Source organism: Tupaia chinensis, unplaced genomic scaffold (genome assembly GCF_000334495.1).
Source record: "Tupaia chinensis unplaced genomic scaffold, TupChi_1.0 Scaffold000066_1, whole genome shotgun sequence".
In the NCBI taxonomy this organism is placed as follows: Eukaryota; Metazoa; Chordata; class Mammalia; order Scandentia; family Tupaiidae; genus Tupaia; species Tupaia belangeri.
This window is the reverse complement of record NW_006159525.1, coordinates 5060694-5117015: the sequence shown is the minus strand read 5'-3', so window position 1 is coordinate 5117015 and position 56322 is coordinate 5060694. Positions and strand designations below refer to the sequence as shown.

Here is a 56322-nt window from a genome sequence, read left to right as displayed (position 1 = left end):
GCTGCCAACCTGTGGCTCCTCTTCCATGTGCTTCCCTGCGGTGTGTGCATGGGTGACGAAGTTGACCCTTAGTCTGACTCCAGAGTATCAAGTCCTGTATTAAGCGCTCACTGGCTGTGTGACGTGGTGTAAGTTACTAAACCTCGCTGAGTCTTTGGTCCGTCAGCTGTAGAGTGAAAATACTAGAAGTACCTGCACCTAGGATTGTCATGCGAGGCTCTTTCTAAAGCACTCAGCCTCAGAACTGGGTCCACAGCAGGTATGCAGCTAAGACTCTGAAAATGATCTCAGCAGGGTTCTGTTTCCGTCAAACGGTACCGAATTAATTTACTCAGGAGTGAATTAATGAATTAATGAATTAATGCCACAGGAGTACTATTGGAGACTGCCTTACTGCAGACTTGGTACCTGGTGCCCTGGTCAGGGCCTGGATTCCACTACACAGCTGTATGAGTCTGGGCGAGCCAGACTGCCCCATATCTGCCCGCCAAAGGGAGATGTGAAGTCCGCTAGCGTGTATGTAAGATACTTAGGCTCAGAAACCAGCAGCTGATCCCATTATTATCTGAGTATGATGTTTAGGCTCTCTACAAAGCATAATAATACCCAACTATGCCTTTGAATCTCACAGTTTTAGTGGTGATTACGCATCGTTTTGAAGGTGGAATTCTGGAATTCTTTCCCTCATTCATGAATTCTATCCCTACAGATTCTCCTGAAAGCGCTCATTTGCCGAGTAAGTCTCCAAGAGGGATGCTAGATAAGAGATTCTGGTGGACTTTGTCCTTAAAACTTCTTTAGTCTCTGTAGTTGCTGTGGAATTTGTGTCATATTTCTTGGGTGATCAGATTACGTTTCATAAACAATATCCTCTATGTTTAAAAATCTTTAAACGGCCTCTTGCAAATGGCTTGACGTGAGCTACAGCTAATGCCTTGTTGAACTTGGATTTTCCACTGTCGATAGGGCTGACGATCAACAGCTCGTGTGTCCTAAGTAGATGATGACACTGAAAAATATTCTTTTTTAGGGAAAAGATTCCTTGGTTCTGATATCTTCCTGTAGAAGAATTTCTGAAGCACCGTCCCCTGTAATCTTCTCAAAATTCAAATCGTGGCTGTAGTTTTGTTTCAGTTGACAGAGGGTGCACATGCTCACCGGAGAGAAACAGGGACAGAGAGTGAGAGGGAGAAAACACCCCCCACCGCGCAGTGGGTGTGATCATGCGCAGTTCCTTGTCTGTTTCCTGACTGAAGCTTTAATGGCTTCATGATGCTGAGCAATATCAGGAGTTGTCTTATGGACTTATTTATTCACACATCATTCCCTCCCCTGCTAGAGCAGGCTCGGCCTCAGCACTGTGATGACTGGGACTGGATTGCCTTTGCTGGGAGGGCGTCTTGTGCAGTGCAGGGTCTTTAGGTGCATCCCTGGCCTCCACCCACTAGGTGCTGCCAGCAGGCCCCTGGCCAGTTTGACAGCAAAAACTGTGTCCAGATGTTGCCAAAGGTCTTTTGGGGGGTGAGAGGGCCAAAGTGCATCACCTGGACTCTAAGGTCTGGTTTCAGCCTTAGACAATGCCTGGCACATTCTTTAAAACCTTTTATTCCCCAAGTTTTTCCTACAGGGCACATATACTTGCTGGGGAGAAAGCGAGAGAGAAAGTGAAAGATTACTCCCGGATGGGCGTTACAGAGGCCATGCTGCCTGCCTGGCCCTGCCTGGCACATCTTTGGGAGCCAAAGTTTACTTGTTGGAAAAAATGAACAAGCAGCTCTATTCATTTATTTCATTTTATTTCATTTCATTCCCATTACGCAGAGGAGCTATTAAGGCTCTGGAAGTTGACAGCACCTGCCTGAGTTGACAGCCTGGAGTGACGGAGCTGCATTCCGCTGAGTTCCACATGCAGTCTCTCTGCTTCAGGCCACGTTCCTGACAGTTCATGCAATGACAATGCTACCTAGGCGCAGAACTCGTTGAATGCGTCAGTGTGCTGCCTCAGTTAATGCAACATTTACACACCAAGCGCTATTCTAAAGATTCTCCTTTAGCTCATTTCACTTAATTTTAAGTAGTGCAAGGAAACACCAATATTTCAACATCCAGTAGCACCATCCTCCTAGACACTTACTGTTGTTCTATCTTGATGACTTTGAAATTTTTATTTATTTGTATCAACTTTTTCTTTATTCATGATAGAGTGTGTGTGTGTGCTTACATGAGAATAAGAAAAAGAAAGCGAGAGGGAAGTCCTCCCCAGAGTCTAATGACACCATGATTGCCTTCCTCCACCCTCCCTCCAGCCTGCCTGATCGTGGGCACTTGGGTACATGCCCAGAGGGTTTCAGGCCGGCCAGGCCAGGGATCTGAATTGCAGTTACAATGTGGGATCTAACTTTTCTTTTTTTTTTTGAGTTTTCAGAAGGGCACAAACTCACCAGAGAGAGAGAGAGAGAGAGAAACATCCCCAAATAGGGCACGATCATGCTGCGATCTTTTTTCCTCCCTCCCATCAGGACTTTGGGCATGCATACACCCGTCTGATGTGTTTTTCAACCTGCCAGGGTCGGGTTTTAAACCACAGTTGGCTATGTGGAATCTGGCTTTCTTTTTTAAGAGTTTTTTTTTTTTTTGTCTTAGGCACATGCACTTGCCAGAGAGAGTGGAGAGACAGAGGCAGTGGGAGGGAAAGTGAGAAATCACTCCCCCCAGGGGGAATGGCCACCCTGCAATGCCTTCTCCAGTCTCCTCCTGGGATCTTGAGCATGCATGCACATGTGCCTGGCATGATTTTCAAGTCACCAGGTCCAGGATTCAAACCACAGCTGACCATGTGGGAGTCTAGTCTCGTAAGTGCTACGACATCTGCTGGCCTGGACCGGGCTTTCCTTACAAAGGGCTTAACCGCTGCACTCCCAGGCTGGCGCCAGATCGAGGTTCTTGACCAGCGCATCCCTATACAGCACGGAGACAGCCTCCCTTTTCCTATTTTTAAATTTGAACTTTCAGATAGTTCATGCGTTCACTCACATGGTTTGAAAATAAAACAAGGGTCCAGTGGGGGTTAAGGCGCTGGATCCCACAAGTCTGGCTGCATGGTTCAAGTCCCAGACCTGGTGGCTTGAAAAACATGTTGGGTGCATGTATGTGTGTGCCCAAGATCCCAAGGAGAGAAGGGAGGAGCAGGGATTGTGGGGTGGCCATTGCCCCTGGGGGATACTTTCTCACTTTTCCTCTCTCTCTCTCCAGGGAGTGTATGCATCTTATAGCAAATAACAAAATGAAGAACAAACACAATCAATATAAAAAGACATACACTGAAAAGTCATACCTGTCTCCATCTGACCCACTACCACCCCCATAGACACCTTTTATGAGTTTCCTGGGTGTCCTTTCCATTTTCTCTGCAAATATTAGACATTTTCTTGTCTCACTCTTCCCCAGGGCCAACTCTGGTATACTATGTAGATCTAGTTTAGCATTTTCTCTTTTCACTTAATTTATTCTGACTCTATTTCCTTATTAGTGCAAAGACAGCTTCCTGTTTTTTACAGCTGAAAAATATACCATTAAAAACATCTCATTTTGGGGCCAGCAGGTGGCATAGTGGTTAAGGTGTTGGACTCCCATGTGGTCAGCCAAAGTTTGAATCCTGGACCTGGTGGTTTGAAACTCACGCCACGGTCATGTGCGCCCAAAGTCCCAACAGGAGAATGGAGGAGAAGGGATTGTGGAGTGGCCATCCCCCCAAGGGTGATTTCTCATTTTCTCTCTGTCATTCTGAGAGAGCACACAAACTCTATAGCAAAAAGTCTCTTAAAAAGGAAAAAAAAACATTGTTATTATTTATATTTTCTCTGTTTTTAAAGGTATACTACTCCAGCTTGTCTGAAAACTGTTAACAGTGAGAAGCATGCCGGTTGAGCTCACATGAGCTGGCGGAAGCTTTACCTCACAGCCTTTCCTACAGAACGCACAGGGAGTGGCAGGAGAAACAGCTTCTCTGGAAGTGGCAGCCTGTTGTTTTAGCATTTAGCGCCCATTTTGTTCCTAGTGGAACTGTGGTCCTAACTTCTTCCACCTGTTCTTCACTGTGGTGAGTGACTTCTTCCTGGGCTGCAGTGAAGTTGCCACCCCATCCCATAAGCCTCCACTGTCCATCATACCTCACTGATCTGCACATCTGCTTCCTGGACCGATTCCTTGAAGGCGCTTACATTCTGACATCCAGTGGAGCTCTCTTTTTTCATTCCCTAGCAGACAAACTAAAACTTGCAGTATTCTAGGACACAAAAACACATGACTTCTAGGAAGCTCTTGACGGTTGAGAACACATTGCCATGACTCAGCATGGTGAGATGTGTCAGTGTGTGTGTGTGTGTGTGTGTGTGAAAAATTGTTATGAATTTATTTAGGGGATTTTGGGGAAAAGGTAGCAAAACAGCCTCTGGAGGAAATAGTGCTGTTTGGGGCAACATTAAACGGGGTGTGTGTCTTTGTGTACCCTGACGGGTATCAGTCTTGCTGGCCCTGACTTCCATCTAGCTAGTAGCCCATGTCCTTCAGTGGGATAAATTAACCTACCAAGTCAAGAGGCCAGATGGAGACGAGCTGGATCAACCCACGGGCCAAATCCAGCTTGTCTAGTTCTGTAACTTAAGGGTCATGTCTGAGCTGCATGTTTGAGTAGGATTTTGCCATACATTTAGGAGGGAAGAGCAGTCTAGGGTGAAGGTTGGCAAACCATCGTCTGGGGGCTAAATCTGTCCACCACCTGCTTTTGTAAATAAACACAAGTCATACCCACTTATGTATTATCTACGGTTGCTTTTACTTTACAATGACAGAGACTGTATGGCCTTTTTTCTTTTTATGTTTTAAATAGTGTTTGCTATAGGGCACATGTGCTCAACAGAGGAAGGGAGAGAGTGAAAGTGAGAAATCACTCCCCAGGCAGGATGGCTACACCCCAGTCCCTTCTCCTCCATCTTCCTCTTGGGATTTCAGGCACATACACACATGCATTTGGTGTGTTTTTCAAACCACTCAGTTGGCCGTGGGGGATCTAGCTGCCTTAACCACCATGCCATTGGCTAGCACCAGTGTGACCTTTGGAAAAAACATTTCTTTCTTCATGATAGGGAATGTGCATGTACTTGTATGAGTGTGGGAAAAGAGAGACAGAGAGGAGCACCCTCCACAGGGTCTGGCCACATCAGGATCCCTTCCTCCAGTCCTTCAGCTCATCAGATCCTCAGTCCTTGTGAGCATGCTCAGTGCATTGCAGGCGGACCAGGCCTGTGATCAGAGCCAAGGTTGCCATGAGGAATGTGGCTTCTCTTGAGCCACACATTATTGTACTATGGAGCCTACTCTGTACGGCCTTAACACCTAAGATATTGACTACGTAGTCCTTTATAGAAAAATATTTCCCACCCCTGCTGTAGGGATTAAACACACAGGCTGTGAATCAATCACTACTGCTGACTTCTGTGTAACCTTGGTTATTAAATTGGAGTACGAATACCTCTGCATTCATGTGAGGAGTAAATCCAGTAGTTCTACTGAATGCTTAGTGATTTTGAGTCATCTAAATTAAAGATTTACAAGGGTTTCCCATATTCTTGATTCCCTAGAGTATAGTCATACTGAATATTTTCAGCTCTTATAAAAATTAAATATAAAAAAAAAATTTGAGGAATTTGGGCAGCCACGTTTCCTGTTCCAGGAATCAAAGATCCATACAATATTGGCAGCACATTTTCCGTATATTTGATGCTGATGAATAGAGTTGTGGCAACGTAGGAGGTCTCCAGTAGTGTGCTATGGGCCATTGACTTTGATCTATTCTCAATATCCTTTGGATTCAAGACTTAAGATTCAAGAATTAAGGTATTCAGATGAAATTTCTAGGAGACAAAATATTGGTATGACAGGATCAAGATTCACGACGGTTTCCATAGCCTCAAATGAAGGATTGGAAGAAACAGGAGAACATGTTCAGCGATTGATGTGGATTCTGGCATCAATTATTAAGTCTGGGAGTGGAGAGACTTGGCCAGACAGCAGTTCCTGGGGAGTAGATCTGGGGCTTCTAGTTGGCCACAAGTTCAATTTGAGCCAGATGTATACAGCTGCCAACAAGCAGATGATCTTAGACTGCCTTAAAGCAGTCACTGTATGCCTGTGGGCTCCAAGGGAGGCAAGGCAAGAAAACAATTTAACTAAGTTAGGCAGCCCGCGATGGAGAATGGAGCTTAGTTACGGAGACAAATTAGAATTTCCAGTGGGGATTGTGCCAAAGTTCGTAGGCTGAGGGAGAGGTGGGAAGAGTCAGGTTGATGAATCATCTGGGAACTATGTCATAATGAGGAATGGCTGAAGGATCTAGGACCTAGGGACATTTCTCAGGAAAGAGACGGCCATAAGGGAAAACAGCTTCGTGAACTCTGAAGGCCTTCCGTGTGGAAGAAGCCGAGTTACCACTTTTAGTACTTTTGGGCAAACTTTGGGGAAATAAATGTGAGGTGCTCATCTTTTGGGGTCTCAGCCCAATTCCAAATGGTTTCCTTCCCCAATCCCCCATGTAAACTGAGTGCATTTGCCTCAAATGAGGAGAGTCCCTGGAAACCGTATCTGTTCTTCATAACACACCTTCCTGTTGACTGCTGATTCCCCCAAGGGAGGGATGCCTGTCAGAATCTAGAACGATTGTGTTCTTTCTCTGGAGAGTATGAAATTTGCCTTAAGAATTGCCCATCTGCCTGTTTGTATGGTTGGACCCACAGTGCGTAAGTTTGGGGTATGAGGGCAGCCATTTGTCACCATTGAAGCAGGCCAGAGGGACTGCGGCCATTTTGAAATTTAGAAAGGCCTCTAACACGAACCATCTGATCACGTGCTGAGTCATGGGGAGTACTTTTTGAGAAATGGTCAGATGAGAAGCTAGGAGTGGTTGTTCGAAGGATTCATTCAGGATAATCGTTCAGAGGAAAGTGACAGACTGCTTGCAGTGAGGAGTGATTTGCACCTGCTTGGGGCGTATCAACACTGAGAACATGTTGAGTTTTTAAGACAGTTCAGTGGAGCTTGCTGACTGTCCCTGTTCTGGTTATAGAATAAACTTCCTTCTCCTCCAGCCTCTTGTTTCACCAACCGCAAGAAGCAGCAGCCAGACTTCAGTTGGCCGGTAACACCGTGACAATGCAGTGGTAGTAACCAATTTTTAATTTATTCCCAAAGATGGGATCTTTTGCTGTCTGGTGTCGTGGAGCTAATTTACAAAACCCAGTCTGAGTGTCAACGGCACAAGCTTCATTTGATGGTCGAGGAGTGGAGAGGCAGGAGACAGCTCGCAAATCAACTCCTTGCTGGCCTCGAGCTGGGGCATTTAAGGTACAGCAAGTGGAGAAATGAGGGGGTGGTGGAGGGTAATAGAGGAGCAGAACGGTCAAAGCTTTTCCTGGAAAAGGCAGAGACTTCCCGGAATTCCCAAACCTTCCTTTCTTTTTTCCCCTTAAAGACATATCTGGTAGCTTTCCTGGTGACTATAAACCATCAGGGTGCTGGTGGCAGTGTCACGCAGCATGTAAATGACATTGTAATGAGGTCTGGGGTCTTCCGGAGGTCATTATGACAGCTATCTCGGGCTGGTTCTTTTAGTGGAGGCCTTATCTTTTAGTTTAGTTTTATTTTTGTGTTTTTGCTTTAAGGCACAGGCGCTCACTGAAGAGATACAGTGAGAGAGAAGGTGAGAAATCAGCCCCCACCCACACACACAGGGGGATGGCCAGGTCACAATTCCTTCTCCGTTCTCCTCTTTGGATTTTGGGCATGCATGAACATATTCTGGCGTGATTTTTAAGCCACTGATCCGGGACTTGAACTGCGGAGTCCCTCATGTGGGATCCAGGTGTCTTAACCTCCACACCATCTGGTTCATTGGGGGCCTTATCTATCTACTGGCACGAACTCTATTGTCTAAAGAAAAAAGACTACACCATCAGGGTACGACTGGGATTTGGTCTGGCAGGGTCAAACAAGGAGGCAGCGATGCAGAGAATCAGAGGTGGAAGACAAAGGGTCTTGCTGGCTAGATTCATTTTGGCTTCCCTTTTTCTAGATTTAGTTCTTCCCTAGGCTTAACTGCCTTCCTCAACTTCGGCTTCATGAGCTATCTTAGAGCCCTTGTTGTAAGTTCTCCCTTTTTACTTCTCATTGTTCCAAAGGGTTTCTTTCTTTTTTTTTTTTTTTTGGAGAGTTTTTTGCTATAAGGGCGCGTGAGCTCGCCAGAAAGACAGAGATTGACAGAGAGACAGAAAGCGAGAAATCACCCCCCCCAGGGGGGATGGCCATGCTGCAATCCCTTCTTCTCCATTCTCTTCTTGGGATCTTGGGCACACACGCCCAGTGTGAGTTTAAGCCACCGGGTTCAGGACTCAAACTGCTGTCGACTACATAGGAGTCCAGCGACATAGTCATTACGCTAACTGCCGGTTCCCAAAGGGTTTCTTTATGTGTAACCTAAGGCATCTGAACTATTCCAAAGAGCAGCAGGAAGTAGCCCAGTGTCATACATGGAGGCCTAGTGGTGACTCCTGCTCTGAGAGTTACCTCAGGGGGTAAGGACATTTCTGTTCCTGGGAGCACAGTGGAAGGTGAGTGACTGCAGAGAGCTTGGAAGCAGCAGGAAAAGGGCCTGGGCTTGGGCTTCCCCTGTACGGGGAGTTAATTCCAAGCCCCATCCCTTTCTAATTGTGCAGAGAAGAGAGCAGACTTCATACAGTTGTGAAGATGAAAAAAGCTGGTCTATTGGTTTCCTGTGGCTGCCATAAGAAATTGTCACACGCTTAGTGTCTTAAAACAAAACGACTTTGATGAGCCTTCTAGCCCAACAGTGAAGGAGCCAGATCCTATGTAGTCAACCATGGTTCGAATCTTGGCCCCAATGACTTGAAAAACACATGGGCACATGTGCAAGCTTGCCTATAGTCCCAAGCGAGAGGAGACAGGGAGAAGTGTGATGTGACAGTGGCCCACAGGTTCTCTCTCTCTCTCTCTGTGTTTTCCTGTCTCTCTCTGGCAAGTATACATGCCCTCTGGCAATTAAGCAAATTTTGTTTTGATAAACAAAAATAACAACAAAAGAAAAGAAAACGTCATTGTCTTACAATTCTGGAGCTCAGAGGTCTGAAGCAGTTCTCACTGGGCTAAAATCAGGAAATGGGGCTGGTTCCCACTGAAGGCTCCAGGGACAGTTCACTCCCTTGCTGTTTCCAGCTTCTAGAAATGCCTGCAGTGCTGTGCTCATGCTGCAGTCTCCTCACACCCCTCTGACCTGCCCCTCCTGCCTCCTGTCTAGCTCCTAAGGACTGTGATTACTGATTACATTGGGCCCACCGGGATCATCCACGATACTCTATTTAAAAATCCTTGCTGGGCCAGTCTGTGGCCTAGCGGTTAAGGAAGCTGGATCCCACATGATCAAGCTTGTGGTTTGAGTCCTGAACCCAGGAGCCTGCAAAACATACCAGACACGTGACTACGCGTGTCTAAAATCCCAGAAGGAGGGAGAGATGGGGGAGAAGGGGTTGCAGTGTAACCGTGGGGTGTACTTTCTCACTTCCTCCCCTCCCCAATGAGTGGAAGTGCCCTTAGGCAAATTAAAAATAAATCCTTGCTTTAATCACGTATGCAGTGTTTCTTCTGCTGAGCGCAGCGACGTGGTCACACCTATGTCAGAAAGAGCTGAGCTTTATTGAAAATCGTCCATGCGACAGGCACTGTGCCAAAGTAGTCTTAGATTATTTTCTTTAAGCCTCACAACATTTCCAGGACACAGACTTGGGAAGGAGAAATTATTAGCCTAGGTCACCAGCTAGGAGGCAGCAACGCCAGCAGCCGCGTCGTGACATTCCACCGCAGAGCCTTCTTTCTTAACTAGCCGTGAGGATGGCAGGGCCGGCCTCACCTGGGCCTGCAGCGTGCCTTGTGGTGGGCCAGGGAGGACTCTCGCCGTCCATCTCAGGGTGTTTGTGGCTCTGTAGCTGCAGCCCACACTCCCTGGTTTCTTGGGTGATGCCGTGAATCCGCACTGTGTGTGAAATGTTCCGATTCTGGAACCAAGTCCCATGTTTAAAACCTGCGGTCGGGCTGGCTCTGTGGCGCCGCATTTCGGCATGGTGCACAGGAGCTGGATCCCACAGAAACGACCACGGTTTGGAGCCCCGCCCTGGTGGCTTAAAACACATGCCAGACGTGTTTGCATGAGCACACACCTCCCGAATCCGGGTGGGATGGAGAGATGGAGGGGCCAGAATCGAGCGTGACTGCGCCCACAGGATCCTCTCTCCCTCTCTCTCCACTGCATGCCTGAACCTTCTAGCAATAAACACAAACACAACCTAACCTGTGCAGCCAGATAACGCAGCAGGACAGCTCACATCTCACCCCACGCTTCTGACTTCAGACATCGGCCCGGTTCAGGTTTTCTTTCTTTCTTTTTGGAAATAGCCGGCTCATCACAAGGGCTCGCGGTTCCTCAGCATTGATTGTATGCCTGGCGCTGTGGTGTGTGGCTGTGTACTTTACTGTCTCAGCTGCTCTTTAGTGCACCTTCTTGGGTTGTTTTTATTTGCCAGAGGGCATGCACTTGCCAGAGACAGATGGAGAATGGTGAAAAGCCAGGAAGCGCCCACTACGGGGAATGGTCACATCGCAATCCCTTCTCTGTCTCTCCCTCCTTTGGGACTGGACACTGCATGCCCATGTGCCTGCGGTGTTTTTCAGACCACTGGAGCCAGGACTTGAACCTCAGTGTCCAACATGAAGTGTTCAACTGCCTTAACCACCACACCACCAGCTGGCCCAATGTACATATTTTTAAATTATGTATTTACTTAATTTAATTTATTGCTATTATTTAATTTGCTATAGGGCACATGTGCTTACCAGAGAGAAACAGACACACACACACACACACACACACACACACACACACACACAGAGAGAGAGAGAGAGAGAGAGAGAGAGAAAGCTGCCAGGTCCAGGACTCGAACTGCAGTCAGTCATGTGGGAGTCCAACACCTTAACCACCATGCCACCTGTTAGTCCCCAGTGTACATTTTTAATTTAAAAGTTATTTATATAGCATATATATTATATATATTATATATATATATTATTTTTGGAGAGTTTTTTGCTATAGGGTGCATACACTCACCAGAAAGACAGAGAGACAGAAAGCAAGAAATCACCCCCACAGGGGGGATGGTCATGCCACAATCCCTTCCCCTCCATTCTCCTCTTGGGATCTTGGGCACACATGCACATGCGCCTGGCATGAGTTTAAGCCACCTGGCCTGGGACTTGAACCACAGTCAACGACATGGGAATCCAACAACATAGCCATTACACCAACTGCTGGTCCTGGAAAGTTACTTTTATTTTAATGGGATTCCTTTTGGCCAGTTGTAAGACTTTCATGAGGGTCTTAAAGAGGAATGGTTTAGTTTATCTGGGTTTCCAAAGCTGTCTCTGCCACTTAATTAGCTGTGTGATCAAGGGCGAGTTAATGCACTTCTCTGAAGCTGTTCCCTCATCTCTAAAGTTTGTTCCTGGTTTTCTGGTATGGTTTCTGTGACAATGCGATTATAGCCAGAGGCACTTTCCACAGCACCAAACAAACAGCACTTATGATTCATGGGTAATTCTCCAGAAGAACTTAATTAGCAGGTACACAGTACGAGACCGAGACCATGACCTCTGTGGAGAGAAGGCAGAGCCTGGCTGCAAAGTTTCCAGCTCAGACTAGTCACTTGCCAGGTCTCTGGGCCAAAGGGGAGCCCCTATTTCACCACGGCAAATATCCCAGGGTGCTGGGCAGGTACTGACTGAGGGACAGCTCTGTCCTGCCCCAGGGTGATGGGCATGCCCTTCCTCACTCTAACTCATGGCAAAGCTCTGCTTTCTGCAGAGGAGACTTGAGACCCCAGGCAGCCAAGGCAGGTCACTCACCTGACGGTCTTAGGACTTTCTCTTTTGCTGGCCTCATCTTGTCTGTCAGGCAAATGGGGTGATCAAATGGACCGCAGAACCTATGGTTTATCCAGTTGTTTTTATTCACGGCAGAAAGCGCATGCACACACGAAGGGGTAGAGGGGGAAACAGCCTGCAAAGGGTCTTGATCACGCTGCAGCCCTCTCCCCTGTAATTCTCCATCCTGTCAAGATCCTGGGCACGTACATGCCAGCCCAGTGGGAAATGAGCAGCACCGGGATTTGAACACCACTGGCCATGTGGGATCCAGCACTCTGCGTGGTTTGAGACCTGGCAGCTTAAAACACATGCCGGGTGTATGTGTGTGCATGCCCAAAATCCCAAGAGGAGGGAGAAATGGAGGCGAAAGGACTGCAGCAGCACGGCTGCACCTGGGAGGTGCTTTCATGCTCTCTTCGTCTTTCTCTCCATCTCTCTCCAGTGAATGCACATACTGTCTGACATTTTTTTTAAAATTCAAATTCAATGCACATCTGCCCTGTGATCTAGTCATTTCATATCTAGGTGTTTATCCAAGAGAAAAAGAAATTTATGTCCACATGAAGACCTATATACAAATATTTATAGTGGTTTTTTTCTTTTTCTTTTTTTTTTGAATTATTTAATTTAATTTATTACTATTATTTTAAAATTTGACCTGAAAGAGATAGAGAGGGAAAGTAAAAAAGCAAGCTGCCAAGTCCAGGACTCAATCCATGGTCAGCCATGTGAGAATCTAGTGCCTCAACCACCACATCACCTGCCAACCCCAGTGGCTTTAACCATAGCTTCAAACTGAACATATGTCTGTCATCAGATAAATGGGTAAACAAATTGTGGTATAACCATGCAATGGAATACTACTCAGCAATGAAAAGGAGTGAACTATTGATACAGGTAGTGACACTAGTGAATCTAAAAATCATTTTGCTAAACAAAAGGAGCCTGACCAAAAAAAGGAAATATATTGTATAGTTTCATTGATTAAAACTTTAGAAAGTGGGAACCAGCAGTCAGCGTAATGGCTATGTCGCTGGACTCCCATGTAGTCGACCACGGTTCGCGTCCCAGGCCCGGTGGCTTAAAACTCACGCCGGGCGCGTGTGCGTGCGTGCCCAAGATCCTGAGAGGAGAATGGAGGAGAAGGGATTGCGGCGTGACCATCCCCCCTCGGGGGGTGATTTCTCGCTTTCTCTCTCTATGTCTCTGTCTGGCGAATGCACGCGCCCTATAGCGGAAAAAAAAAAAAAAAAACCTCTCCAAAAAAAAACTTTAGAAAGTGTCCACTAATCCATAGTGACATGAACCCATAGTGACACTAACCTATAGTGATAATAACCAGGAGTGACAAAAGCAGATTAGAGTGGTTGGCTAGTGATGGGGTCAGGGGAAGAACAGAATGGAGGGTTACCAATGAAATTCTTGGATAGAAGATATGCTTAATATATTGATTTATGGTAGTTTCACGTGTACACACATAAGACAGAGCATACAATGTTGTACCCTGGGACCAGCAAAGGGCCAAATGGTTACATTGCTGGACTCCCACGTTGACTGTGGTTCAAGTCCCAGACCTGGTGGCTTAATATTCACACCGGGTACGTGTATGTGTGTGCCCAAAATCACAAGAGGACAATGGAGGAAAAGGGATTGCTGTGTGGCCGTCCCCTCAAGGGGTGATCTCTTACTTTCTTTCTGTCTGTCTGTCTCTCTCTCTGTCTCTTCTGATGAGTGCACACGCCCTATAGCAAAAGTCTCTCTCTAAAAAAAAAAAAAAATCGTACTCTTTAAATATGTAGTTTATTGTGTGTCAATTACATGTCAATAAAGCTGTTGTTAAATATGTCCCCCAATATCACGAGATTTTCATTGTTTCAATTTTTAACGTTGCTATTGTTTATGAAACAGAGTTACCCCGAATATCAGGCAGGCTGCGAACTGCATCTTTCTCTCCTGTGAAGTGGCCACTCTACATATTCAGAATGGCCTCTAGCCCTCCAGATGGAGGGACGCTAAGTCCTGAAAAGCGCGGGTTTTGTTTTGCGTCTTTGGAAATAATGCATTTGGGAGGATCATTTCAATGGACCAGGGTGTGCACAGAGCCCCCAGAGGTGTGCAATACAGCAGTCTTGCCAATGAGTTGAGCATCACTGCGTCTGTTTATCAGCTTTTTATGTCGCTTTGCGGTTGTTGCTTTTCTTTGAATGCTTTTACCTCTGTACGCTCTCTTTATATATAGAGTATGAACTCTCTGTCATACACGTTATAGCGATGTTCCCTAGCTTCATGACTTGAAGCTGACTTTTGACACAGATGAACGAATGACATTTACTTCTGATCCAATAAATGTACGTCTTGGCAAAGCACCGTCCTTTAAATTCCTTTCTTGGCACCTAGGCTCATTGGTTCGGCATCCGTACTTTTAGAAACAGGTTTGTCCAGCAACTTGTATTCGCAGTCTTCTCTGTGATTTGCCTGATCTGGTGTTGTCTGTTACGCTGGCTGCCGCGGGCCTACAGGTCAGATGCACTGGCTCTGACAGGCCTTAATAAAGTAGCTGTCCAGGGTGCGTCTCTTTTTCTCTCTTCCTTCTCTTCCTTTTATTTTAATCTATTGATGCCTCACCATTTACCTACCCGTAGGGTAAGGACTTCACAGGGGCCAGCTCAGAGCTGGAGGTTAAAGCAGCTGAATCCCAAGGGGCCAGCATGTGGCATGGTAGCACTGGACTCCCACATGATCGACCAGGATTCAAGGCCTAGGCCTGGTGGCTTGCTTTCTCACTTTCCCTCTCTCTCCGTGTCATTCTCTGGTCAGGTTAAAAACTAATAATAATTGGGATGGCATCATGGTTATGTGGCTGGGCTCCCACATAGCGACTGAGGCTTGAGTCCCAGACCCGGTGACTTAAAACTCACACTGTGCACATGTGCGTGCGTGCTCACACTCCTGAGAGGAGAACGGAGGAGAAGGGATGGTGGCGTGGCCATCGTCCCTGGGGAGGTGATTTCTCACTGTCTGTCTCTCTGGTGAGTGTATACGCTGTATGGTGAAAGTCTCTATCTCAAAAAATAAATAAATAAATAAATAAATAAAAAGTAAATAAAATTTTCTAAAAAAGCAAGCAGCTGAATCCCACATGGCCATTTGCACAGTTCATGTTCCGGATCCAGTGACTTGAGAAACATGCTGGGTGCATGTGTGCGTGTGTGCCTGCAATCCTGAAGGAGGGACAAATGGAGGAGAAGGGACTGCAGCCTGACCACTCCCCATAAGGGTTACTTTTTAAAAAAAATTATTTTATTTAACTTTATTTATTTATTTATTTTGAATTTGACCAGAGGTGGACAGAGAGAGAGAGAGAGAAAGTGAGAAAGCAAGCTTCCAGGTCTGGGACTCGAACCACAGTCGGTCATGTGGGAGTCCACAGGCCCTTAACCACCACACCACCTGCTGACCCCGTGAGGGTTACTTTCTCACTTTCTGTCAAGCACACGTGCCCTCAGGTGAAATGAAAATGAAATAAAGACTTCACAGTGTCCAGTTCTTTTATAACCCTGAGATCCTGGCTACGGTTAGCTCCCCTTTTTATATAAGGAAACAAACTTTTAGAAAAGTAAAAAAAAAAAAAAAAAAAAAAAACTCCCCCAGAATCACATGGGGAGCGGGTAGGGAAACAGTTGTGAACATATATGGGCCAGACTGCAAAGTGAAGCCCCAAATATTCACCACTGCGCCCCCATCTCAACACGCTGTCATGGGCTCGTCTCATGGTTTACCAGATCACGGAGCAGAGATCTAGAGCGTGATAGGCCTGGAGGCCACTGAGTTGAGGATTAACAGTCTACGTGGGCTGAGCTGAGAGGGTGTTTCCAAAAGGTTTCACTTCAGTCCTAGACACACGGAGGGAGAAGAGGTGGTGAGACCAGGTCACTCTGTCACACTCCTTTCAGCCATCCATCGGATTACACTGGATCCTGCGAGCAGAGTTCCTTGAATTCTGGGTGAGTCCGTGCTGGAGGCCGGGCTGCGCTCTGTAGGAAGCTGAGCAGCATCTCCGATCTCTATCCAGATGCCAGGAGAACCCCTGCTGTGTTTCCGGGGGAGGGGGGGAAGAATCACTGGTAATCAACCTTGGTCTGTGATTAATAAAGGTTTAGGACACTTCTTCTTGCTCCAAAGTAATGTCTTGGATTATCAAACCAGTAAAGACAGGCTGGGATGTTGATTTCTCTCCCTTCTTCTTTCTTCCCAGCAGAACTTCCTAGGAAAAGCTCACCGTTTGCTGAGCACACTTGGAAGCCTGAGAGATGTTTGTTTAGGCCTATGGTTAATTAAAAGAAAACATTTTTATCAGCCTCAGCTCAAGGCAGGTAATTCTCACTGACTCACACACTATTTGCTAAATCCCTTTCTGAGTGTTACCTCGTTTATCACTCACCTATTTAAAGGCAGGTATGACTATTACCCCCATTTTACTGATGGGGAAACAGATTCAGAGAGGTCAAATACATTCTACAAGCTCCCTCAGAAATATTGGTGTAATCAGGACCTTGGGCTTGCCTTTTATTTGTATAGCTTTGACTACTCGTCGGTTAGATAGCTCTTCAGGAAAATGGACCAGCATGTGGCATGCTGGTTAAGGTGCTGGACTCCCCTATGGCTAGCTATGGTTCAAGTTCCGGACCTGGAGGCTTGCTTTCTCACTTTCCCTGGCCAATTTAAAAAAAGTAATTGTAATAATAATAATAAATAAAATTAAAGAAATCATTTAAATACATATACATAATTAATGATATAACATAAATGTAGACCAATGTGAGAACTAAGTAAATTCTACGCCAAAGACTCCTCAAGAGACTGAAAGTGAAAGCAAATTTACAAATGAATGCAACTATAAAAACGGTGAGACCCAGATTAGCAGCCATGATTTAATATGGTGGATAAACAACTGCACAGGAACGAAATCCCTGCTGGCAGTGTGGACGCCAATCACGTGGGCTCTGTGGCACTGTGACTCACCCAGCCCCCTCTCCTCCTCCCGCAGAAACAAAGCCTTCCTGCTGGCACGAACTCATCCTTTACAGCTCAGCCTGCTTCTCTTTTCTTGCCGTTCCCCCCCACGAGAAAAGTACTGCAACTTTGGGTCCCTAATTGGAAACCCAAATACACGGTTGAGCAGATGCCTGGCAAGAATACAGAAAGATTATTTTGAAATCATTTGCAAAAGAGAATATCAAATGCAAACCCCTTTCTAACAAGGAACTCCAAACTTGGAAAGCACAGACCAAGGGACAAGTCTGAGCGAGTTGAAGCCACAATGTGCTCGTCTCTGAAATGGAGCAAACAGAGTGGTCTCCTGAATTGCGGCGGGTGGAGTCAGAAGAAGCCTCTAGCTGGAAGCTGTGCTCCCTGACTCTCCGGCCCCCACCTCTGCCCCACTCAGCAGGGCGGGCTTGAGGGTTCTGCACCAGGATTTTCATTCGTGTGATTCAATCTGACTGCAGAGAGCTTCTTAGCGCCCTTGTTCAAACAGCACAAGTTGTTGAGTGATTTTCTAATTACACTGGTTTCTCCGCAGAATAAACGGAACAGCTTCAACAACTCTCTGCGCAGGTCTGACTACAGGAAGCTACGAGGCTCCCTGTGATCTTTCCTCTCCTTCCTGCCATCTGACTCCCGGAAGGTGGCACCTGAGCCTCCTGCCAGCGAACTCCTGGGAAAACAAAGCTGAACTCTCTCTAGGCCAATCCCCAGAGCCACAGCCAGTGGGAGTGAATTTACATGCACGTTTCGTTGATATTTCCTGCATGTCTCTTGAAAAGGTAAATAGCTGCTCCTCTGTCGTACCAGGGAGCAGGGTCAGGTAAGGACACATTCAATGTGCACAAGTTTTCCAGGGGGCTCCCAGGCCCCCGATCTCATGCTTCCCATTACTGTGACTCACAGAGCCCTCATGCTCACAGCGAAACCTTGCCAGGTCCTCCCAGCCTTTCTAAGAAAGTCTTTTGAAGCCCTGCTGTAGTTTATGATTAGTATTAATTGAGTCCAATTTGCATACAATAAATTGCACAGATTTTAAGTAGTTTTATGAGTATCAACGCATGTCTCCATCCTTGTAACCACTGCCCCAGTTCATAGAGAACCTTCCGTCGCCCAGTAAATTCCCTCAGGCTCCTTCCAGTAACAACTCACCCTCCCTCGCGCTTTCAGTTTCTATCGCCAGGGTTCAAGTGTGCCAGTTCTAGAACTTCATGTTCGCTGGTGCGTCTGGCTTCTGTCGATACTGCAGTGTTCGTGGTTCGTCCATGTTAGACGTGCATCCTTGGTTCATTTTTAAATGTGCCTGGGCCCCTTGGTGTGGATACACGGTATTTTGTTTACCTAGTGATAGACTTTGATCCCAGTTTTTGGCTGGCTGAGCCTTTCCGCGCAAGTCTTCTGGGGAACGTGTGTGCTCATTGCTTTTGGATAGGTACCTAGGAACGGGACTGCTAGGTCCTGGGGTAGGTCAATAGGTGCGTGCTATGTGAACGAGAAACTGCCCGACTATTCTCCACAGCGGAGACTTGGTTTCAAAGTTCAGGGTTAAGTAGGGAGCCTTTTTTATCTCATTATCTGCCCTTTATTGTGCTAATAAATAGCACCCCCCTTTCAGAATAGATTGATTACAAAAACATGGCCTTTCTCCTGTTCCTCCTTGTATCCATTCCCAGCATAAGTACTGTCTTTGCACAGCCTTCTGGAGAGAGATGGGGTCTTTTCCCCACTCGCCGACTGTCTGTCGGCTTCGAGTCCTGCTTTGACTATGAGAATACAGTGGGAATAGTATAGCCTGCCAGTTGCCAGCCTTGGCCTGAGACACTTCATGCAAAGCTGTTTATGTCTGGAAACCCTGCTACTGCCATGGCCACCGGGACGGGAGACAGAGCCCTGGTGAAGGGACCCGTCTCACCTGAAGACATCATAGACCAGCCCACAGCCAGCCGGCTCTCGACATCCGAAGGGTCTGCCGATCAGCAGAAAATTGGGGAATTAGACGAATAACGGGAGCTCAGCAAGGAGAACCGCCTGGCTGAACCCACAGACTCATAAACACCAATGCACGCTTTTTATTTCTCCCTTAGAGATTTTTGCTATCGGGTGCATGTGCTTGCTGAAGAAACAGAGACAGAAAACAAGAAGTCACCCCTGAGGGGGATGGCCACACCCCAGTCCCTTCCTCTCCATTTCCCTCTTGGGATTTTGGGCAGGCACGTACACATGCCCGGTATGAGTGTCAAGCTGCTAGGTCTGGGACTCGAACCATGGTTGACTATGTGGGAGTCCAGCACTTGAACCACTGTGCCACCTGCTGGCCCCAATCACATGCTCATATTGTCTTCAATAGTTTTGGGGTGATATGATTCACAGCCATGCCTGTTAGATTTCTATTAGGATAACTCCTAATAGAAAATGCAGTCAGTTTAGTTAACATGCACCGTTTGTGTAAATGCGGTCAGTTTAGTTAACATCTCTCATCTGTAAAATGGGCATCAGAATGCTTACTTTGCAACATTGGGGAATTAGACAAGTAACGGGAGTGAAAGAACCTTGGTGGTGCTTAGCTGATAGTGAGCATGCAATCTACCTCTGCTCATTTTCTTGGAGCAGAATTTCCTATGGACATTCTCAAGTTTGTAGAACGGGCAACTTTTCCTTCACCAGACATTTTATTGTCATGTCACTCAGTTATTTATCGAAAAAACCATAATGACAAGTGCAGAGCTGAAAACACTCAAGTGCTTCTGCAATACATTTGTGTTTTATGAATTTATGATAACACTGTCAATACCTTTTTTTTTTTTTTTGGAGAGTTTTTTGCTATAGGGCGCGTGTGCTTGCCAGACAGAGACAGAGAGACAGAAAGCGAGAAATCACCCCCCAGAGGGGATGGTCACGCCACAATCCCTTCTCCTCCATTCTCCTCTCAGGTTCTTGGGCACACATGCACACGCGCCCGGCCTGAGTTTTAAGCCACCGGGTCTGGGATGCGAACTGTGGTCGACTACGTGGGAGTCCAGTGACAGCCATTACGCTAACTGCTGGTCCCTGTCAATACCTTTTAAAAACACGTTGTGGGACGTGATTCTATTTAACCAACAGGGGAACTGCCAGATTGTTTTCCAAAGTGGCTGCACCATTTTACGTGGCCATGAACAGTGCTTCAGGGTTCCAGTGCCTCCGTATCTTCACCAACCAGTACCTACCTACGGCCTGTCTGGGGTCCTCGCTCAGGAAGTGACCTGAAGAAGGGGCTGTTCTCCGTGTACCCCTCCCCACCTGGACTGTAGCAAATAGTAAACACTGGATGAGTAAGTAGCACAACGCTGGGCACAGAGGACGGCTGGGAAATTGTTGAAACTTGACAAGTGGTTGTGGAGTCGGTTGGAACTCTGTCATATGAGCATTTAATTTTCAGGCTGCATTTAAAATCCTTTATCCCCTTCCTTCCCCCGACACAAGCACACATGTTCCATACATGCCAACCATGAAATTCGGTTCTCCTATTTAATTTTCCAGAACTGAAAACAAATCTAGGAATTCACATCAAGATCACAGGACTGGGACCAGCAGATGGCGTAATGGTTACATGACTGGATCCCAGGTAGTTGACCGTGGTTCAAGTCCTGGGCCTGGTGGCTTAAAACACCTTGGGTATGTGTGCATGTGTGCCCAAAATCCTGAGAGGAGACTGGAAGGGAAGGGACTGAGGCATGGCCATCCTCCCCGGAGGGTTATTTCTTGCTTTCTCTCTGTCTCTCTGGCGAGCTCCGTCTCTCTGGTGAGTGCACTCACCCTACAGCAAAAATCTCTCTAAGAAAAAAGAAATAAATCACAGGACCTGGGGGCTAGCAGATGGCATAGCAGTTACGCTGCTGGACTCTCACATGGTTAGCAGTGGTTCAAGTCCTGAACACAGTAGCTTCAAACTCGCACCAGGCATGTGTGTGTGTGCGCCCAGGATCCCAGGAGGAGACTGGACGAGAAGGGATTGTGGTGTGGCCATTCCCTCGGAGGGTGGTTTCTCATTTTCCCTCTCACTGTCTCTGTCTCTCTGTCTCTCTCCCGGTATGAGTTTTTAAGCTCCTGGGTCCAACACTTGAACTGCGGTCGACTGTGCGAGTCGAGTGACATAACCATTATGCCATCTGCTGATCCCACTTTCTGAATTCTTCTAAGGAGAAAATAATGTCCTCTAAACTTCTTGGCAGCTCGTGGAGAAAGGTGGTCCTTCTCAGCAGTGACAGCTACTGTTCCAGGCAAACAAGGATGCTTGTGTGGGTGGGAAGGACATGACCAATGTTGACGTGGGGACCTCGCATTAGCCAGGACAGTCCCGGCAGATGGGCCACAGGACAACCACAGTGGCTCCATTTGCAGAGCCTGCAATGCCCAGCTCTCTGTAAGCCTTTGGCACGTGCGTGAGCTTCTCTGAAGCTGTTAAGCGCTATGAGCTCTGATCAAAGTGCTTTTCTGATAAGAAGCTCGAAGTCCTCATAGAAAAATCTAGTGGAGATAAATAGGCCCTCTACTCTTTGTCCACACTACAGATTTCAAGCTGTAATAGTTACCTACCTAGAATAATTTCTAAAAGTTATCAACAACCCAATCTGAATCTGTTAAAAGCATTAGTTTCCCAAGTCAAAACCAAAACGGGCACAACAGATACAGAAGTAGCAGCTATTCTTCTCTGAGCAGCTGGCCAGGCACTGTCTAGAGCCCTTTCAGTATCATATTCCCAGGAGGCGGTCGGTGTTTGCAGCACGTTACAGGTGAGGACACTGAGGCTCAGAACAGTTAAGGAACTTGTCCAAAGTCACGCAGCCTGTAAGGGGCAGGCATAAGAATCTGAGTCTGGGCCTCTCTGCCAGCAACTCCTGGGGAATACTTGATTTGTATCTCTTGGAACTCTTTATTTTTTCTGGAGAGATTTCTGCTATACAGTGGATGCTCACCAGAGAAACAGAGAGAGACAGAGGAATAGAAAGAGATAAATCAATCCTTAAGGAGGATGGCCGCACTGCAATCCCTTCTCCATTCTCCTCTAGGGATTTTAGGCACACACACGTGCCTGGCATGAATTTTAAGCCACTGGATCTGGGACTTGAACCACAGTCAACTACATGGGACTGCAGTGACATAATCATTACGCCATCTGCTGGTCCCTCTTGGAACTCTTGAGCTAACTGATCTCTCCCCAGGAATCTTAAATCTGGTGTCTATAGACTTCTAAGAGATCCTTGGGTAGATTTCAGGATAAACTGATAAACACACCAACACACACACATATGTACAAACACTGATGTGAGTTTTAACATTTTTCTCATTTTGAATCTATGCAGACCACATCAGTATTAACAGTACCCAAAATTTGTCACCAGCGGAAATCAGATATTCTCACATCACAGCAGAGTCGCTGATAATTTGGAAGATCACTTGTAGTTATTGCTACTGCAAAATGACAGTCGTGGATTTCCCACCCGATCTTCTCACTGATAGTGTTAATAAGAAAGCACATATCGTATCATAGTATATGCTCGTAGAACCTTTTTTTGATAACTACATTTTAATAGGTGTGGTTTTCCTTGCCAGCTTATGCATTTTTAAATACATTTAGAAACAATTCCAAGAACGGGATCATAGGCTTTCACAGAGAGCCAACAGGGCCCATGGCACACAAAGACTGAGCTTCTGCAAGAAGTGGGGCCATTTATTAAATAAATGATTTGCTCTTTAGACCTAGAACTTTATTTAATTTCTCTACAATATCACCAAACTTGCAGATGTAAGTAAGGAAAGTTTTAGTGGGAATTGCTCCTTGATTCATTTATCTTTTTTTTTTTTTCTGGTTATAGGGCACATCCACTTGCTGGCGAGAGACAGACGGAGGGACCACGCCAAATCCCCTCTCCTCTCAAGATTTTGGGCACCCCTGTGCATGCAAGGCAAATGCACCGTAGGAGCGTTCTAACCAGCTGTAGTATCTTAGACACTGATCATCTCCAGTCTTTTCTAGCTAGCCCTTGGGGGCAAAGTCCTTTAACTATGTCTGAATTGCTTGAGTGACTGCTCCAGGGAGGGCTGCTCGTTTGGGCAGTTCAAATATTGACTGACTCACTCCCTGTGGGATGAAAGCTCACGTTCATTCATGCACTTGTCTTCCAGCTTCACGACATCGTTCTGAAGTATTCGTAAATAACCAACCACACAGACAAGATCACAAAGTCTAACGAAAGCAGCCAGCTCGTCCCTAATTTTGTAACATTCACTTTTTCTTCTGTTTAGTGTTTTGGTGCTACCTTGTTCAAAAGTTCTATAACTTTAAGTACTAGAATTACACTAGAGTAAGGTAAAACAGGAAAAGGATCCTGCCAAGGACACACACACACACACACACACACACTCTCTCTCTCTCTCCATCGGGGCCCTTGAACAAAGCCAGGTGCTTGCCAACCAGTGGAGAGTGGAATTTGTGTAACAATAAACCTGGCAAGAAGGCGGGCAGCCCTCCTGTGCTGGTCACTGTGAGTCTCAGTTAAGTCAGGCAATGCAACTGCCCCAGGTAGGCTGATGTCTCAGCTCTGTTTCACAGAGGAGGAGACATCTAGAAAGCTCAGGGAGATCTGTTCACCTGCCCTGACCACACACGTAGGCAGCTTCCCAGCATCCTCAGCGTGGAAGCTGACAACTGCACGGTGCCTTGTAGAGTCCATCTGTCCTCCTTGTAGCCCGTGTGGCCACAACTCTCACCCTACCTCTGCCTTGGAACTTCCTCCAAACGTGCTGTGCAGGGGCTGCTCCCCTCTAAGATCTCTGCGTGGCTCCCGTGTGCTCAGATGCCACCTTTCCACTGCCGACTCGCCTGGACACCTGTGCATTTCAAATGTGGCTCCCCATCCCCTCCAAGTCCCCTTCCCTGTTCACTTTGTTTCCCTCCATGGTTTATCACCTTCCAACATGCCATGTAATTTGGTCACTCACTTCCTGCCCCCACCATAAAAATGAAATTTTATGAGGGCAAAGATTCACGGCCACATTTCCTTCCCTGCTTACCTATAGTCTAGGTGAGGGCCTGGCATGTAGGAAACCTCAATAAAAATGCGTTGGGTGGGGACCAGGAGATGGTGTAATGGTTACATTGTTGGACTCCCATGTAGTTGACCATGGTTCCAGTCCCGGACCGGTGGCTTGAAACTCAACGCTTGGTGTGTATGCACCTAAAATCCAAGAGGAGAATAAAGGAGAAGGGATTGTGGCATGGCCATTCTTCCTGGGGTGGGGGGAGGGGTGATTTCTAACAATTTTAAGGTCTCTTTTTCCTTAAATTTTTGTTTTGTTTTGTTTTGCTTGTGGGATGTGTATGCTTGCTAGAGAGAGAGACAGAGAGGGAGCGAGAAAGAGAAAGTGAGAAATCACCCCCAGGGGGATGGCCATGCCATAATCCCTTCTCTTCCATTCTACACTCAGGACTTTGGGTACACACACATGCCTGGAGTGTTCTTCAAGTTACCAGGTCTGGGACTTGAACCATGCTGTTGGCCATGTGGTATCCAGTTGCTTTTAAGCTGGTTGGCCCAAAGTCTCTTTTGTTACTCACTCTCCCTTACTGTTGGAGTCAGGGCAGCATGGCTGACTCAATCCCACCACATGCTCTGGACTGACTCGGAGGTTCCAGAACCATTTGATCCACTGAAGGTTTATAGACGCTCTTTGTAGAGGCCATGTTTCTAATGGCAGAGAAGTTCCCGAAGTTGAGACTTTTTGTTCTTTGACTTGAACTCGACTCCCATCTCTCTGTGGGCAAGAAAGTCAAGATCAGGACACACTTTACAAAATTTTGAGGAAAAAAAGAGAGAAATAAGAAATGTAGCCAAGTGGTTCCTATTGATCCAGTGTCCACAGATATTTGTATTAGAAATATAGCTCCTTAATGAGAAGGTCAATGGGCAGTCCTAGCATGGTCTATCTGGGTCCAAACCCTGCTGTGAGACTGGCTTTGTGCGTAGGGAGGTTATTGCCCTCAGTGGGTCTCAGTGTGTTCAACTATCAAATGGGGAGAATATCGTCTTCCTACCAATCCAAGAAGTGACAAGAATACAACATTATTTCTTTATTTTATTTTTTTAGGTTTTGCCATAGGACACATGTGCTAGCTGGACAGAGCCAGAGAGGAAAAGTGGGCACACATACATACTCGCCTGGCAGATTTTTAAAAACTTTATTTATTTATTTATTATCATCATAATCTTGTTTATATTACATTGAATCACATGTAACTTTACAGTGTATTACATTTCTTTTTCCAGAAGGAATACCATGCATATCAGTCAATAATAATTTTCAAGCCTTTCAGTCCAGGACTCAAACTGCAGTCAGCCATGTGGGAGTCAGGTGCCTTAGCCACCACCTGCTGGTCCCCCAGCCAACATATTATTTTAATGAACACTAAGAAAGAACAAATAGTTCCCTCAATCCTTTTTTTAAAAAATAGCATTATTTCATTTAATTTTATTCATTCATTCATTTATTTTAATTTAACCAGGTACACACATGCATACACACAGAGACAGTAAGAAAGCAAGCCACCAGATTCAGGAATCGCACCATGGTTAGCCATGTGGGAATGTCCAGCATCTTAACTGCTGGTGCTGGTTCCTCTTTTTTTAAATAATTATTTTATTTAACTTTATTTATTTATATTCAACCTGAGAGGGACAGAGCAAGCAAACGAGTGAGAGAAAAAGAAAGTGAGAAAGCAAGCTGCCAGGCTAGGGACTCAAACCTACAGTCAGGTATGTGGGAATCCATTGCTCTTAACTACCACGCCATCTGCTGGCCCCAGCCCCTTCAATCCTCAGACTCAATATGGACCTTATAAATGGCAGGGTTGCCAGATAAAACAAAGACATCCAGGCAGGGCTGTCTCCTGGGGAGTGTGGGTGGAATGAGGTCATGTAGGAAAAGCCTTAGCTCAGGGTCTGGCACTAAGTAAATGCTCAGTAAATGTTAGGGGCCGTGGTAAAATGACCAGGCCAAGTTCAGCAGTTTGACAGACACTTGCACCATCCTGTTGCTCCTTGAAGTCTGGTTCTTTGCCTTCCACCCCAGGGCTTGTCCAAGAGCTCCTCAGGCAGAGGGAACCTAATAATATTTATTCTAGGAATACAGACCCTTTTTACTGGGTGAATGGAGAAACCCTTTTGAAAGAAATAGAATGGAGAGCCCCCACTTCAGTTCTCTCCTCCTTTTTATAGGGATTCATCCCAGTCTGTGAGTGCACAGGTAGGACCACTTTGCTCCAAGGAAAAAGAATACTTTTAGGGGTGCCTGCACAATTAGCGCCTCTCCTCTCCCGCCTCTTCCATCCTGACTCTTTGGTGCTACCTTTGAGAGCTCAGGTGTTGCCTGCCAATTAGGCTTCCACTCCACTTGCAACTAAGATAATGCCTCCTCTCAAGGCTGCAGGCCCTGGCCAGCCCCAGGCTGCCCAGGAAGGAGGATTAACCCTGCGTTGTGTTTCCTGCAGTTGTCTCAGGCTTGCAGGGGTCCAGGCTGTGGGCCCCCTGGTAAAAACAACTGTGCAATGATAATAGCAGTACGTATTCATGGCCAAACATCTTTAACAGGACAGAAGTATGCAAGGAGACATCAAAGTTGCCTGACTAGTCACCTGCATTTCAGCTCTAGGGTCCAGAAGTAACAATTGCTAACAACTCAGGGCGCAACCAGTTTACACACTATTTATTTTTAAAGAATTATTTAAGTTAATTTACTATTATTATTTTAATTTGCTATAGGGCACATGCACTCACGAGAGAGACAGAGAGAGAGAGGGAGAGAAAGTGAGGGAGAAAGGTTTGGGACTTGAACTGTGGTGGGCCATGTGGGATTCTAGAGCCCCAACCACCATGCCACTCGCTGGACCCTACACACAATTAAGTTGTTGCAGCCTTTGTTCTGGTCATGTGTAGTCTCCTTAAAGAAATAATAAATGATAGAAGTTGAAGACACTGCCCTGTCGTGTTTTATATGGATATGTTCACCCATAAATGGCACGTTAATTCTGCACAAATGGGATTTTTCAATACCTGCACTTCGGGGACTAGGCTTGTGCCTGGACGAGGCGTCCTGGCTGTCTTTAATACCTACGTGCTGGTGCCGATTCTTACAAGGCTGCATGACGCTCGATAGCTGGAAGGGATACGTCATAATTTATTTAACTAGTCTTCTATTAGGAAGCGTTTAGGTTGCTTCCAGATTTGTGTCATTAAAAAAAAAAAAGCAAAAGCAGACAGACAAAAACAAGCAGGCAATAAACAAAAGCTCCTAGCAGTTGGGTGGGAGGAGTTGGGGGAGCAGCCTCTTAGTAGGTAGGGAATGACCCGAGTTCTGACCAATCAGAACTCAGCGGGTGGGGGGACGGGCAGAGGCGGGTCCTGGAGGTCCCCTGGGGAGTCATGTGTTAACTCTTCAGGCGCTGGATCCTGGGGAGCTCTGGATGGCTCCAGGAAGAGGCTAAGCAGCCTGGGAGCTCAACAAACATCGAAGGGCTTGGGGAGGAAGCTGTTGACCAACCGTTGCGGAAGCCTTTCTGAATTTTAACCACCGGTGTGGACTTGGTCATCTTTGTTGAATATGGTCCCTATTGGAGTGTAGACACGCGTTTCTAACCTAGAATTCTTAGGTCAAATGGTTTGAACTCTTTTAGTTTCATTGAGTCTATTAGTAAACTTTTCTTTGGAGTCTTTATTTTAAAATGGGGAATTAAAACAATAAATGATGGGGCAGCTGGTGGAGTGGTGGCTAAGGCGACAATCCCACAGGGCTGACGATGTGATCTGAGTCCTGACCCGGCCGCACGACAGGCATGTGTGCATGCATCCCCAAATCCCTAGAGGAGAAAGATGGAGGAGACGGATTGTTGTGAGACCATTTCCCCTAAGGCGCCTTCTCCTCTCTCTGTCTCTGTCTCTCTCTGGGAAGCGCACCCTCTCCAGCACATGCACACACACAAGAATTGTTCTTCATGTGTGTGTGAGTTTGGGATCATGTTATACGTACCATTTTCCTGCATGTTTTAGTCGAATACATTATAAGTGTTTTTCCTTTTCCTTTTTCATTCTTTTAAATAATAACTTAAAACATTTTAACTTTATTTATTTATTTATTTTTAATTTGATCAGAGAAGGACAGAGAGTGTGTGTGTGTGAGAGAAAGAGAGAAAATGAGAAAGCAAGTTGTCAGGTCTGGGACTCGAACCATGGTCAGCCATGTGGGAGTCCAGCACCCTCAACCACCATGCCACCTGTTGGCTCCCCTTTTGTTTTTTTAATTGTCAAAGGGCACACACACTCATCAGAGTGAAAGAGCGAGAGAGAGAATGCCCCCCCAGTAGGGCGTGGTCATCCCGCGGGCCTTTTCCTCCATTTTGCCACCCTGGCCGAACTTGGGGCACATGCATGCAAGCCTGGCATGTTTCTCAAGTGGGGGGCTGGGGTGCCAACTGCAGGGCGCCCTGTGGCAGCCACCCTGCCTGACAGGCCATAACTGCAGTGCCGTGGGGCAACCAGCACTTTTCCCTAACCATCCTTCCACCCCACTTGCTAGGGCTGTCTAGGGGCGCACTTTGCCTGGGGCTGTATTATTCAGCCATTGTAAAATATTCAGGTCGTTTTCACCTGTCGTTGTTATTGTCACCTGTCAACTGTGGCTCCTCCAGCATGTTTCTCTGCGCCCTGACCCAATGGGGAGCGCCTTGAGGACAGACAGCTCCTCAGGGTCTCGGCCCAGCTAACAGTTGGTGTCCATGGGTACCGATCAGCCCGTTGCTACAACTTTGTATTTCTTGACAAAATATTAATCGTAGGGATGGCTGTCTCTCTTGTTCTTTCTGTCTCTTTCTCTCTCTTGGGAGAAATACAAAAAAGAAAAATTAACAAAAGCAGTTGTGCTGTTGGCCGGGGGCTGCATTGCCCTTTGTTTCTGGTAGTATCTGCAGTGCTGACATCCATGAATGATAGGGTGTTTATTTTTATTTGTTTTTGTTTTGTTTTTAAGAGAGATTTTTGCTATTGGGTGCGCACTTGCCAGAGAGACAGAGACAGAAAGCGAAAAATCACCCTCCAGGGGGATGACCGGGTCGCCATCCCTTCTCCTCCATTCTCCTCTTGGAATCTTGGGGACATACACACGCGCCTGGCATGAGTTCGAAGCCTCTGGGTCCGGGACTCGAACCACGGTCTATCATGTGGGAGTCCAGTGACGTAACCATTACACCATCTGCTGGTCCTGAATGACACGCTTAAAAAGCATGAGTCAGCTGCTTGAGAATCATGGAAGTGCAGCCCAGACTAGTTCACGCAAAGCTCCTGAAACAACTTCCCTGCATGAGTGGGACTTGGAGGCTCACCCGGCTCCAAAGCCAAGAAGCAAGGCCTGACTCCCACAGTGTCCGAGTCTCTATCTCTCAGTTTTGCTTGTGTCTCTGTCGCCTTGCTTCCATCCTCAGCCTGGCAGGATGAAATTGATGTTGGTCTTAAGGTTTTAATGTCAGAGCACCCTTTCCTTCATTTCTTTAGCAAAAGTCTGAGGGAGGGCAGATCCCAGGTGACCAGCCTGGGTATCCACGCCCATCCACCCTAGGTGTGGGCCACGTGACAGGCCCACGTGGCCCCGTGACTCACGCAGGCTTCCTGAACAGAAGGGGCCCTCGCCCTGGCAGCACTGTGTTCCGGGTGGGGAGTTCTGAGCGGGCTGCGGTCCCGTGCCCGGGAGGATGTGTCCTGCCTCTGCCCTCTCCACGTGGAGGCTGGTAGAAACTTCCCCCTTCTCCTCTGTGTCCTGCCCGCACTCCCACCTCCTACCAGCCCAGATAGTGACGATCAAAATTGTCTCCAGATGTTATGAGTGTCCCTTGGTGGGCGAAATTACCCTTGTGGAGGAGCACTGCTGTAGAATATGAGCAGTTTTCCATGGAAAGAGACGCCACCAGGCCGAGGCCCAGCCCCAGGGCCAGTGTGCTGTCTGAGCAGGACAGAAGGAGGGGACCTGCAGCTGGGAGCTGTTACTCTGCCCTGAACCAACGCAGTGGATACCATTTATTGTAGTGCTGCAAGTTCTCGCGTGATAATGCTGAGCGGGCTCGTGAAACTGAGAGATACCTGTGCAAACGTGAGCTACATACGAAGGTCAGCGCAGACTCTGAAGGAAAGCCAAGCCGTGTCCAGGTGGGACTGTGAACTAAGACGGCGAGACCGAGTTTTGGTTGGGCCCCAGCTTGTACTAGGCTGTGCTCTTTCTTAAACGATTTTAGCTCTGTAATCCCTGGCTTCTTCCAGTAGAAAAGATGGTTAGTTAAATCAGGTAACCGGGGCTTGTGGAGCCGTGAGACATCAGGGTTGGGCCAGCGGCAGGTGTCGCTGAAACGTATGCTTCAGTTAGTTAGAAATGGAAGTCATTGGAGGGATTTCTGAGTTTTTTGGACTCTGAACCAGTCCCCACTCCTCCCTCCCTTTGTTCCTCCTTTCCATTTTCCTTCCTTCCTTCTTGGCCTCCTTCCTTTTATCCATCTTTGTTTGTTGGTTAGTGCAGAGATGTCAATTTTAAAAAATAATTTTATTTATTTATTTATATTTTCAAATACACCAGAGAGATAGAGAGGGAAAGCGAGAGAGCAAACCACCAGGTCCAGAACTTGAACTGCAGTCAGCCATGTGAGAGTCCAGCACCTTAACCACCATGCCACCTGCTGGCCTGAGGTGTCAATGTTCTAAGAAAGAGAATGTTCATTTGTATTCTAGTATGTTCCAAGAGGCCAAGGACTTGCTTATCTGATTTATTATTAATCTCTTCTGTTCTTGTTGTTAAAAAAAAAAAGAAAAGAAAAGAAAGAAAAAGAAAAAAGAAAGGAAAGGAAAGAAAAACATTTCCAGTTCACAGAGCTGGTGGGGTGGGGAGGGAGTCCCAGACATGCACCTACCCTCATGAAGGTAGACGCAAGGCCCTGCAGAGTGTGGTGTGTATGTTCCCAGCCTCCTGGCTGTGTTCCACCTTGGTCTTAACCAACCGGTTCATTCAGTGAGGTTTAAGCTTCTGGTCTTTGTCTGAACAAATCCAAAATTGTCAGAAAACGTTTAAACAAGTGGTGGAGCCCAGTTGTAGTAGAGTAGAATATATCCCAGAAACAAACAAGTGACCTAATCCCTCGTCAGATGTGGGGACTTAGTGATTCATTTCTTAAAAGAGACTTACAGTAGGGCTTTCTCCCGAGTGAAGGGGGGAAAATTTGCTTTTTGATCTAAACCAGTTGTAGGAAACTTTCAGAGTGCTACTTTTTTTTTTTGGTAAGTTTTTTGCCATCGGCTACACATGCTTGCTGGAGAAAGATAGGGAGAGGGAGAAAACAGCTCTAGGGGGATGGCTGTTTCTCCTCTTGGGATTTAGGACACACACACACACTCACACACACACACACACACACACACACACGTGCCCAGCCCAATTTTCAATCCCCCAGGACTGAGACTCAAACCGTGGTCAGCCATGAGGGAATCCAGTGTCATAACCACCATGCCACCTGCTGACTCAATGATTCATTTCTTAAAAGAGACTTAGAGTAGAATTTACTTTCCAAGTGAAAGAGAGAAAATCTGCTTTTTGATCTAAACCAGTGGTAGGAAATGTTCAGTGTCACCTTTTGACGTAAACATTGTTTGACTCTTAGATTAGCTTTGTGGTGTCTTATGCAAGCTCTTCTTTAGAGTTTTCAGGTCATAATGCGGGGTTTGTTCCTCTTCTGTTTGTAGAAGCAGGCTTTTCTTGGGTAACGTCTCTTGCTGTGATCACTATCAGAGTTTTTCATATTCTTGTTTTCAGTGCAAAGATCGCTCGAATGAATACATACATTTCTCAGCTAGTAAAGTATTGCCTAAAAGATGCCTTCTTCTCAGGAGGAAGCTGTGGAAACTTCCAAAGAAATCCAGCATTCTGTAAGTCATGGAGTCCACACTGATATTTGTCACTATTTACGTTTAAATAGTACAAACTACAGGAAGCCCTGGAGAGGGGGCGATTTTTATTATGTGCTTGGTGAGGAGTCTCTGAGCGTTTATAGTCTGGGAACGGATGCGGATGCGAGCAAAAGTCTCTCTGTTGTTAGGGAGGGCCCACATTCCCTTCCCACCCACTCACCCCCTTCCTCAGCCTTGGCTTTGCAGTCAAAATGGCCTCTTCCTACACTTCCTACGACTAGAGGCGATTCCTCCCTCGGCATATTTCTACAGCTGGACGTTAAGGAAGCCGGGAAGCTGATTAATAGCTTTCTAGCTGAGCACAGGAGTACTATCCTCTCTCATCTTCCAGCAGAGTTTCTGTTTTGTTTTGTTCTAAGGGCTGATTTCCTTTCTAATGAAATTTTGGTGTGACCTTCTTGTGTGAATGTTTACTTCTGGGCCCTTTGGGGTTTTCTTTCCTGGCATTATCCGTCTAGCTGGAGAGCTAGCTGATCCTGTATCTGTGGACTTCTGCAGACACAGGAACCGCGAGAGTTAGAGAAGTGAGACTTATTTGGGGACCAGCAGATGGCGTAATGGTAACGTCACTGGACTCCCATGTAGTTGATGGCAGTTGGAGTCCTGGACCCGGCGACTTAAAGCTAAGCGTGTGTGTGTGTGTGTGTGTGTGTGTGTGTGTGTGTGTGTGTATGTGCTCAAAATCCTGAGAGGAGAATGGAGGAGAAGGATTGCAGCAGGGTCATCCTCCCCTTGGGGATGATTTCTCGCTTTCTGTCTCTCTAGCGAATGCATGTGCCCTGTAGCAAAAATCTCTGTAGAAACAAAAAAAAGAGAGAAGTGAGACTTATTTGTGTACAGGGCACGGAAGAGTAAAGAGTCACTTTTTGTGCTCCTCCTGGTAGATGCTCAAACACACAGAGAGGTCTATAAGCAGCGAGGAGAATGAGTTCTCTCAACTGCATTTACGTTTTAAAGGCCAACAAACTGAATTGATTACCCAAATCCTTCTTCTTCAGGGATATCTGAGAACCCTGGCCACACCTTTTGTTTTGTTTTGTTTTGTTTTGGAGAGGTTTTCGCTATAGGGCACGTGTGTGCGCTCCCCAGACAGACAGAGACAGAGTGACAGAAAGCGAGAAATCACTCCCCAGGGGGGATGGTCACACCGTAATCCCTTCTCCTCCATTCTCCGCTCGGGATCTTGGGCATGCACGCACACGCCCCCGGCGTGAGTTCTAAGCCACCGGGTCCGGGACGTGAACCGCGGTTGACTACGTGGGAGTCCAGCGACATAGCCATTACGCTAACTGCTGGTTCCCAAGTTTTTTAATATAATTATTTTATTTAACTTTATTTATTGTTATTATCATTATTATTTTCTAGTTTGACCAGAGAGCAACAGAGAGAAAGAGAGAGAGAGAGAAAGTGAGAAAGCAAGCCACCAGGTCCAGGACTTGAACTGTGGTTGGCCATGTGGGAATCCAGCACCTATAACCACCACCCCACCTGCTGGCTCCTGTTTGTTTTTAAACACCAATTATGAGTGACTAGAACAAAATTCTACCCTGAATTCCCTCGGATAATGTCTCCGTAAGTAATGTCTCATATGGGTGAGTCACAGTCCCAGAAGCTGGTCATTAAGCCACTGGACATGCTTTTATTTGTAAGTGTCACTAAGAAAAAAAATGGAAATAATTTTAGAAAATAATGAAAATATGCTTTGGCTTTTCTTTTTCTTTTCTTTTAAAAAATGAGAGGAGACTGGGGAACAACTCCAATGACTGATTTATATAAGGTCAAGTTTGGAAGTAGACCAACTATACAAGAGCTCTTTCCTAAGTGGTAGGAACGGCACTAATTCCCAGGAACAGTACAGGTTATCTCAAGGTTTGGGTGTGTGGGTTCAGCTTACCACGCAATGCCATCCGTGCTATACCTAGGTTTCCTACATGTGAACGGGAAAACAGGGAGCAACTTATTGTGGATTTGAATCCCTTCAATACAGCCCTTGAGTCAGCTATGAAAGCAAACAAATGCTGATTCCGTTGTCAAGGTTAATTAAAATGCATCAGGGCCAGCAGGTGACCTGGTGGTTAGAGGCGCTGGATTCCCACATGGTCAACTGTAGTTTGAGCCCTGGACCTGGTGGCTTGTTCTCTCGCTTTCCCTTTCTTTCTCTCTCTGTCTCTGTCTGGTAAATTAAACACACACACACACACACACACACACACAATAATAATAATAATAATAACAAATAAAATAAAGAAATAATAATTTTAAAAAATGCATCAAGCACTCAGCACCTGTCCGTGGTGGAATCCAGTTTGTAACAGCCCCCTCTTATTGTAAGCACTGGATGATGTTTCGCGGGCTCCCTCATGGTCAAAGTTCAACGACATTTCATAGTTTCAACAGTTCCACTGGTTCAATTTTAGTTTACTTTCATTTCCCCCAGGGAGAGCTCTCTAATCTGGGCTTTGGTTTCATACTACGCTTTTGAGAGGTGCTCGAATGACACGATTCCAATAGTAGCAATACCCTTTATATGGGAGATTTTCAAAGTGCCTTTGTCTGTTTTAAACAGAATCTCTACTACTGTGCTGTGTTGTAGACACGGAAACGCAATTAGTGTTCAGAATTGAGCTAGACCCTAGAGGGACGTGAAGCTACAGTTGTTTGTTTTTGCTCCCCGTCATCAGACAGGGATTTTGTTTTATTAGCATCAAATAAAAATGGATAATGTGGCTGCAAATGGCTACAGGGAAAGGGAAATCTATTTGTAAGATCTCTATTTCTTGTACCTAAGTACGATGGTTCTCTGGTCGTTTGCTGACTGTTTACAAGAGAAAAATGGTTACTCCAGGCTCCTAAGTCTAGAAGGCTATCCTGGGAAGAGACACAAGATGGTTCAACAGGTTGAGTGGCTCGGTTTCCCTTTTATTATCTATTCAACACACTGGTTGATCAGTCAATGAACGAACAGACTCTGATCAGTTTTTCTAGAAACCAAGACTTAACTGCACCCTGAGATAATGTTACTTCTTCAGAAAGGGCTCCTGCCAAATGCTCTATGAAATACTGCCCCGAGTTGCCATCTCTCTCTCTTTGCTTGCTTTGCTGCCTTTTTTCTTCAAAGCATTAATAACTACAAAGTATCGTATACGTGTATTTATGTAGTAGCTGGTAAACCTCCAGCGGAGACCACACACAGAAATGGAACGCAAGCTTCAGGGGCCTGATAATGGAGCAGTAGCAGTACCTGACACTGCCGGGCCATCCCACGGAGGCAGGTTCCCAGTTCGGGGCTGGAGGCCTCCCTGAGTGCTCCGGACACATGTGTACCCGTGGCCCAGGGTTGACTGAGGCTGGGAATGGGTCCTGGTGTCAGGACCCTATTAGGAATGCTGTTTCTCTTCTCTCTCTCTGTCTCTCTTGTGCACAGAGTAAGTAAATAAAGTGTAAAAAAAAATGGAAAGAAATATAATGCCACATACACATAACATTTAAAATGTGCCAGGAACCACTGAAAAAGGTGAAAATAAACAGGGGAAATGAATTATAATAGCATTTTTAAGATTAAACCTATTATGGCCTTAATATGATCATTTACATTTGTAATCAGTATAAAATAGTGGTTTCTGAGACATTTTATATTCATTTTTGGATTACATCTGCAGGATTTGAACTTCTGGGAGGCGAATTTGTTGAGAGAGGAGGCCACACCTATTTGCTTTTCTCCAACCTTCGTGGCTCTAGTTGTCACTTTTCAGGCAACTGCGTGGTGTTCTTTGAGGGAATGAGTGATTTCACTGCCCATGTTCAAGGGCAACGTTTGTTCCCTCTCGGGACAGGAGCTACTTCTCCTGTCTTTGCCCTAAAAGTTCTTCTTTCAGGCCTTTCCCTTTGGCCTGTAGGGATCGTGTGAAAGGTTTTGGTCGACATACATGTCCAGTGGCCAGCAGCTTTCATGAATGAAAACAATGCAATTTTATCTCTTCCCTGTCCAGACTTTCTCTTTCCAAATGGAAGACTTTTCAGTTCCTTTTTTTAAAATTTAAGTTATTTTCAATTTTTCATTTTATTTTTAATTGACAAATAGTATTTGTGTGTCTCTATGGGGTACTGTGACGTCTGATGTACTTATGTTATGGAATGACGAAGTCAAACAGATGAGTATTCATCATCTCATATATTCATTCTTACTATTATTATTTTGGAGAGGTTTTTGCCATAGGACGCGTGTGCTCACCAGAAAGACAGACAGCGAGAAACACCAAAGAGACAAAAAGTGAGAAATCACCCCCAGGGGCGATGGCCACACCGCAATCCCTTCTTCTCCATTCTCTTCTCGGGATCTTGGGCAAGCACGCACATGTGCCCGGCGTGAGTTTAAGCCACCGGGTCCAGGATGCGAACCACAGTCAACTACATGGGAGTTCAGCGACATAGCCATTACGCTAACTGCTGGTCCCATAAATTCAATATTTTTTTGCAGGAGGGTCAAACATTTAAAATCTACTCTAGCTACAATTTTGAAATATCGAACTTTGCACCCTCTGCCCCATCCTCGCAGTCCCCTACACTCTAAGCTTCTGGTTAGTTTATTTCTTTGCAGGTGGTCTACCATGGATGGTGAGATAACAGATACGTGGCAAAACCAGAAAGGTCCAACCTCAACTAGGTAAAAATATTGATTGTCAACTCAACCTTCGTTTCCCTTCACTTGTGTATAGAGCACATCACACTGGAAGGGATTTCATACAGGCATACTTCCCCTAAAATTTAACATGTAAATGTTTTAAATACTAAAATTTTGTAGTACTTAAGTACTAGCAATAGCAAACTTCTTTAGTGATACTTAGTTAAGCAGACGGAGACACCCTCAACTCTTTTTTTTGAGAGGTTTTTGCTATAGGGCACGTGTGCTCGCCAGACAGAGAGAGCAGAGACAGAAACGAGAAATCACCCCCCCCCCAGGAGGAATGGCCACGCCACAATCCCTTCTCCTCCATTCTCCTCTCGGGATCTTGGGCACACACACACACGCGCCTGGCGTGAGTTTTAAGCCACCGGGTCCGGGACGCGAACCATGGTCAACTATGTGGGAGTCCAGCGACATAGCCATTACGCTAACTGCTGGTCCCTCTACTCTTGAATATGTTCATCCTCCATAATGGATCAGCTAAAACCTTTGTAAATTGTCGGCGCATTGGAATCACCCTGACACATTTTTCCATTTTTCTATGTAAATGTGCATCATGACTTACACTGAGTTAATGTAGTCATCACTACTTTCTTGAAAAGATGGCAAACTTAAGAATTTAAGTGTAAAGAAGAACACAATGTGTATGGGTCTATTTCCTTAGCCCTCCATGTAAATGGCTAACACACAAGAACATTTTCACCTAACGCTAAATTCTTTAACTGGCACAGAGCAGTCTGTGCCCCAATGTTGACAGCAACATTATTCATAACAGCTAAAAGGTGGAAATCACAGAAATGTCCTTCGACTGATGAGTAGATAAACGAAATGTGTTCCTTCCCATGCAATGGAATACTACTCAGCCATGAAAAGATACGAATGACATGAGACAAGGTGGATGTACCTCGAGAACAAGTGGAGGGAAAGAAGCCAGTCCCAAGCCCCAGCTGAGGGCACTGGCTTTCTTTCTGAAGTCATGCAAATGCCCTAAAACTGACGTAATGGTGATTGTATGGACAAGGGGTCTTCAGAAAGTTCACAGAAATGTGTATGACACAGGCTAGCTAGTGGCATGGTTAGAGTGGCTGGATCCCACATGGCTGACCACATGGTTTGAGTACTGGATCCAGTGGCTTAAAAACATGCCAAATGTGTGTGTATATGTGTGTGTGTGTGTGTGTGTGTGTGTGTGTGTGCACGCGTGCGCCCAAAATCTTGAAGGAGAAAGGAAAGGGGAAGGAATTGTAACTTGACTATGCCCCATAGGGGGTGCTTCCTCTCTCTCTCTCTCTAACAAATTAAATTTTAAAAGACAGAAGATCTGTGTGAAGTACCCCAGGGGCAGTAGCTGTTTGGAAAAGGTGAAGTCACTTTCACACAGCCTCCTGGTCTCCTTGTAAAAGGGCAAATGACTCAGTAGTAGCTGAAGTTTCAGGAAGAGAAATTCATTCTGGCACCAAAATAATTAGCACTTTAATTCCATCTTCCCACAAACTATTTGAAGTCCCTCATATCTAAATATACTAGAAACCATTGAGGGACTAGCAGTTAGCATAATGGCTATGTCGCTGGATTCCCATGTAGCTGACCGTGGTTCGAGTCCTGGATCTGGTGGTTTAAACTCACGCTGGACGCATGTGTGTGTGTGCCCAAGATCCCGAGAGGAGAATGGAGGAGAAGGGATTGCGGTGTGGCCATCCCCCCTGGGGGGTGATTTCTTGCTTTCTATCTCTCTGTGTCTCTCTGTCTTTCTGGCGAGCGTGTACGCCCTATGGCAAAAACCTCTCCAAAAAAAAAGAAAAAAGAAAAAAACCCATTGAATTATATACTTTAAAAAAGTGACTGTCATGGTATACAAGTTTCTTTTTGATCTTTTTTTTAGAGAGAAATTTTGCTATTTGGTGAGTGTGCTCACCGGAGAGAGAGAAAGTGAGAAATCAACTCATGGGGGGATGGCCACACCACTCCATTCTCCTGGGATTTTGGGCATGCACTCACATGAGCCTGGCATGAGTTTCAAGCCTTGAGTCTAGGACTTGAACCCTGGTCAACCTTGTGGGAGTCCTGCCACGTAACCACTACACCACCTGCTGGCCTTGATATTTAAGTTGTATCTAAAAACAGGTTGAAAAAATTCTTCTGCTGGCCGTGGACCAAGCTTAAATGATATGTTTTATCTATTCTATTTGCGTGTGTGTGCTTGTGTATGTGTAAAGGGTGTGGATATTTATGTGCCTTTTTTTTTTTCTGTTTTTAGTTTTTGCCATAGGGAGTGTGCACTTGCCAGAGAGAGACAGAGAGAGAAGTGAGAACTCACGCCCCAGGGGCTATGGCCACCCACAAACCCTTTGTGCAGGGATAGGTGCTGGGCAGTGCTGCAGCTGTGTGGAAGGCCTGGGTTTGGGTCTTGGACCAGCTTGGACTCTGAGCGCACCTGTCATCCTAGCTACCTGGGAGGATGGCAGCATGGCCAGACCCTGAAGAAGATACTTCTCTGTTTCTCCTCCTTTCCTCTGCTCATTAAAAAAAAATCATGGGGAGAAATGAGAAAACCAAGCAAACAAAAACTGTGTTCTAATAAAACCCATGGCCCAAATACATCTCAGAAAAAGAAGTGAAGAGGGTAAAGATCGAAGGTGCACAGCATACTGTAACACTCATTCCTGGAGACGACAAATACGGTGATAGCTTGATTTGATTATCTCAAGGGACTTGTGTGCTTTGGAAAAACACATGGTATCCCACAAAGATGTACAATTTCATGTAAGTGAGAAATTATAAAACAAAATAAAATGTTAAAAAAGAAAAGCCATATTGTACCCTGCAAAGATGTACAATTAAATGTAAATAAGTTATACAATTTAAAAATGAATTTCTTTTTCAAATTGAGCTTTAATTAATTAATTAATTTATTTATTTTAACTTGACCAGAGAGGGACAAAGTGAGAGAGAGAGAGAAAGAGAGAGAAAGTGAGGAAGCAAGCCACCAGGTCTGGGACTCAAACTGTGGCCGGCCATGTACGAGTCCAGCACTGTTAACCACCATGCCACCTACTGGCTCCTAAAAATAAATTTTTTAAAAGGGAAGAAATGCTAAAAGGCTCCTAAAGAGTGCAAATGAAAAAACATTGAGGCCCGCTGGCTTAGAATGTGACTGATGTCACAGGTGACAGAGAACGTGGAAGGGGGAAGTGCCCGGCTAAAGACTGTAAGGACAGATGGACTTCAGCGGACAGGAAGGTGGTGGATGGCGGTGGAGTAGAGATTTTGTGTGTCTGGCAAGTGAGAAATTCCTTCTCGGGGAGCAGCACGGTCCTCTCTCTTTTTCTTCCTTCTGGTTGGGATGGCTGTGTTGCGTAGGGAGAAGAGAAGAAACATTTGGGAATTCTGGTACTGCCACTCGTTGGCTGTGTGGTCTAGGGCGAGCCATGACCTCTCTGAACCAATGACTCATAGACTGGGACTAGCAGTGAGATCTGTGTAAAGTACCCCAGGAGCAGTAGCTGGTGAAGGTGAAGTCACTTTCACACGGTCCTTCTGGCCTCCTCGGGAAAGGGCAGATGACTCAGTGGTGGCTGAAGTTTCAGGAAGAGAAATGAATCCTCAGACATTGACATTTGATTCAAATATTAGACCTTCCTCTTTCTTTCTAGCTTTTTCTTCCAAAGCTCTGGTTCTTACTTGTCTTTTAGAAATTTCTGATCATACATGCGCTGCGTCCTCATTGCATGTCTGACGTCACACATGCTGTGCTCTTCGTCATCCTGACAACTGCCCTGGAAGCAGCCACGGTTAGTGTTTCTGCTCTGTCACGGGAAACTAAAGCTTCAAAGGGTTAAGAAAGTGGTTCCAGGGGGACCAACAGATGGCGCAATGGCTAAGTCACTGCACTCACATGTAGTCAACTGCAGTTTGAGTCCCGGACCCAGTGGCTTAAACTCACGCCGGGCGTGTGTGTGTGTGAGTGCCCAAGATCCCATGAGGAGAATGGAGGAGAAGGAATTGTAACGTGGCCATCCCCCCGGGGGATGATTTCTTGCTTTCTGTCTCTTTCTATCTTTCTGGCAAGCACAAGCGCCCTAGAGCAAAACAAAAACAAAAACAAAAACAAAAACAAACAAAACAAAAAAACGTTCAAGAGCATGTGGGGGGTTGACAGTCAAGACAGGCCCCCTCTTCCCCATCAGCAGGGCCCCGTGCTTGTCACCTTGTCATCATATAAGCCAGGACTTTCTGCTCAGAAAATTGCACACGTGAGCATAATTTCGTGTTCATGGCAGAAGATGGCATGCCTCAGAGACTCCTTGTTCTGCTGTAGAAATGCCCACAAGGATGACTTTCTCATCATGAACACGTTGGGGGGCTGGGGGCTGCTCTCGTCGAGTGTCACTGTGGGTGGCATGGGGTGAGGTGTGGGTGCTCATCAGGTTTCTGAATGAACAGCCAAACTTTCTCTTCCTGGTGTCCGCCACAGTAAGTTTTGATACGTGAAGAGCTGGAACCGCATTTCCACACCACAATGAAATACAGGCGATTTCATCCCTCAGATCACCCTGAACCCCCGTGTGCTGCCCTCTGACACTCAGTTCCTACTCTTTGTTTTGTTTTAGGATTTTGCCACAGGGCATGTGAGGCTCACCAGAGAGCAACAGAGAGAGAAAGGAAATGAGAAATCATCCTCCAGAGGGAATAGTTGCGCCACAACCCCTTCTCCTTTGTTTCCTTCCAAGGACTTTGGGCACACACACTCCCGGTGTGATTTTCAAGCCTCCAGGTCTGGGACTTGAACCATGATTAGCCATGTGGGGGTTGAGCGTCTTATCCACTGTGCCTTAACCACCACGCCACAGGCTGGCTTCCCTGAGGTGTGTTATTCTTTTCAAGGCCACAAGCCCACCCAGAAACCTCCTAGCAGCCTTCAGTTTATGTCTCCCTGGCCCAAATGATGTCATGTGGCCCAGTTGTAAGGGAGCCTGGAGAAGGCTCCAGTAGGTGTGTGGGTAAGAGAGGTGGGAGCTATTGTGAGGAGTGAATGAGCTCCTCCATACACAAGGTTTATAGGAGATGAGTGCTAGAGACAGGTCAAAACCCGGTTTTCTACTAGACTGGAAACGCCATGTGTTTTTTTCTTTTTTTTTATTGCCATTTAATACCTAGAAGGTAGATAAACATATGCTGCTCAATAAGTAGTTGATATAGGAATAGATCATAATAATTTGATACCTTTATTTAACCTTGTCATTCATAATTTTTAAAAAATTCAGTACTTACTAAATAAACATGAATAGACGAGTCAGAAAGTCAGGACTTCAGTTGGTGTACTTCAGTGGGAATAATTTGTTACATGGCAAGAGATAACTTAGAGTTTAGAATTACAAGCATTTTTTATCTTAGTTTCTGCAGTCAGGAGACCATACAGCCTATTAGCAGTGTGGTGGCTGGTCCTGCCTCAGGACTTTCATAAACAGCTAAGATGTGGTCGAGATGTTGACCTAGGCTATAGGCATCTAAGGGCCTAAGCAGAGCAGTAGGATCTGCTTATTGGGTGGCTCATTCACGCGGCTGTTGGCTGGAGGCCTCATTTGCTCACCATATGGGCCTTCCCATTGGACTGCTGAGGGTTCTCATGGCATGGTGGCTGGCTTCCCAAGAGGAAGAGCAAGAGCGTACTGCAATGTCTCGTAGGACGGGTTTTGGAAACCACGCAGTGGCACTCCCACGGTATTCTGTTCCTTAGAAACAAGTCACTAGATCTTATCTTCACTCAGGGGAAGGAAATAATCTTTGTCTTTTGAAGCTGGAAGTGTTGAGGAATTTGTGGATGTATTCAAAACTACTTGCTTCAAAAAAATTTAAAAAAGAAATGGAATTAAGATATGAGTTTGTGGGCCAGCAGGTGGCACGGTAGTTAAGGCGCTGGACTCCCACATGGCCACACAGGTGAACGACCTACGAAGTTCTTACAGTTGGCCCTTTCCAAACAGTTTGCTCATTGACCCCTGTCCCATGGCAAGAATGAAGAGAGGTTTTCACTCCACAGGCCTTATTGAAGCTGTGGCCATTCCCCAGACTCTAATGCTGGGCTGCAGACTGCAGCAGGACCGACCTCCTGCTATTCCTTCTGCCTGGAACACCCTCTCTCCTAGCCGTATTCTGTCTGGTTTTTTTCATCCTTCAGAAAACATCACCAAGCTAGAGAAGTCTTCTCTGGCCACCTATCTGAAGCAGGTCCTCTTTATTATTATAATGGAAATAATGCATGAACTCTGCAGTCGAATGTCCTGAGTTTGAATCCCAGCTCTGCTACTTGTAAGTTGTAGAGGTCTGAATAAATCACTTAACCTCTTGGCTCCTCAATGGTCTCATCTATACAGTGGAGATAATCTTAGTAACTAGCACATTAAGTTCTGGAGACTAAATAGTGGATGCAGATAAAGCCCGAAGAACAACGCGTGGTTCATGGTGAGTGCTTGTCGTGTTAGCTATTCCTATTCAGCTCTGTCTCTTTGAGGTCCAGCACACAGGAGCTCAGGGGCATCTCTAACAGGCGAACACAGTTCTGGAATGGAGCATTTGTGGAAAGAGGCTTTATCTGGTTGAGTAGTAGAGCATTTCAGACCTCTCGTTCTTCGACCGCCTGCTGCTGCGTTTAAACTGGACGGCGCTCCATTTTCATTCGGTGCACGAAAGGAAGTGACAGATCTTGATTTACAGAACTGAGTCAAGTCAGTAATGCGAGTGTCTGGATCATTTTTTAAAAAATCAAATTTGCTTGGCTTGGTAGTTAAGGGAGCTGGATCCCACGTGGCCAACCACAGGGTTCAAATCTCATCCCCAGTGGTTTGAAAAACTTACTGGGGGCATGTGCTCATGTGTGTGTCTGTATGTGTCCCAAATCCCGATGGGATGGAGAAATGGGGGAGAAAGCATCGTGGTGTGACCATGCCCGATCGTGGGGGGCTTGTTCCTTTTCCTTCTCTCTCTGTTTTTCTTTGGCAAGCACATACACCCTTTGGCAGAGTAAATAAATCAAAATACAATAAACTACGCTTGTCTGTACTGGTAGGTCATGACCAGATTAAGGCCTATCAATATGACGAGGCTTCGAGCACTGTATCACTGCGCCATTACTGCAGTAAGGCCAAGGAACAGCTCACTCCAGAACTCAGCGGCTTAAAAGAATTTCCTCTCTCTGGGCTCTGCACACATGTAACTCAAGTTGAGGGTGGCCTCTGGGTTCGCTCAGTGCCTTTCACCCTCCTTGGAAGAGCAGGTGCGTGCACCCCATAGCAATGTCGGAGGTGCAAGGGCACCAGCCCCACTGCGCCAATGCACTTCAGGGATTTGCGGCATCCAAATGATCCCAGAAACTGTACCCAAATAAAAATGCAAGGAAAACTAGAACCAAAGTGTAAAATACAATCATGTATTTCAAAGGGACATAAACATATATGTAGGAGGAAATGAAAAGTAACTTTTCAGATTGTCTGATTTGGCCAGCAGGGAGGGAGGTCCCTGGTGCCTTTGTGTTCCTGGGCCTTTAAAGGTTATGCTTCATTGGCTATTGGGGAAGTCAGTACTGTTTCCCGTGGTTTTCCAAACCTACCACACAGCAGGTATTTGAGTTTGTGGAAGGTGGGCCAGCAGGCAGCACGGTGGTTGAGGCGCTAGACTCCCATATAGTTCAAGTCCCAGACCTGGTAGCTTGCTTGCTTTCTCTCTCTGTGTCTTTCTCTGGTGAGCCACATGCCCTACAGTAAATTAAATAATAAGAATAAACAAATAAAGAATATAAACCATTCTTTAGAAAGAGTTTGTGGAAGGCGATCATTGAATTCTGTAGATATAAGGCAAATGCATCAAACGTGATGGTTTTATTTGCTTTGCGGGTATTCAGGGTCATGGTAGGTTGTGTGTTTCCACATCAAAGCTTCAAAAGCAGTGGCAGGGAGGGCGTGGAGGTGCACACCACTTTTAGCACCAATGCACATGCCGTGGGTTCCTGCGAGGAAGTTTCTGCCTGCTTGTAACCGAAATAACTTTCTCTGCTCAAGGGAAATGCATGCTTGAAAAATAATCACCAGACAGGAAAATGTAGATGAGTACGTCAACAGTTTAATGAATAGAAAATAAAACATGAATTCAAACTGGCTTTCAGAACCTTCCATATCCCTTCCATCCACTGTTTATTCCATAATTACACAGTCAATTACAACTTGCATGAAGGATTTTGTACACTTATTAGCCTGTAACTATTTACAGTATATCTATATAGATAAAGAAGGAGGCTGGGGGCCAGGAGGGAGGGACTCAGGAAAAAATGTTTAACAGACGCAGAATGGAAAGTTATGCTAGCGATGATGTGTATGGCATTATTTCTGACCTATTGACATGCACTGCATGCATGCTTTGAAGAACCATCTTGTATGCTATAAAGATGTACCATGATTAAATGTAAATTTAAAAATTATTTTTTAAATTATGCAAAAAAAGGAGGCGGAGACTGTCATGACTGAGCAAACGTGTTTTGACATAGCAATGACTTCGCAAAAACTGACATATTCAGACTCTAGCAATGCTAGTTTTTTCTGACATGGAGAACCTGCATAGTGTTACATGTCTTAATAATCATAACTACTTTTTCAACTTTTTAAAAATAATTACTTTGTTTATTATTATTACTTTTTAATTTGACCAGAGAGAGAGAGGAGAACAGTGGAAAATCCAGGTCTAAGACTTGAACTGTGGTCAACCATATGGGAGCCCAGCCCCTTAACCGCCACACCATCTGCCAGCCTCTGTAACTACTTTTCATTGAGACCCTAATGTGCATCCTACATTGGGTGAACAAGATAGATCTCTGTCACTGTTGCCTTGTTTCTAACACGTGACAGTCCTGCTGGATAGCCTGTTTACAGGGAGAGTGCGGAGATTTGGGAAGTGGTAGAGCCTGCATTTAACTTTAATACACTTCTGGACAAAGTAGGGCAGTGTTGGAAGCTGGTTACCCACCTCTGTACAGAGAGGGCCGATTGAGGACACAGAATATAGACATCTATATAGATGTACATGTGACTGTCACGTCTTCAGTTCTTGGGCCAGGACTACCTTAAGAGAACCCCCCAGTGGCTGGCAGGTGGCATAGTGGGTAAGGTGCTGGACTCCCACATAGCTGACAGCAGTTTGAGTGCAGGACCTGGCAGCGTGTTTACTCACTTTCTCTCTCTGGTCAAATTAAAAACAATAATAAAAAATAAATAAAATAATCGTTTAAAAAATATAGTATGGGAAGCCATTGCTGCAACTGTTAGCTTTATGTAGTTCCATTCTGATTCCCTTCAGTTATTTGTTGTATGGTTTCTTTATTGGATGATGACACTAGGGGTGCTGAGTGTGTCACTTGGATTATCAGATGCCTCTGGTTTGAAAATATTCACTCTCAGAGCCATCGGTGAATCCCAGAGACAAGATCTTACGAGAGCTTACGAGCTAATGATAAAGCTTCCAGCGACCTCCCTTATGGGAAGGGCTTAATTACACGTGATTTTTAAAGCGGTATCTGCAGATTAAACAGATACCACGTCTCCTCTCTGTCTGGTGCCTGCGGTGCACTGGCACCCTAGTCTAATCACGACTGTTAGCTCGCCCTGGCTGTGAGCGCTGGGAGCTTGGTGCGGTTAGCCGTTGGAGTCGTACAGCTAACATCAGGCATGCCTGGAGATGTCTGAAGGAAGAGGAATGCCTGGAGATGTCTGAAGGAGAGAGCGGTTAGGTAGCTGTGTAAATACAAAGGAGCAATTTGGTTTGAAAAGCCTCAATAACAAGGAAGCTTTTTAACTCCTAGGGCATTTATGTGTCTTTACAAAAGAAAAAAAAAAGGAGGGAGTGGTTAGGAGAATCTTGGTTTTTATAGAGATGAAACAAACAAAAAAGAGCAGGAGGTTTTCTGCCTTTCTAGTCCGAGCAATCTTTCAAAAGCATCCACAAAAAGTTGGCTCTGTTTTCTGAACTGCTAGTTGGGAGAACAAAAGAAGCGAGGGAAATTTTGACTTGACTTCCTCTGTGGCTTGTTTGTATCATCGGAGCAGAAAGACTCAGGGCTCAGCTCCCCACTTCCTGAACGGAGGGCAAGAAACAGGCCCTCCAGTCAAATTCATTGAGAGGTATGAGGGCTCTGCAGAAATCCTGGCCGACTGGAGCCCGAAGGCAGAGGAGGGAGGGCTTCTCCATTCAGCTGCCCTCTGACAGGGCAGCGGCACAGACCTGAGGGCAAGAGTCACCACTGCCCCCCAGGACACTCCTGGCCTGTTGCTATGGAGGCGGTTTAATCCAAGACAGTATTTCACTCAATCCAAAGACCGCAGAGGGAGGAACGGACTAGCATGGAAATGATAAATATTTACCTGAAAGTAATGCTGGAGTCAGATTTAACCGAAAAGATAAGGTTCTGTTTCATTCATTTGGTAGTGGCCAGCTGAAACAACCGAACCAGTTCCGCAACTTTCCTTACCTTCCTTCCTTCCTTTCTCTTTTTCTTCCTTCCTTCCTTCCTTTCTTTCTTTCTTTCTTTCTTTCTTTCTTTCTTTCTTTCTTTCTTTCTTTCTTTCTTTCTCTTTCTTTCTTTCTTTCTTTTCTTCCTTCCTTCCTTCCTTCCTTCCTTCCTTTCTTCCTTCCTTCCTTCCTTCCTTCCTTCCTTCCTTCCTTCCTTCTTTTTCTTTTTCTTTTTTTTTCTGGTCAGGTATGTTCTGAATCACTGGGAGCACATTTCTGGGGTTTTAGGAAAGGTCTCTTCTCTCTCTAGTTTTTACAGGGCAGAATGCCTGTATCCTCCCCTCCTCCCTTAAAAACAAAGTAACTCTTTAAGTAAAAAAAAAAACCACGACAACAACAACAAAAACAAAAACCTAAGGAACAGCTGAACTCATTCACTATTGCTGTTAGTTTCCTGCCGCTCACATGCACTGGGGCCAGGGGAGTTCGGTGAGGCCTCAGGACTTAACTGAAAAGCCCCAGAGGGCTCTCTGCTTCAGGAACTCTTCCTGTGACATGTGTCAGCTGGCCTTCCCATAACTTTATGGGGTCAAGGTCTGCCTTAGCTGATCTGGCAAACAGAAAATGAAAATCAGTGGCTAAGAAGGTTAAAAAAGAACAGAGAACGCATTTGGCTTAGCACCAAGCTAAGCGCAGTGGAGACCCTGGTTTCATTGGCCTTTTGAACGCTGCAGGGGATTGCAGAATGTGTAGACGGAGAGACACAGCGCACATGGCAGGGAGAGACGGAGCGGCCCGGAGATCCATCCGGGCATGCGTAGCTAGGACAGAGAGACACGGCGCACATGGCAGGGAGAGACGGAGCGGCCCGGAGATCCATCCGGGCATGCGTAGCTAGGACAGAGAGACACGGCGCACATGGCAGGGAGAGACGGAGCGGCCCGGAGATCCATCCGGGCATGCGTAGCTAGGACAGAGAGACACGGCGCACATGGCAGGGAGAGACGGAGCGGCCCGGAGATCCATCCAGGCGAGGGTGCGCGTCCTCTGAGCGGAGGATCATTCCCAGCAAAGCACATTTTTTGATGTCTTACTGCGGCATCTCAGAGGCTGGGTCAGAGGAGAACATGCCTACAATAAGGCTAGAAGCCATGTGAAGGATGAATAATATATCACGCCATGATTTCCAACGCCACGGCTTCTCACTGGAAGTTCTGCTTCAGCTTGGAGGGCCAGTTTCAATCAATTCTCTTGTCTAATCCCTGCTTCCTGCCAGGCAGCACTGTTGGTGTTTTCAAGACCAAACCTGGGTCATCCTTCTGAATGCTTCAAACACTCAGCTTTCAATTAGGCCTCTTTTGAATCCCTTCTGACGGTTGGTTAAATATGGGTCGAAAGTGTTTTTTTAAGTGGAACTGATCTTGGGGTGAGGTAACTTAATCTTCCAAGTGTTAAGAAGCTGAAAAATAATGTTTTAACAAAACCAATACTAGAAGACATGGGATTTGCATTCTTCCAGATTGTTCTGTTTAATTCTCTTTTATAGAAATAGGAACATTCCAAAGTACAAAGGGCTCTTATGTAAAAAGGACACTCGGCTATTCTTAAAGGTTTCCCTTGTGCTTTTACAGAATGTTTACAAGAGGTTAATACGTGTGCTTTTCCTCACTGTATATTTTGAACCGTCCAAGGATCGTTCCCAATTTTATGTGAGAGTCACTGGAACTGCTTGAATGGAGCCGGGTACCCTTTGTCTGCCATTGACTTGGAAACAAAAGACCCAGGGGAAAAAAGTTTACTTTGAGCTGAATGACATATGCAGATGGGCATCCCCTGGACCAATTAAGCCAAGGAGCTGAAGACTTGTACATACCCAAAATCCCAGGAAGAGTGTGGAGGAAAAAGGATTGCAGTGTGGCCATATTCCCTGGTGGGGGATTTTATGCTTTCTGTCTCTCTGTCTCTCCAGCAAGCACACATGCTCTATAGAAAATACCTCTCTAAAAAAACAAAGAAAAAAGAAAGCTCTTACAGTTAGGATGCGTGTTTAAATGTGTCTGACATAGGGTTATTTAAGTCACACTCCCAAATGTTTAGGAATAATACAGAACACTGAACAGAAGGGAATCACCATTTACAAAGACACAAGTTGTATGCCGTTCCTTGGCTGGGAACTACCCCAACAGACATCATAAACAGCGTGCCCTCCAGCTGCGTTCTCCTTTCTGGAAGCTTCCTGGTTTCTCTAGATCAGCGGTTCTGGTTCTCAGCACCACTGATATTTTGGGATCGATCATTCTTTGTTGTTTGGGACTGTTCCATGCACTGTAGGGTGTTCACCAGCATCCTGGGCCTTTCCCCACTGATGCCAGCAGAGAAGCAGTGCTACGACAATCAGAATGTCTTTCACAGGGCCAGCAGGTGGTGTGGAGGTTAGGGTGTTGGATCCCCTATGGCCAACTATGTGGTTCGACTCTCAGACCCGGCAGCTTGAGAAACTCACCAGGTACATGTGCATGCATGTCCCAGATCCTGGGAGTATGAAGAAAAGGGGATTGTGGCATAGCCACCGCCTCAGGGGGGTCATCTCTCTTCCCTCTACCACCAGTGAGCACACATGCCCTATAGCAAAAACTAAAAATAAGTAAGTAAATAAATAGATACAATTGTCTCCCAGAGTTAACAAATGTCCCCTAAAGTGAATGAGTGAGGTGTGGGGGGGGTCATCTCTGTCCGAGAGCCCATGACCTAGACCCCTCTGGCCACAGACTCGTGTTTGAAGAAGAGAAGAACTTAGTGCTCAACCAGTAACAAGGTCGTCCTTTTAGTCAGAACGCATAGAATGAGAAGTGAATATAGGAGAGAGGAAGGGAAGGAGGATGACTCAAAGGACGCGGAGTGACACTAGCTGGCCCTTCTTTCACGGGTGCAGCCGCAGTGGGGCGTGTCCTGGGGAACAGTTGGATGGGGAGCTGACTCAAGCCGGGTGCTTTTCCTTTCTTCAGTACTGCCCGGGCGCCTCTGCTGTCCTGGGGCCCCTCCTGCCGCGAGCACCTTAAGGGAGCAGACAGCGACCTGTCTCAGTCACTTTTTTTGTGTCTCAGGATTTTTTCTTACAGCCTTGAAGTCACATTTACCTATTTAGTTTTCAATGAATGAAAATGGGCATGCACTGCAAAATAACATATGGTCGTCTATCTGTCTGTCTGTACCGCGATACGCTGTTAGGGTAACAGATGAAAATGTTATGGTAAAGATTGTGAATAAATATGGCTGCGGGAGTTCAAACTTTTGGCTAATGTGTTATATATATTTAGGTTTATAGTATATGTGTACATATCATATATGTTTATACATTAATATATCTACATTTTTATTAATGTATTATATATTTAGGTTTATACTATATAATTTGTATATATATAATGTTTTTGTTAATGTATTATATATACATTTAGGTTTATTATATATGTATATGCTATATATATGTGTGTGTATTTAGTTTTTTTTTAAAGAATTATTTTATTCAACTTTATTTCATTGTTTTATTTATTTATTTATTTATTTATTTATTTATCTATTTTAATTTGACCAGAGAGAGAGAGAGAGAGAGAGAGAGAGAGACAGAGAGGAACAGAGCAAGAGAGAGAGAAAGAGAGAAAGCAAGCTGCCAGGTCTGGGACTCGAATCGCGGTCAGCCATGTGGGAGTCCAGCGCTCTTAACCACCACACCACCTGCCAGCCCCTATAGAAAGGTTTTTGCCATAGAGTGTGTACACACACTGGAGAGAGTGAGATAGGGAGAGGGGAACTGAGAAGTCACCCCCCTGGGGGGGACGTCCATGCTGTGCTCCCTTCTCCTCCATCCTCCTCCTGGGATTTCGGGCACACATGCACACATGCCTGGCATGAGTTTCAAGCTGCCAGGTTTGGGACTTCAAGCATGGTGGACCATGTGAGGGTCCAGCGCCTTAACCACCGTGTCACCTGGTGGGCCCTAAGAAGACTTTTGTCCCTTTAGTATGCATAGTTCATCAGGACTATTTTGTTAACTATCTAAGAAGGAAAAGCGATACCCCGAACCATATAATCTAAGTCCTACAACCAGAACCATACTCAAGCAATCAGTGTTTAATTTTTACTTAAAAAAATTATTAGGGTACTTCAAAATGTTCATGGAAAATGGAGTTAAAGCATGAATTCATCCTGGTGCAAAATTTTTGAAATCGATGCATAGTGTTTTACTAATAAACATTTCCCATGAACCTTTTGAAGACCACTCATATTTCTTTTTTTTTTCTTTTATGAAATAAAGAGAAGAGAGAGACAGAGACCCCAAATAGGGTCTTTCCTCACTGAGATCTGCTTCCCAGCCAGTCAAGATCGTAGCGTGCAAGAGAGCATCCAGCCTGTTCAAGTTGACCTGGGATTTGAACCTGGGCCCCCATGTGGCTCCACTGCGACATCGCAGTGTCCTATTACCGGTGTCACTGTGGCTGTGTCAAATGTTTACTTTTTTAAAATTGGTTTTTAAGTATGACATGTTTTGAGCAGTAGGACAAGTGGCCAGAACAGCGTGACGCACAGCCTTGGGCACGCTGCTAAGCTTGGTTTGCTTTTCACTCTCCTGTGTCAGGGCCTCTCTGGTCAGAACTTTCTTTCCTTATGCGTTTGCGTGACTCATTCCTCACCTTCATCCAGGCTGTTGCTGAAAGGGCATCTCCTTGGACAGGCCTCCTGACCGTTCTCTGCAGAGAATGCAACCACACAATATACTTCATACAATAAGCAAAAAGCATCCTTCACCCTCTGCTCACTCTTCATTGCACTTATATATTCTGAATAATATAGATTGTGTATTGGCTTATTTATTTCCTATTTCTTCTAATGAGAATCTAGGCTGGGGTTTACCAGTACCCGGAGCAGTGCCTGGTGTCCCGCAGGCACTCAGGAAGCACCTGCTGAATCCAAATGCTATCGTCTGAGCAGACACGGAGCAGGAGCAGGCGGGTGGCGATTCGGTGTGGGCTGATGACTCTTACCCTGTTGGAAATGATTTTGTCTTTCCAGTGCTAATAATATTCATTTGGTTTAGCATAAAACGAGTCTCAAACAATTAATCATATATTTAAGTGGCAGTTTTTTGTTTTTGCTGTAAGGTATGTGTACTTGCTGGAGAGCCAGAGAGAGCCAGGGAGACAGAAAGTGAGAAGTCACCCCCCCAGAGGGGATGGCCATGCTACAATCTCTTCTCCTCCATTCTTCTCTTGGGTTTGGGGCATGCGTACACATGCCTGGTGTGAATTTTAAGCCTCCGAGTCCAGGACTTGAACCGTAGTGTGTCACATGGGAGTCCAGGGGCTTAACCACTATGTCACCTCCTGGCTCCAGCAGCTTTTGCTTTTAGTAGAGAAAAGTCTAATGAAGGACATAAAAGGGGACTCCTAGCCTGTGATTAGAGAAGCCTTGGTGACATCTCAACAAGCAAAGTATAAAGACATATGCTTATAGTTAGATACTTCAAATCGTATAGAAATAAATATGTGGAGGGCCAGCAGGTGGTGTGGTGGTTAAGGCACTGGCCTCCCACATGGCTGACCACGGTTTGAGTCCTGGACCTGGCAACTTGCTTCCTCACTTTCTCTCTCTCTGTTGAACACACATGCCCTATAGCAAATTAATAATAGAAGATACTGCTTTATCTACTTTCCTAGTTTCTGTCACAAAAAAAGAAACTGTTGCAATAATGTTTCATTGTTCCGGAAAAATGTTTCTGTCTATAGATATAAATGTACTAGCAAAATATAATTTTCAGTGTTTTAGTATGGGGTCAGCAGGTGGTGTGGTGGTTAAAAGTGTTGGATTCCCACATGGCTGACTGTGGTTCGAGTCCCAGACCAGGAGACTTGCTTTCTCATTTTTCCTTTCTCTCTCTCTCTGATCAAATTAAAAAAAAAAAAAAAAGAAGGGAATTATAGAAATAAATAAATAATTCTTCAAAGAAAAAAATGTTTATATACACACACACACACACACACACACACCCCAGAAGAGTTTCTCCCACAATCCTTGTAATTTGCACTCAGATATCTATCTACACAACTAGATGTTGACCATCTTTGTCCACCTGACTCTGTCTGTCTGTCCACCACATAGCAAGCCTCATCACCTCTCCACTGAGTGAATAATTAAGCCGGTGTCCACTTAGCTAGCAGAAGGCACTCTGGTTCTGTTAATGCACTTGGACAGAAATAGAATTCTTATACCAGGGGTAAATATTTGTAGATTTTTTTGTTTTTGATTTTGTTTTGGAGAGGTTTTTGCTATAGGGCACATGCGCTCGCCAGACAGACAGAGAGAGACAGAGAGACAGAAAGCGAGAAATCACCCCCTGGGGGGGATGGCCATGCCACAATCCCTTCTCCTCCATTCTACTCTCGGGATCTTGGGCACGCATGCACAGGTGCCCGGCATGAGTTTTAAGCCACTGGGTCCGGGATGCAAACCACAGTCGACTATGTGGGAGTCCAGCGACATAGCCATTACGCTCACTGCTGGTCCCTAAATATTTGTAGATTTAAAACCAATGAAGTGTGTTCTAGGTGTTTCCCCATGAATTATCTCATCTGATTCTCAAGCTATTCTCCTGAAATGGTTATCTTAATTCCTATTCATCAAATAAGGAAATGGAGACTGAGAGGAATTAAAGCCAACTTACACCAAGAGATTTTAATATGGAAAAGAGTTCTAGACCTCTGTGGCCCATTTACATATGTATATATATATTTTGTTTTTGAGAGGTTTTCGCTATAGAGTAAGTGAGCTTGCCAGACAGACAGAGAGAGACATAGAGACAGAAAGCGAGAAATCACCCCCCAGGGGGGATGGTCACGCCGCAATCCCTTCTCCTCCATTCTCCTCTCGGGATCTTGGGCACGCACGCACACGCGCCCGGCGTGAGTTTTAAGCCACCGGGTCCAGGACGCGAACCGCGGTTGACTACATGGGAGTCCAGCGACATAGCCATTACGCTAACTGCTGGTTCCCAATTTACATATATTTCTAGGTCTCTGCCTTTTTACTGATTTCAGAAGGCAGAATGCTATGAACATTCACGCTTAGCTCTAAATGCCACATGTTTCTGTAAGGTTCGTTATGCCGTGGATGTACACTTCAAGTCTCTCTAAATAGCCCAAGAAGTCAAGCAAGGAGCCTTCAAAAAAACAAAAAAAAACAAAAACCAAAAAAACACACTAAGAAACACACAAAACACCTCTAACTCGGAAGAAATCTCTTGATGTAAAAACGAACCAACATAGCCTCTCAAAAGCAGACTTGAGCAGTTCAGAATCAAAAGACAGGAAGCAAGTTGTAAATGGCACGGCGAAATGAATAAAGCAACTGTTTTGGGCGGTGAAGCCGAGGCTGCTCTCTGCTGTTTACATGGTACTTTTCAGAGTGGAGAGAGAGGGCTGGGGCCAAAATGTTCACCCACTGGCCCCATTTTCAAAAAGCAATAGGCAACACACAACCCAATAAAACAGTGAGAACCGTGCAATCGTGCATTTCGAGTGGGTGAATGTTGTGGTATGTAAATCATATTTCAATGAAGAAAAACACAAAGAAGAAAAAAAGAAAAGAAAGAAAGGAAAGGATTCCGGTCTTGTGACCTTTAGATTCCTAGTCAATAAACATATATGTGTGTGTGTTTGCAAATGCAGCCTGTGAGTCGGAGTGTCCCAGGGTACACAAAGGTTACTGTTTAATATGAAGTAGAAAACACGTGTACAGAGCCAAGGGAGTGATAATAGTCCTTTAATAAAAAGACCATAGGGGGACTAGCAGTTGGTGTAATGGCTATGTCGCTGGATTCCCATGTAGTTGACTGCGATTCGAGTCCCGGACCTGGTGGCTTAAACTCACGCTGGGTGCGTGTGCGTGCGTGGTCAGGATCCCAAGGGGAGAATGGAGGAGAAGAGATTGTGGGCCCCTTGAGAAGTAGAAATGGATGAAAAAGAGGACCCTTTGCTCTTAGGTGTCCCACCTTTTTCTGCTAGGGTGAGGCTGCAGAGTGGGGTGCTAACTCCCACCTGTAGCTCTCCTGCCCCATCTGCTGAGATTCCAAGATTTATGAAGGCAGAGTGCAAGGGGGATTATTTGCAAAACACATAATCTCCGGAACAGTGAGAGGGCGGGAAGGAGAGAATGCGAGAGGGAGGAAGAGGAGAAATTAATTTTCAGGACAGAATGAAGCTTATATTTTAACTAAATCATTAAAATGAACACTGCAAAAACTATAAACCGACGATTCCTTAAGAAGAACCATCTGTTGGGATGGGACCAGTGGCAAGAACTGCAGAAGGAAGGGGGTGAGCAGGAGAGAGCCTGGGGAGGGCTTCCTGCTGTGGTTCTAACTCCTGGAGGCAAGAAAAAGTAGCTGGGAGGTAAGGGACCGGCCCTCTGTGGGCCAGGGAGACACCTCACCCTGAGACGAAGAAGAAAGAAAAACGAGCAAAGCTTAAAATTACAAACACAGTACAACAGAAACTCTGATCTAGTCTGAAAGAGAAAAGTGAGTAAGATACTTCTCTGAGAACTACATGGGCAAATGCCCCACCTTTGCTCAGAGGTTTAAAAATGCCAGAGACACTTGTCTATGACTCACGGGCAGTGCAGTTGCTACCTTGGGGAGGGGGACAGTGACAGGAGTGAGCACAGAGGACTGTTTGCCTGGGACACCTCTGTTTTGTCTGCTCTTCTGTATATATATCATATTTTTAAAAAAATGTATTTATTTACTTCCATTTGTTATTATTATTATTATTTCATTTGACCAGAGAGACACAGGGAGAGAAAGAAAGGGAAAATGAGAGAGCAAGCCGCCAGGTCTGGGACTCGAACTGCGGTGAGCTGTGTGGGCATCCAGTGCCTTTAACCACCATGCCACCTGCTGGCCCCTGTGCATCATATTTCACTAACTTAAAAAACAAAGTGCCCCTGGCCAGCCGGTGGTGTGGTGGTTGGGGTGGCTCGATC

General features: G+C 45.7%; 1 long non-coding RNA gene across 1 annotated transcript; it reads left to right on the top strand.

Moving 5' to 3' along the window:
• Positions 1 to 16351: 16351 nt before the first annotated feature.
• Positions 16352 to 20559, top strand: LOC106733278 (uncharacterized). Its single transcript, XR_003547039.1, has 3 exons — positions 16352 to 16412; positions 17087 to 17864; positions 20185 to 20559. It is a non-coding gene; the product is annotated as an uncharacterized LOC106733278 (long non-coding RNA).
• The last annotated feature ends 35763 nt before the right edge of the window (positions 20560 to 56322 follow it).